The sequence below is a fragment of the Carassius carassius genome, chromosome 34 (assembly GCF_963082965.1).
Source record: "Carassius carassius chromosome 34, fCarCar2.1, whole genome shotgun sequence".
NCBI classification, from domain to species: Eukaryota; Metazoa; Chordata; class Actinopteri; order Cypriniformes; family Cyprinidae; genus Carassius; species Carassius carassius.
In genome coordinates, this window is record NC_081788.1 from 16,323,276 (window position 1) to 16,379,290 (window position 56,015).

General features: G+C 37.1%; 2 protein-coding genes across 2 annotated transcripts; one reads left to right on the forward strand and one right to left on the reverse strand.

Moving 5' to 3' along the window:
- Positions 1-27,479: 27,479 nt before the first annotated feature.
- LOC132114506 (CTTNBP2 N-terminal-like protein) lies at positions 27,480-47,987 on the forward strand. The gene is made up of 5 exons (XM_059522654.1): positions 27,480-27,617; positions 34,474-34,581; positions 42,076-42,306; positions 43,918-44,025; positions 44,666-47,987. Exons 1-5 carry the CDS (start codon positions 27,612-27,614, stop codon positions 45,989-45,991), a joined length of 1,779 nt encoding a protein of 592 aa, XP_059378637.1. The 5' UTR covers positions 27,480-27,611; the 3' UTR covers positions 45,992-47,987.
- Positions 47,988-48,153: 166 nt separating this feature from the next.
- LOC132114507 (F-actin-capping protein subunit alpha-1-like) lies at positions 48,154-55,252 on the reverse strand. Its single transcript, XM_059522655.1, has 10 exons — positions 55,093-55,252; positions 53,329-53,392; positions 52,196-52,247; positions 52,028-52,091; positions 51,516-51,722; positions 51,302-51,381; positions 50,776-50,854; positions 50,617-50,688; positions 50,439-50,501; positions 48,154-49,345 (listed from the first exon to the last, which is right to left on the reverse strand). Exons 1-10 carry the CDS (start codon positions 55,129-55,131, stop codon positions 49,205-49,207), a joined length of 861 nt encoding a protein of 286 aa, XP_059378638.1. The 5' UTR covers positions 55,132-55,252; the 3' UTR covers positions 48,154-49,204.
- Between the last annotated feature and the right edge of the window lie 763 nt (positions 55,253-56,015).

Genomic DNA, 56,015 nt, shown 5'->3' on the forward strand with positions numbered 1-56,015 from the left:
TTTTTTTTAAGGAACATATGGATAATGATTTACTGATGTCCGTGGTGATAGATGCATTACTCAGATTTGAATAGGTTTGAATAAATCATGCAAATTACTGTTTATTGTTGTACTGTTTGCATTTATTTATGCTATGATTGATGTATTTGCTGTCACTGTTATTTATCATGAGATTATTTAGAGCTTATTGTATACTTAAGATGTTTTCTTCAGGTTTAATTGTGGTTTGTGCATGTCAATGTGTTAAACAATGAGGGTGATGCATGTTTGCATGTCCATGTTTGATAGATTTGTTCTCCCACATTGAAAGCATTCATGTCTTTCTATAATGAATTGTTGTACTGCTTTTGGTGTTTTGTTTTACTTTATTTATTATTTTATTCCTGTAGCGCTTTGGGTTTAAGAAAAGCGCATTACAAATAAAATGTATTATTATTATTATTATGTGCTGAGATGAAATTAGATCCGACACATTTGTTGAATGAAGTAAGAATAATCTTATTTTTATGGCGCCACATCATGCTACTTGCTTCCAGTTTAGAGTGGATAAGAAGCATCCTCCCTTTTTAAGATATGGACCCATTTATTATGGGCCACCTCGTGGGGCCCCCCAGGATGTTAGGGCCCTAGGCCACTCTAGAGCTCTCTACCCTTTGCAATTCCTAACATCTAACCACAACCCTATTACTTAAATCTATCATGTTGACAATATATACATATAAACGTATGACTAATGTACCAAAATTGAATTGTGAAGCGAAATTTTTTAAGTAAATAATGACTTATTTTTAAGCTTTTTCCTCACACACAGCTGTCATATGACTTGACATGTAGTGCATGAGTCCTATCCACCACTTTTAGGATTTTTTTTTTTTGTGCTTTTGTAGTTCGACAGTTACAATAATCTTTTCTCTCATCCTTAATCCATTTCCCTTTGTGTTCCACAGTTAATAAATATATTATATTTTATGTGGCTTTGGGTTTTAAATTACCTGAGGCTGATCAAATAGTCATTTTCATTAAACTAATCTTTTAAAAATGCTCTCGCGAAACAGGATTGCTTTTTATTTATTCATTTATTTTGAAAGCTATTTCTTACGATTCTAAAATGTTTAGTAGGGCTTTTTCAACACTGAAAGTTTAAAGAAAGTAACTGTGAGGACTGAAAGAACATATGCAGCTTTCACTGTATTTTCTTCTTATTTTGTATTATTATTATTTAACAGGAAAAAACCTGAAAGAAAAGTTGCAGTGTGTGTGTTTCACAGCAATATTTCATAGAACTTCACTGTTATTCTTGGCTCCTTTATCTTAAACTGCTTGTTTATTTTTTCTAGTTTTTATGTAGCAAAAGTATCTGCTAAATGAAAAAAAATATTTTTCATTATTCTTCTTTATGCAACGTTTGGCAGATATTCTGATCATCAGATTATGGTGGTGGTGGTTGGAGGGGAAAGTGCAAAAGTTTGTCTAGGTTCAAAGAGGGCCATGACAATAAAAATTTGAGAACCACTGCACTACACGTCTTTGAACCTGTCACATTGTGAGTTCGGAGACATTTTGCAGATTCAGCTTTCCTGACATGGCTCTGAGCAGGGTTGGATGATCGAGCTGCTATTCTGCATGCAAATGTATAATAACTGACTATCATAAATTTTAGTTTGTGGCGGTGAATACACTATGCATCACTGGCTGCTGGTTGATGATAATTCACTATAAATTTATGGGCATTTATTTATTGTAAAGGAATGAATTTGGCACATACTTTTCTCTCCTCCTCATTTACACTCCTAAGACATCTGTGTCTTTTTACGACTGTATTTTACTCTGCCGCATTCTTCGTTTTTTCTTAGTGAGATGCGTGGAATTGCGAGTTACTGGTGTGAATATTTAATGCTGGCTTGAAGGGGAGAGAGGCCCATAAACAACCGAATGCTGGATCTGCTCGAGCTGTAACTCTTCTGGCCTGAGCTGTAACCTCCCTCTCTAAACACCTTCATTCATTTTAAATTACATCTCATTCACTTCTCCAACTGCCTGTGATGCTTGAATGCTGCTCTTTATGATCTTCAGTCCTGAAGTATCTGTGTATCACCATGATGACCCTTATGTGGCACATATTTCCTACCTATGAAAATGATGTTTTCAGTTTACAAGTATACACAGAGTGAATATGATCCATTACTTCATACATCACTTATTTCCGGTCTTTGAACACTCTGTCTTGGCTGACCAGAGTTCCTAGAGCACTGATACACAGTCCAACAGCACTGGGACTTTACACAATCTGTTTGTCTGTGTTTGCATATTTTATTCAAGTATTTATTTATTTATACACAGTTTCAAAAGTTTCTTGTTTACTGAGTTGTTGAAATTTAAATGTTACTTTTTAAACATGTTGGAACAAATATACCTGAAGAGTTTGAAAAGTGGAAGTTCAGCACAAAGGTTATAATTCAGTGGGTAAAACAAGTTTGCTAACATTAAAATGAATCTGTGTCTGGTATTAAAAACAGAAATCTTTGAGTTCAACGCCCTTCTTGTTTCATTTTTCTTGTGCTTTAAAAGATCTATGACGTGTATTTACAATTCTCGGCAAATGACCTCTATCATGCCGACCACTTTGGATGAATATTTCTCCTGGACATCGCTTCTCCTCTCATCATCAATAATAAATCAATATCAAATCATAATGTGCGTATCAGGTCTGAATAAAACATGAGTCTTAATCCTGAAAGGAAATGGAGCCAGTTTCCAAAGGTATATTGTGACATGAAAATGTATTAGTGAAATGAACTAGTAAATCAGGTTGGAGAAATCTGAGTAAAACATAAAATATGCAAACGCAGGAGTGTATTATTAGATCTACGCTAATACATTCATTTGGAGTGTTGCTTGGTGTGTGATGGAATATTGAGATCTGAATCACTCCAATGCTACAGAGATTTCTTCACACAAACTCTGCACTCTTGCTTCCATCCACAATCTCTTTACATTCTGTCACTCATGGATTGTGTGAATTGAGTCTTTCTCTTATAGACTGGAGGAAAGTGAGTTTAGTGAAACATAATGTAATAGGCTAGCTCAAGATTACATCTTTCAGTCCCTAGCTCTCCCTAAGTTATTTGTCTTCCACCTCTTTGTCTTTTTGTCTTTTTACATATTTTTAAATCATGACAGCCTGAAGCATACAGTTGTCACTGAAGCATGTCAATGAGTGAAAAAACCTTTTATCAGAGTCATTTATAGCAGGTTGACAGCTCAGTTTGATGATTTTACAGAGTGTGTTTGGTTTAGATATGTGTTTGTCTCAAGCGGTTTCTTCAACAGTGAGGTTGAATTGAATCAGGGCTGTTATAGTTCTCACAGCAGTACTGTTTATCTCTATTCTGGCAGTGAGGTGATCCATCTGGGAACATGTGAAAGAGTCCAGAGACTCAAAGTCCACAGCTCTCACTAAATTACTATGGTTAAGTTGTAGCTGCATACCAGGCCTTGCGATCTGACTTGTATAAAATAGATATAAACAGAGAGTTCTAAAGGTGCTGTTAAGGGCTGAGCAGATAAAAACATACTTTAACTGTTAACTATTTAACTAATTTATTGAATCGCTCCATACTAAAGCTTGACAGGAGGGAGTATCCCTCGGTGTTCACACTTATGCTATTTGGCCATCATATTTACATCCGAAAAAAAGAGTTAATATTCATGGCAATAGAACCCCAACCCCAAAAAATGCTTATAGCATGTGGATACAGTCAGACCTGTTGAATAGAAAGTAGTGATGCAGCAAAAAAAAAAAGTATATATACATATAGTTTGATGATTACATTTTTGTAATTGGGTAAAAAAACAGAAAACTCCATTCTTACTTTTTTCTTGTTCCGGCCAAATATGTTCAGTTTAATTTTGGTGCATCCCTAATAGAGAGTTTTGTGTGTCTGTGGTTGCTAAATAAGTTTATAGTGTAATTTAAACTGTTTTCTACTCAGTTTCATATAGACTGTACTTGCAGTAAACTGCAATGCAGTACTGTGCTGCAATATGAATGCGGTTACCTGTTAATAAGGGCATGGAAATAAATATGTGCATTTTATTCTCGCTGTAGAAAACAGGCCTTGGATTTTCCCATGACACCCAATTTATTGTAACATTTGTCTTTTGATACATTTCTCTGTCATATTTGGTCTCATTTTGGTGCTGTATATATTATATTTATGGTAATTGAATCAGCTCAGAGATATTAGAAGTGCTATTTTAACAAGAGCGAAAAAGTGACAAAGATGGAGCTAAATGAAGTTTCAAACTCTTATTAGCATCTGTGGAGAGTCAATAAATACATTTATTAAAGATTTTTCCCTCTCCCTCTCATTGTATCTCTCTCTTTCTCTCTTTTATATCAGGAGAAATGTCTCATTGGTGCTTTAAGGCTTTAAGGGGGATTATAGCAATCAACCAGAGCTTTTGAAAGCCCTTTAGAAATAATTACGTCTCTCACACGCTTGCTCTCTTTTTCTTTCCTATTTATTGATTGATTAGTGATGCTATAGAACAAGGGAACAAATATGAGTTCCGGAACACATTCAAAAAGCTACAACTTTCTTTTATAGTGCCTCTTTATGACCATTAAAATCCTCATACTCATTACAGAATGAAGCATGCAGGCAGACCAGCACGCTCTCATAAGAAAACATCACTCTATTTTCATCTGTCACTCTGGTACTGTTATTAACTAATTTAGAACATTTCACTCTGGTGCCATTATCATCTAATTTCTGTGGTTTTCCAAAGGGTTTGTTCATCCAAAAATTTTAATTCTGTCATAATTTAATCACCATCATAGTTTTTTTTTTTTTTTCAAAACCCATATGATTATTTATTTACATGGAACACGCAATGTTCATTAGGACTGAGCAGGGCCTTGATAATCTATTACTGAAGCATACAGGTATTTGTTTAAAGTTCCCTGAGCATTCATCTGTTAATTGATAAATAGCTCAGTAATGTAAACTTGGGCGTGATGTTGCAGTTACATTAATAGACATCTAATGACACCCCCTTAACACCACTGTACTTTGCCAAGATCCTCAGAATACACAAAGTACTGGTATTATTTCACTGAGAGAGTTCAGGTTTTCATTAGATATTTAGAGTATATTTTATATAAAACAGAGTACACTCCATATGAACACCTCACATATAAACTATATTAAATACAGCAGAGTACGGTTTGCAAACTCAGTGTCTATCCAATGCAATATTGTGATAAGAGACTGATAAATAACAATTTTAATTTTAGCTTTGACAGCGAAGTTACTGATTTTTGAATACAAATATTTGAACTGATTTAGTCTACTTTTTTACTAATAAATTCTGAGCAATAAAAAATATTCAGTAATTGCAGAACCAAAATAAGAAAGAAGTGCCAACTGAACATTTAAAAAGATGTCAGAGATTCTCACCGAACAGAGTTTACAGATCACACCATGCCCACAGCACAAACATAATCACATGCTGTTTTAGCAAGAATAGCAGCATATTTCTTTATTTGGGAGTTGCTCAAAGTGTTTATGAAGACACTGCTTTGAAAGAAGATGGATATAAAGTGGCTTTAAAGGCACAGTAAGTCCAAAAATATCAATTGTGTCATTTACTCATCATGTTGTTTCAGACTTGAACACAAAACAATAAATTTTAAAGGGGTCATATGATGCTATTAAAATTTTTCCTTTCTCATAGATAGTAAAGAATATCTGTAAAGTTGCAAAGACTAAAGTCTCAAATCCAAAGAGATATTTTTAATAAAAGTTACGAGTAAACCATGCCCTCCTAAAACGGCTCGTTCTAACACGCCCCCACATATCTACGTCGGGATGTGGGACAATTTGCATAACCCTGCCCAAATGTTCACACCAAGAAAGAAGGTGCTTTTATTCTTGCTGTAGTTTTGTGTTTATGCAGTGCTGTGAGGGACCGAGAAGTCAAGAACAAGGAACGCAAGCTTTCCACTGAAAGATGGGTCTATATTTGAACCCACCCAACAAAACCATCTTTACAAACTCATAAATCTTAGAACAAAATAAACCAACAAACAAAAAGAAAATGAAGTCAAACATTCAGACAGAAAACAAAACTAACCCCCCAAATGAACAAAGCAACAGTTTATAATGGAAAAAATTGGCCCATTACAAATTAAGAGTCACATTCAACATATAACATTAAATAAATCAAAATCAAATCAAATAGATTCACAAGTTCACGCTTACATATAGTAATTAGCTGAGGTATGGTATGCGTATTTGGCGTGCTGTCCGGGGAAGGGCTTTGAGCTTGGGAATGGCCCGAACCTAGAGTACCTCCCCTTCCCCGTCTAATTATAAAGTGAACTCAAAGTGAGGAGATGGGGTGGAGGAGGGATGCTGATTAACCGTCAATGAATTGTTTCCTAGATTGTGGTCCACCTGTGTTGATTAGGCTAATTATCTGATGCGCTCCCCCGAACCTTGTTAACAAGAACATCATAAAATATTAAATCAAGGTAAAGAAAATCAAAATGTAAATTAAATGCCAAAAATGTACAACCAACTAAATCAGTTAATCAAAGACATCAACTTTTCCTCCTCCCCCAGGCAACCTCAGCGAATGGTATATCCGGGCAGAACCATTAATGCTTAAATTGTCTGTTCATGCTCGGACTCTCATTTTATGTCAAGGTACCTCTGGGAAGAAATGAGATCAAATCAATAATTAATAGGGAAGTAATAAGAATATGGCAACAAAGATGGGAAAATAGCAGCACAGGTAGGTGGTATTATAATATTATAAAATCAGTAGGAAAAAAAGAGAAATTTTATGGAGGACACAAAAAGGAAGAAGTAATGATTTCTAGATTAAGGATGGCTCACACAGGACTAAATTCAACATTTGCATTAATAGGGAAGCATGGAAATGGTACAGTATGTGTGATGAATGTGATGTTTTTGAAACAGTAAAGCATGTGCTTTTTAAATGTAATATGAAGATCAGCGTAACAGTCTTTTTAGAAATATAACGAACAGGCCTGTGAGTGTCGTGGTCCTTCTGGGAAAGGGTTTGAGTCAGATGTTTAAGGTGGTTTTAACATTTTTATAGCTTACAGGACTAAACCACAGGATTTAGTGTATGAGGATGAGGATCATGATGCTTCTGTTCATCTCGGAGACTGAGGATCCCAGTGTGGAAGCTGGAGGAGCTGAAGCTTGGGCTCTGAACCTCTGGGGTGGGGCATTACAAATGGGCCTACACCTTTTTATTTTATTTTATTTTATTTTATTTTATTTTATTTTATTTTATTTTATTTTATTTTATTTTATTTTATTTTATTTTATTTTATTTTATTTTATTTTATTTTATTTTATTTTATTTTATTTTATTTTATTTTATTTTATGGCACTAATACTCCTAAGGAGTGAACAGCCATTGAACAGAAAGAAGGACTCTAATTTCGTCACACCCGGATGTGGCTGCAACGGACCATGTCTAAAGATCATTGCCACACTTCACCGATAAACTCAAACTCAAAATAGAGATAACTGTGAGTAACCAATACAAAGTAACTAATTTGTGTGCACTCCAAATCAGTAACAGTGTATATAAAGACGAGTTGTAGATGTAAACAAATGCAAACCTAACATTAAAGAATGAATGAATACTTTTTGTTTTGGGTGGTTATTATTAACTGAAACCAAATGAATACAACTGACAAAACAGGGAAAATTAAATAAAGATTAATCTTAAATAAACATGTCTTTCGTACAGATGTTTGTGAGCGCGTGCATGTGGATGTGTGTGGTGTATGAGTGAGAGATGATACATCCATATTATCACTCTTGTGCGGCCACCATTGATGATGCCATGCAACATGTAAAAAGACAGTATAATCCGTAATTATGTCCCTATTGGATACAACAAATTCCTCGCTTGTAATGGGTTTTATTTGTTTGTCTCATTGTGCCGGGAGATGGTATCACAGCATGGTGTGGGGCGTAACATTTCCGTCACGTGCTTGAGGTATTCGGCCAATCAGAAGGCACTGGATAGCTGGCCAATAACATATTATTGTAAATATTGGCCTTGCTTTTCAGGCGATGAGCATTGTAAAAATGTACGTGTTTCAGAAAAGCGGGGCATAGAGGAGAAACTGTCTCAGGTTACATCTGTAACCATAGTTCCCTGAGTAGGGAATGAGACACTGCGTCCTCTAGGGGGCGCTTTGGGGAACACCTTGTCTGAAGCATACATTGAAAAAACACCAACTTGTTGGCCGGCAACAGCCTCCAACGTCACTACCAGCGCGACTATAAATCAGCACCGGGAGAGCACGTCATTATCTTCTTCGTCTGCTTCCCTGTCAAACAAATATATTTATTGAAATATAGTATCTAAATATCAGGTCAGGAGTTCTGAAGCGCTCCCTCTCCCTCTCCCCCGATTGTTAAACCCGATTGCTTCCGCTAAAGAAAATAGTCCGCTCCGTCTCTACGGTTAGAATCCTGTGAGTCCATAGCAACGCTCTGTTTTTCATGGCAACGGTCTGTTATACTCCGCACAGCGGTCTGCTGGTTATAACAGACTGCATTCTACATTGGAATTCAACCAAGCCATGTAATAAAATAAGTTAATAAAATAAGCACATGTCACCACCAGGTGATATGCTTTAGTTATTTTGTTTATCCTATTTACGTGCATTTCCCTGTCAATTAGATGCAAATGTGCGCATTTTAACTAGTTGACGCCTAATTTGCATACAGAACGTCCCCAGTTATTGACTTACATCAAGAGTCTTTCCCCCTGAAATTTAGAAATCTAAATTGGTGAATTTAGAAGAAATCTACAGATGCAAACAGATGGAGGATACACTCTAAAAAATGTAGTAAATCTGAGTAACTGCATCTGGTACATTAATAAATAAAACTGAGTAGAAATAAGTTAACATTAAACTTTAAAAATAACAATATTTATAAATTAACTATTTAAGTAATTTAACTTTTTTTATTTCCTCGAAACCTTTATAAAATAGTATTCCATACCACCACAAATACATACATGACATTGGCTTTTATTGAATTTTTACTCAATTATTTTGGTAAGTTTAATTTTAAAGTGTTATGTATTCTGATAACACCAAAATAATTAAAACGATGTAGTGCCTTGTGCAAAAATAAACAAATTATTAGTAAAACACGCCCCTCTGTTTGATGCAGTTATTTAGGTCAGTGGTTCCCAAACTTTTCCATTCCACGACCCACCTAGACAAGTGTAATATATTTCACGACCCACCAAAATATTAAAAAAAAAAAAAAAACAACGAGTGAAATTACTTTAAACCTAATCTTACTTAAAATTTTTATGACAGAAATTAAGTATTTAAGAAAAATAACCATTTTATTTTAGAGTACAACTGAAAATTTCACTACAAATTTACAAGTTTTAATTTTTGTTTACTGGCGTTAAAATATGTAGTGTCCATAAAAACGTGAAGCAGGCTCACTCCAGTGAAGTGTGATCTGCGCTGCTGTGTTTTGTTGCATTCATGATCCTTCCGTGTGTGTCGGCGAGAACGGAGCACAATCCAACACTTTTTTAGAAAAGCATAAGAAGCAAAGCAGAACTATCTAAAACAGTTTGGAGATTAAAATAATTGTGAAATAGGTAAAAAAAGACCGATTGAACCTTTTAATGACATTGCTCTGAGACCTTCAAAACACGCAACGCACACGGACTTAATTGCAATTTGAAAATCACACTAAGGATATTGCAGTTCATTATTAATGTTGGTGGGCTATATCGTTGTGATGAGTGGGTTCCCAGTTCCCGCCTCCTTCTTCCTGTGATTGTGAAGATTTTAATGTTTTACACTGGTGCCGAAGCCAGGGAGGAAGGAGGGGCGCGCTGCCGAAGATCCTTCGCCGCTGGGGTGAATCCGCAGTGCCATCGAGCAGGGCGAAGGAGTCTGCCGCCGAGGGTGCTCGATGTGGTGGGCTGGAGTGAGTTGCCGGGGGGGGGGGGGGGCGAACTCACTCCAGCCCACCGCCTCGATGACTCCTTCGTGGAAAGAGGTGGGAACCGGCGGACAATCAAACAAAGTTTTAATAACCAAATAAACACAAAACAGCGCGACAGCCCCTCTCGGATGACTGCCGTGCACAAATAAAAAACAAACACAAAATAAAACCCAGGCCTGGTCCTCTCTCGTCCTTCACTGTCATCGCTCCTCTTTTGTATCTTTCCGATCTCCTCCGTGGTTCTTGAGACCGGTGAGTGTTGCTCATTTCCCAATCACTCCACCGGCCTAGCTCTGTTCCCATGGCACTAGGCCCCGCCCCACTCGTCACATTCGTGCAGCCCTAGACTGAACTGTGTTAGTGTCTGTGTGTCATTGAAACGCAAAATTAGCTGCAGCCAAGTGACTTTGTGCGACCCACCTTGTTCCATTCCGTGACCCACGAGTGGGTCGCGACCCACAGTTTGAAAACCCCTGATTTAGGTTATTCTAAATATGAAGAGTTCAGATGAAAAATCCTCTAAGTGCCATCTGAAATTTCCTTCAATAATGATCATTTTTATCAAGCTTGTATGTTTATGTTCACTTATTTCACATTACTGGCAATGAAAATTACCTATTAATTGTCATTTAAGTTAAATTACTGAACTTAAATACGAGCTTGAAAAAAAAAGCTCATAAGAAAATTTCAGATGGCACTTAGAGGCTTTTGCATCTGAACTCTTCATATATACTTGAAACTAGTAGCATAGAAAATGTTTTCAAAACATGCACATTGTGGAATGGTTTCCTTTGCTGCTCTATAAACCTAGTGAATACTAAGGAGACCATGGTTTCTGTGAACTGATTATTTTGTAGACATCTTTTGAAAATGAAACAATGCGTGAGTTTGAGGAAGATAAAATTAATTAACTTTTTAAATTATTTTTTTTTTAAAAGGAAGTCAGAGTTGCGTTAATATATATATATATACTTTTTTGTAAAAAAAAAAAAAAAAAAAACTAATTATGAGAAGTGCCCTTTATTTCACTTGAGCCCCTGCCCCTCAAAATGTCTGTGCACGTCCCTGGCGAGCACTAAGTACCAACTCTACCATTTCCATGGGAGTTGCCCCTGGGACGTTTAGACGGCTGTCTGTGACAGTACCCCTTACGGCCAAAAGGCCTAAGCTACATACCCAACTTAATTGTTAGGGCCTCGGCCCAGGGTAGAGCTGAAGGCTTGGAATCAGGAAAGATTCCTTTAAAGGGATACGGCTAAGAACCTAGCATTTGTACCAAGTCTTGCCTGTCACACAGGGGCTACCGCTAGCTTACGCATAAGCTTGCTGAAAGAGCTGTCTCAACAGTTCTCTAGTAGCAACACCCTGTTTAGATAGGTATCCGAGGATAAATAGGTGGAGTGGCGCCCAAGATGAACGGGGCTTTTACCAACTCAAGAAAGGGCATGAAGCAACTGCGCGAAGCCCTCACCATATAGGATTTTAGAAAGAACGCAGAATACTAGCGTGCGAACTTACCACAGTGTGGATTTCAGAAAGTGTGCAAAGACTTCACGTGCACACTTAACATAGCATGGATTTTCAAATACTGTTCTAAGGAGGGGCTCTCGTGGCACTCCGATAGAGCAGCTCATAGGTGGAATAGTGTATCTCAAAACAGTATGATTGAGAGTCATCAACTCGATCTATGGAGACAATACTGGAGCGCTCTGGGGAAAAAATAGAGAACTCCATCTCATATGAGAGGAGAACTCTGAGCTCAGAGTACTTGTGGATTTTTAGAAAGTGCGCAAAGTGTTCACGTGCACACTGACCACCATGTGGTTTTGAGAAAGTACACAAAGCTTAGCGTGTGTACTTAAAGGTTCCTAAGCATCGCAGAGGTGCTGAATCTCATGGGAAAGGCAAGCTCAATTTTACAAACCTCGGGCGAGGGGAGCATCACCTGAGGCAGCATACAAGAAGACTTCTGTAACTGCCACCTCCACTTCCCGGTAGATGTGACAGCACCCCTAAGCAGCCAGGAGACCCCTCGGGGTGACCTGGCCAGACATCCATGAAATTCCCTGCAGTGCTGTGCCAGAAACCTGTGATCTCAGCCGCCTAATACCGGAACATGAAGCCGGATGGCTGCTGCTGGCGAATGTTTAGTAAACACTGTAACTGAACACTGCAAAGGAAACTCACAGAGTTTATTAGTAGACACGTAACCACCAGCAATTAAATACACATAAGTATATACAGAGAGTGTTACATTTACTGACCCACCCTCCTGCGCCGGAGCCCCGCTTAAGGGGCGCCTCCTTTTAGTCTGGATCATCAGTCAGGTGGTTGCTATGAACATAGAACCATAAAAACATTATAGGTCCAGCATAGGAGACTGTTATGCGAGAGGTTTCCACCTAACCTCGATCAGGTGGAGAGCTGGTGGTTACAGGGGAATTAGGAAGGGGAGGATAAAAGCAGAAGTTAACCCTCTGAAGTCGATATATATATATATATATATCGAACATATATATACGCATTATGAGGCTATTTTCTCCTGATAACCTCTTAGACTCCAGAGGGTTAAAAATCCCCAAAGGGAACGAGTAGATACCTTGGTATCACTCCAATTCGGACGAGAACGCTGCCTCGTCTAGATCATACCCCTTAGGTTCTGCTTACCTCCTCGTGACCCACGATTCCTCTAACCCCTGCCCGCAGGTGGGGGAGGAGCGCGAGTTGCGACACTAGCCTTCTGTGCCCATCTTTGATCCTCAGATCGAGACAGGCCAGGACCCCTATGTTGTTTGGGCTCAGACCTGGACCTTCGTGGAACGAAGGATCTGAAAGCAGCAGAGCGCGCCTTCGTCTCCCTGAACTTCTCAAATCTGTACGTAAACTCCTGCTTAATAATAAAGAGTGACGATGGCGAAGAGATTTGCTTAATGTTATCGTGCACATTTTATCTCACCAAACATTTCTAATGTGCGATCATATTAAGACATACGTAAATTTTTGCTCACACAGTTAAGGCATAATTGGAGACAGTTTGAAAAATCAAGAACAATAGCAGTTAATAAGAATTATTGCTGTTAGTGCGGTCTTAATGCTGGACCGTTCTCATTTCGTTCCTCATATGGAACTTGAAGGATTTTATTTATTTATTTTTGCTAAGAGCAAACCAGAATGAAAATATATATTTTTTAATCCGTGTGTGTGTGTTCCTATATATATATATATATACCTAGTAATGACTGTTTAATGACAATAGCATGCAGTAAGACTTTGTTTAAAGGTCTTTCTTTTACATTTTTACTGTAGCCTAAGACTATCCCACGTTTTTAAATTAACTCTTACTTAAAATTTTATAATGGTTTTTAAGGATGTTAAAATGTTATAATATAATGCTATTGATGTTTCACTTGTCCTTTCATCTTAGTTTACAAACCGTCATTTTATTATTACAGTCAGTTCAAAATTCGTCCCTTTGCGTCACCTGGCGGTAGTTAAGTGAATTATTTTAACACGCAACTGAATTCAGTTAATGCCGCGGCACCGCCTCGGCGGTATGCGCGGCGGTAAAGCCCATTTAGCTTGTCCTACTACTGTAGATAGACAGACAGACAGACTGACTGAACTGGATAAAAGTGTCTGACAAATGCTGGAATGTAAATTAAAGACTTCTTTTGTAATAAAATGTAGAATTTTATAATGTCTTGGTATTTGGATTGCAACTTTGTGCAAAAACTGATATCCAGCAAGACACTTCATGCTTTCAAGATGAAGAAGAGTTAAAATTAGATTTTAAATTCCAGTTTTTTTCTATGTAGTCAACTTTATTGAAATAGATTGTACTACAGAAAAGAAGAATATCACACATTGTAATCAGACATAAAAACAAAACCTAGTTAGAAGGAAAGAGAGAGAGAAGCTGTTTAAAAATAGAACTCTGATAGGACCATGGGGACCAACACATGTTCATGAATATTAATGAATCTCACACGTTCAAACATTCAAAACAGACAAGAATATCACTCTATCTTCTTTTCCCTTTATCTTTTCCCTATTCCACACTGATGAATTAATTACAGATTTAATTATTGGGCAAGTATCTGTGCTTAATAGGTTATGTTTAATCTTCATAGTACCTAACGTGTCTTTCTTTTAACTCTTGTCATCTCACAGAGAAAAGAAAGAGAAAATAATTGTCACACTGTTTTCAAGGTTTCACGTGTTCTGAACTGAGGTAAATATACTCCACAAAGTAATCGCGCCCCTCCCGTTGCTTATTTAAGTTTTTCAGTTACACACGCTGAGGTGAGAATTAGAGGTTATGGAGTAAATGAATTAATAATGAGCGGCCCCTCCCCTTTCCCCTCCCCACTGCTTACATTCCTCTGGGATTCCTCCCTCATTAATAATTCATCCCCTGTCAACTCCAATATTCCTGCCTTCAACAATGCAACAGTTCACACTGGGATTACGCACGTGGGTCTGTGTGTGTGTCTAACATGGACTGTCCCATCACTGTCTACTTATATACACTCCTATACACTGATGTGTGCGCGCATGTAGATGTGCGTTTTACTTGCAGTCCACTCCATCTGAGATGGTGTCGTGAAGGTCATTATCTAGGTCATAATGACTATTTGGAAAGTTATGAATCTTTTTTTATTCTCTCTCTCTCTCTCTCTCTATCTATCTATCTATCTATCTATCTATCTATCTATCTATCTATCTATCTATCTATCTATCTATCTATCTATCTATCTCTCTCTCTCTCTCTCTCTCTCTTTTCTTTTCATTTTCTGTGTTGTAAACAAACACCTGCTATTGCACACTTGTTCAGTCTGAGATGAAGTGCTACGCCGGAGGATAAAAACTTAAAGAGTGGCACATCAGAGCCTGTTTTCTTCTGTGATTGAAATGGACACACACACACTTTAAGGTTGTGTCTGTTTTGGTGCACTGAAGCTACACAAAAATTACTAATTTAAATAAGCCAGAGCAAACTGTGTTAAAAGCTAAATGATGACCTGTCTCCTCTGGTTCCAGTGACACATAAACAATCTTGCAGTCAGTGTGCTTCTGCAGCTGCTGTGGTTGAATTTGGCATTTACAACATATTCCACTCATTCTGTTTATGTAAGCATTGAAGACAAATGCCATTAAACTCTCGTTCTCTCTGCATATGATTGACCCGTGTCTCCTCTATGAAAGGGCACCTGGTGTTTGAATGGCCGTGTTAATAGATGCAGTGGATCTGATTATCTCCTCTCCAGTTCTCAAAGGAAGAGCCTGAGAGTTCCATCTGTAGATAGCAGTACAGTTCCTCGTATAGAAACACAACATTGCATTAGGTGAAATTTGGTACCAAAACTGGTACCTTTAGAACTTACTTGCCTTGAGGCAATCTTTCTGGCTTTTAGTATTGTTCAGTTGAAGGTAGTCGTCATGCTTCCTCGCTACAAAAAGGGGGTGTTGAAACCATTTTCACTCAAAAATTACTTGTAAATTCCACATACAATTACAAAGAAAAAGCAACTAACACTTTGGATAAAATGTAACATTTTGAAGTAGTCTTATAAAATATACTGCAGAAATCTTTGTTTTATTTACAGCTCTAAAAAGACTGGAGCTATCAAACTGCTGAATGGCAATAAAATAAACACCATTAATTACGATTGCAAATACTGTATAATTATTACCACAAACACAACATATTATATATGCACTTTCTTATATCTCTTCTTCTTACAAGTGTCTGTGAATAACATGTAAATGTAAAAGTCATTAGTCTAAACAGTTGTTTTCTGACATGACAGACTATGGCAGATGCTGTTTTTGGCATGATGATTTACATGACAAAAGGTTTGAATCACATGGGTTTTTAATGTCATTTTTATCACTTACTGGGCTTACTGATTTCACGCTGATAATTTATGTCAGAGGTTTTATGAGTAATTATGTTTCCCTGAGGGTTTGCCTCTAATTTTCCACCCTCTGCTCTATTGATTCTCAATTTAAAAACAACTATAGCCTGAAAACAAGATCATGTCAGAACATTTAACCATTCTCATCAGTCTGATCATGAAGAGCAGTTATGAGATTCTCTTCAGTTTAAACTTTTTTTTCTTTATTGGAGCTGTTCATGTGGCAGAAAGCATGACATACTATTTCATCTAAAAATGAAAATTAGAATATTTCTCTCCTGATTCAGACAAGACAACTTTATTAATGGAGAAATAAATATTATTGATAGAGGACTCATGTTTAAACAATGAAGAAACGGTTGAAAACATCTTGATGATGAATTTGTTTATTACAAACGCAGCTTTTTACTTCATGAGTTGTGTGGATTACTCATAGTTTATAGTGATGATATTATCAGCTGTATGGCCTTTCATTCTGACGGCACCCATTCACTGCAGATGATCCATTGTTGAGCAAGTGATATAATGCTAAATGAGTGATCCAGATGTGTTCTGATGAAGAAACAACTAATCTACGTCTATGTCCTGAGTATGTTTTCAGTAAATTTCGGGAGAAATAAATTAACCTTTGATAGTTCTTTTTATTTGACGGAAATAACTTTCAAATATTTTCAAAATTGTAAAATATTTCAAGTATTAATTTATACATCCATCAACTTTGAACAAAAATATGTAACTTTAAGATTAAGTTTACTTGTATTTGCATCACTTTGTGCAAATGCAGTTTTAATATTAAGTGCTGCTAATATATCTAAACAATCTCATTTAAGATGTAGTTGGCTAGTTAATTAACCCACTAGCAAAGCATATATTCCTCTTACCTTCAATATCACTTATAAAATCAAAAACCCTTTAACCACCATTTTTGTCAGTAATTTCTCTGCACAATATTAACACTGAATGTCTTTCACTCGCGAGATCTGGCCTTGACCAATCAGATGCCAGCTCAATCCGTGAGATCCAGCATGCACCTCACATGGAGGTCTTCATTCTTTCTGACAGCACTGGAGCAGCTCAGGGCCTCAGCAGTCATTATGTCTTAAACTCACAGGGGTGTACACACACACCTCCTGACCCACAACTGGTTTATGAAGCTTTTTAGCAATCTAGCAAGCCTGATCCAGGACTAGCAGCGAAGATCTGCCCTTCATTCACACCTAACAGATTAGATTGTCACATTCTTCCTCTCACTACAGGATGAATGAATGGAATGGACATCCCTAATGGAGAATCCGTGTCCTCTCTCTCATGCAGGCTTTCATCGCCTCGGACCACTTTCCATAGAGGACACCCAGGACACCCACTGCCCCAGAGAGAGCACCAAAAAGTGAGAGAAAGGGTTACTCCCACCTCTCCTTTCTCTGTTTTTTTTCTACTTAAATGCTTTGAATATGGCACTTAACATATAGTGCTCTGTAATTGCTCGAAAATCTTATTGGTCTTTCTATCCCATATGAAATATGGTGGAGATGAGCACAATGGTTCTGGAAGTGCTTGGACTGATTAATATTTTATGATTTTTCTCCCTTGATTTGTGAATAAGTGAACAGAAGAGCTTCAGCAATGAGAGGGACCCAGTCTGCCATCTAACATATTCAAGGTCATTAGTTACACAGAGGCCTAAAGCCATTTAAATTGGTCAACATGTGTAGATCTGATTACTCTTATTAGATTGTACACTATCGATCAAAAGTTTTCTTTGTTTTTTAATTGTCTTATGTTTTTAAAAGAGGTGAGCTCACCGAGGTGCACTTACTTGATATAAACGCTGTAATAATGTGAAATGTTATTACAACCCGAATTCCGGAAAAGTTGGGATGTTTTTTAAATTTTAATAAAATGAAAACTAAAGGAATTTCAAATCACATGAGCCAATATTTTATTCACAATAGAACATAGATAACGTAGCAAATGTTTAAATTAAGTGGATAAATGTTTTATCCACTTAATTAGCTCATTTAAAATTTAATGCCTGCTACAGGTCTCAAAAAAGTTGGCACGGGGGTAACAAATGGCTAAAAAAGCAAGCAGTTTTGAAAAGATTCAGCTGGGAGAACATCTAGTGATTAATTAAGTTAATTGATATCAGGTCTGTAACATGATTAGCTATAAAAGCTTTGTCTTAGAGAAGCAGAGTCTCTCAGAAGTAAAGATGGGCAGAGGCTCTCCAATCTGTGAAAGACTGCGTAAAAAAATTGTGGAAAACTTTAAAAACAATGTTCCTCAACGTCAAATTGCAAAGGCTTTGCAAATCTCATCATCTACAGTGCATAACATCATCAAAAGATTCAGAGAAACTGGAGAAATCTCTGTGCGTAAGGGACAAGGCCGGAGACTTTTATTTGATGCCTGTGGTCTTCGGGCTCTCAGATGACACTGCATCACTCATCGGCATGATTGTGTCAATGACATTACTAAATGGGCCCAGGAATACTTTCAGAAACCACTGTCGGTAAACACAATCCGCCGTGCCATCAGCAGATGCCAACTAAAGCTCTATCATGCAAAAAGGAAGCCATATGTGAACATGGTCCAGAAGCGCCGACGTGTCCTGTGGACCAAGGCTCATTTAAAATGGACTATTTCAAAGTGGAATAGTGTTTTATTGTCAGACGAGTCCAAATTTGACATTCTTGTTGGAAATCACGGACGCCGTGTCCTCCGGGCTAAAGAGGAGGGAGACCTTCCAGCATGTTATCAGCGTTCAGTTCAAAAGCCAGCATCTCTGATGGTATGGGGGTGCATAAGTGCATACGGTATGGGCAGCTTGCATGTTTTGGAAGGCTCTGTGAATGCTGAAAGGTATATAAAGGTTTTAGAGCAACATATGCTTCCCTCCAAACAACGTCTATTTCAGGGAAGGCCTTGTTTATTTCAGCAGGACAATGCAAAACCACATACTGCAGCTATAACAACAGCATGGCTTCGTCGTAGAAGAGTCCGGGTGCTAACCTGGCCTGCCTGCAGTCCAGATCTTTCACCTATAGAGAACATTTGGCGCATCATTAAATGAAAAATACGTCAAAGACGACCACGAACTCTTCAGCAGCTGGAAATCTATATAAGGCAAGAATGGGACCAAATTCCAACAGCAAAACTCCAGTAACTCATAGCCTCAATGCCCAGACGTCTTCAAACTGTTTTGAAAAGAAAAGGAGATGCTACACCATGGTAAACATGCCCCGTCCCAACTATTTTGAGACCTGTAGCAGAAATCAAAATTGAAATGAGCTCATTTTGTGCATAAAATTGTAAACTTTCTCAGTTTAAACATTTGCTATGTTATCTATGTTCTATTGTGAATAAAATATTGGCTCATGTGATTTGAAAGTCTTTTAGTTTTCATTTTATTAAAATTTAAAAAACGTCCCAACTTTTCCGGAATTCGGGTTGTACTACTATATTTTTAGTTGTTTCATAGTCATGAAAATAAAGAAAACTCTTTGAATGAGAAGGTGTGTCCAAACTTTTGGTCTGTACTGTATATATATATATATATATATATATATAAATACATACACACACATATATATATATATATACACACACACACACACACACATACATATACATACATATAGTCATTTCAGAGTCAAAGGTATTTCATTTGAATTTTGACAGATTCAATTTGTTCTCATTTGGAGTAACATACACCGATTAATCATGCAAAATAAGATCTGGAACATACATTAAGAATATAAAGAGGGCCACTTCTGATTTGAGTTGACTTGAATGTTAATAATATCCTTGAATTCTTATGTTGTTGTAATTTATCTCCTTCATCCTGCAACATTATGGAACCATTTTTCAGGATGATAATCGCAGTGCCATGCACAGTTATAGAAAGCTTAAATTATTGTTGCGAAATAAAAGCTTTTTATAATGCCCTGCAGTCATTGTGAGACTGTGCACTTTGATGTAGTTTACTTTCAGAGAATTATTAATATTTCTGAGCTTTTAATTTCACAGGCACAGATGTTTATGTCAGTTCAAGATGTATACTTTATTTAGGATAAATCTCTCTGTTTTTGCATCAGTTAGTTTAGACTGTAGTTAATACATTGCAGCCTAACAAAAACCCCTCTGGTAATAATGATTGAATTTAAGATGTTGATTAATGCCAAGTTGAATGCACATCTTTTAGATTGTGTATCTGTCATTTTTAAAGCAGAGAAATGGAGTTTGTATTTATGCTGAGATTACTGCTTCATTCTTCTCAACAGAACTGACATCCAAGAGAAAAGTACCTGTGGCTATCCATAAATGTATAAAAGCAATACTATTCAAGAATTCAAGAGCACTAATTATGGAAATTAAATATGTTCCATAGTGTTGTTCTTTTTCACAGTGCAGAGTCATGCTCATAGTGTAGGAACTGAAGATAAATCTTTTTGCATTGTTACAGAAGCATTCAGTGCTGAAATGTGTCCTTAATGTATTTAAAATGAACAAACATGAGATGATTTTATTGATTTTTTTTAAAGATTGTTGTTGAGATGGTGTGACCATGCACAATCATTCTGTTGTAAACTTTATCACCAAAAGAGTTTTTGGTAGTTTAGCAGTCTCTCTCTCTCTCTCTCTCTCTCTCTCTCTCTCTCTCTCTGTGTGTGTGTGTGTGTGTGTTAGAAAGAAATTATGCTGATACTTGTCCCCATTCAAGAGTGGAATGGGTCTTCATGGGCCACTGTTCCAGTTTAGCCATGACATTATGATTGAAGGTGAGTTCTTTTGTGAATATATATAAAAATAATGTGCTGCATTTCAAACACTGTTACTTGGTCAGGAGAAACCCATTGCTTTTTCCATTTCACATTAGTCTCTCCCTCTCGTACATAACTAGTATTATATAACCAGAGATTTGACTGAACATTATAAAGTCTAGACTAATTCACATTCTGGCTTTCTCTGAGCCAAGAACCGCCCACTTAGAAAAAGTGTAAGGCTGTAAACGAACCATATGTTAACTGTTGTTTATTATAGTGGTTTTCAAATGTTGCTGTCTGGAATTTGTGTACCTTTTTAAACTCAGTTCTTTATTTATTTTCAATAATTATTTATTTAAAAACATGAAAATATACACTACAACTCAAAAGTCAGTGGTCAGTAAAAGTTTTTTGTTTTTTAAATAAATAAATCAGTGAATACTTTTATTCAAAGATGCGTTCAATTGATAAAAAGTAACAGTTAATACATTATATATATATATATGAAAGTGAAAGATATGGTAACCCATACTCTGCATTTAACCCATCCGAGTGCACACACACAGCAGTGAGTAGGAAACACACACACACACCGTGAACACACACCCAGAGCTGTGGGCAGCTACTTTTTCCAGTGCCCGGGGAGCAATGGGGTTCAGTGCCTTTCTCAAGGTCACTTCACCCATGGGTATCGAGGATGGAAGAGTGCTGTTCATTCACTACCCCATCTACAACTCCTGCTGGCACTGAAACTCAAACCTGTGACCTTCCAATTCTCTAACCAATAGGCCAAAGCTGCCCCTATATATACAATTCTTTGAGTCCTCGAAAAAAGCATGGTGTTTTAAAAAAATATTAAGCGGGACAACAGGATGAGGTCTTCAGGATTTCCTGAGCACTTTGTAATAATATAAACTGTAATAATATTTAACAGTATTACATTTATTTGTGATCAAATAACTGCAGCTTTGATGATTGTAAGAGACTACTTAAAAAAAAAACATCTTTCTATCTAGAACATAAGTGTATAGCTTTTACATTCTATGAAGGGTTCCCTCGTAAGGGGATCAAAGTATATTGGATTTTTTTTTTTCCGAAACTGACTGAAAGACTGACTGTGAAAGATGTGCTACTCAGACCATCTCTGACTCTGCATTGCTCAGTTCACCCAGAGACAGCTGAGCATCAGCAAAGCACTCTGGGGTGGAATGGTTTGCTCACTTTGCTGAGTTTTGCTGAACTCTCAGATCAGCAAGCTGGCAGAAACTCAGTCAAAGATTATTGGTAGACTCTCCTCTCTCCAGTAGGTTCTTCAGCTTGTATTTATTTTAGGGCTTCAGAGAAGGTTTAACTCTGACCCAAATTTCACCATTACCACACTGATCTCTACGCCAAGACACCAGGGATTAAATTAAATACGACCAAATTACTCACACAAGCACACACTGCCTGGGAACAGGGAATAGAGCCAGCACTGATCTGAAGATACTGCATGCGCTACTCGCTGCTGACTTGTGCCCAATACAAGACATTAAGTGCCTCAATGAACAAGTAGAGCACCTTGTCCAATTTAAAGGACATACAAATTAGATGTTATAGCACGCACACACACACAATTTCTTAGCTTTGCTCTTATGCCTTCACTGTGCACTTATGAATGTATGAGGCAGAAAACCAGGACAGAACTGTGAAAGAATGTGCTCCACTATATTGTTGTCATTAGATTTTGTTACTCACTGGCTGGAGATTTTTTGTATTGTAAAATTTCACTTGCTGAAGGTTTTTGTTTTGTGAAATGAGACTTAATGGCTCAAGGGTTTTGTTTTGTAAATTCTAGCTGGAGATCTTTCATACAAACACCACAGAAATACAGCTAATATTTTTTCAAAGAGAAAAGAGAATACATTTCCGGTTTATTCTAGTTCAGCTCTAGTTTAGGCCCTTCAATACTAAAATCCATGAAGTATTTTATAATTATTGCTAAATTGAATTGCCATAAATGGTCTGTTTATCCCTCAAACTGGTTCAGATTGTTATAACTGTCAGTTAAGTGCTGCTCTCTGCTGGTTATCATTGAATGTGACTTCGAGTAATGTCTGCCTGCTTATAGCCCATTCCTCAATCTCCATACTCATGCTACAAATTAGAAGTATATATTTGGTAACTAAAAATATAATACACTACCAGTCAAAAGTTTTTGAAAAGTAAGATTTTTAAGTTTTTTTTCTCTCTCTCTCTATTTTGCTCGCCAAGCCCGCGTTTTTCAATCAAAAATACTGCAAAATCGAATGTAATTTATTCCAGTCTTCAGTGTCACATGATCCCTTGATCCTTCAGAAATCATTTTAATATTCTGATTTGCTGCTCAAAAAACATTTATTAATAACAATAATAATAATAAGAAAAACATATAAATAGGCCTACTTTTTTAGGATTCTTTGTTTCAAGTTCCAAATATCAGCGTTTATCATATTATAATTATTATTATACGCTATACCATTTTGGGAGGGGAGTGGGGTGGGGTGGATACATTATAGAAAAGAATACTTTTATTTAGCAAGGATGCATTAAATAGATCAAAAGTGATGATGAAGACATTTATAATGTCACAAAGATTTATGTTTCAGATAAATGCTGTTCTTCTGAACTTTCTATCCATCTAAGAAACCGGGGAAAAAATCTACTCCGCTGTTTTCAAAATATTAATAACAATAAATGTTTTTTTTTTTTTTTTTTTTTGAGCAGCAAGTCAGCATATTAGAATGATTTCGGAAGGATCATGCGAAACTGAAGACTCGAGTAATGACGCTAAAATCAGCTTTGAAATCACAGGAATAAATTACATTTGAAAATATATCCAAATAGAAAGCAGTTATTTTAAATAGTGAAAATATTTCACAATATTACTGTGTTTTCTACGGAGCCCCTAAAGGGTCATTGTAGTGGGAAAAAAATCAGAGTGAGTGATTAAATAAATGCAATCAGGCTGGGTGAGCAGAAGAGAATTCTATAAAAAAACATTAAAAATCTTACTGTTCAGAAAGCTTTTGACTGGTAGTGTTTAGACTAAGTCTTTTTTGGAGTTCTTCATTCACTTTCTTTGCATGTTAGTGAACACCATCAGCTGCAAAAACATTCACAGATGCACATTTTAAAACACTATCATAGCTCATTGTCAATGTGTTATGATTTGTGATGCATGAATAAGGATGGACGTTATTTATATTCTGATTCAACAGTAGCAAGTACCTGTATGTGTAAAGTGTGAGTGTGTCTGTCTGGATACACGTGTATGAAATGCCAGTGAAATTCTATTTTCACTTCATGCTGCAAAGTGTGAATCAAAGGGAAAGGGAAATCACAGACATCTCTCACATCATATACATATACTTGCGCACTTTCTCTCTCACACACACATTGTGACTCACCTCCGCTGAAACAGAGACACTGTAGAAAGGTAACATTCATCATCAGTTTACCCAAAGGAGGTCAAGTGGCACTGATGAAGCTTTGAAGACACACACACTTACACAATGTATCTGCAACACTATATGACTGATTATAATGTTTACTTGTGTTTGTACGGATATGTACTTGTCTTTGCTTGGAAATGTATTATCCAAAGTCAACCCACAAAAAAAGAATCAGAGGAATAATATTCTGATATCTGATAACTCAGTTATATAAGGCTAATACAAATATTATAGATAGTTCAGCAGGATGTGAACATGTGTTTTTGCACGATGAGTCAGGGCTCACACATATGATACATCATATGTCATCACAACAGCCCCATAAGGATTCTGGATTCCCTGGACCTAAATTTAGAAGAATCAGTCAGTAATTTCAAGCATCATGTTCTTATGCTGAGGGTGTGTTTCAGATTGAGGTTTGGCTCTCTCAGTGCAGCACATGGGATGATGTATCACAGGACGTCTTTCTTGTTTGAGTGTCAAGAGTGTGTAACCAAGAATCCTTGTTGTATAGCTACTCTTGGACTCCGTAAAAAAAGGAATATGCTTCTGTTGTAATTCAATGAAATATTTCTAGACCTACAGAATCACGCTCTATGCTCAAGCTCAGGCACTAAACAAGTGGTTCTCAACTTTTTGCTCAAAATGATATTCAAAGGGCCCCCGTTGGCTGTGATATTATTGGTACTTCTGCTGCTGTTATTATATATGTATATATTTATAACAGAAACTAGCAGTTTCAATGTATTAAATAAAATTTAATCATATTAAATCTGATTAAATTCAGTATTACATTTTCCAGTTGTTCATGATTAAAATATAAGATTGTTTTAAATGATATTTATCTAACAATTAAACATTTCTCAGCTATTACATTATTTACTTAGAAGATTTCCATTCATTATAGACATTTCCATTCATTTGACCATTTTTTTTTTAAAATTTTCCACAGTCTAGAAATAACACTTTAAAAATGTCCATGCAAATCCTGTTTGTTAAAAATGCGGTTAAAAAATTTAAATAAGAAAATGTACTTATTTTATGTATAGTATGAATATAATTTGATACAGAAATATGAGGATGGCATGATACTGAAGACTCCAGAAATTTATTAAAACAATATTACCCATGAAAAAAAAAAAAGAGAGAGAAAGAACAGGTCATAGCAAATATGGAAAATCAGCTTTAAAAAAATAAAACTAAATTTGAATGAATATGAAATATTTTAATATAAAAAATTTGAAATCTGTAACACTGTGATAAAAGAAAACAATTTCCTTGTGTGTGTGTGTGTGTGTATATATATATATATATATATATATATATATATATATATATATATATATATATATATATATATATATATATATATATATATATAATTTATATATTAAGTTTTGATGAAAATGTAAATTATAGTATGAATGACTTATGTTGAGTCATCCAATGGCTGTGTTATTCATCATATCTGTGTAATTGTGTGTGTGGCTTCAGCTGGTGTGGAATAGTGATGTCATGAGAGCCAAGTAATATGGGAGAAAAAGATAGAGAGAGAAAAAAAAATACAGGCTTCACACACAGAGAGAAAGAGAGACAAATATGGTGACATGGTGGCATGGTGTGAGAGTGAAAACAAAGGGCTAAAGATCCTGAGTGGAATCTATTAGTGTAAAAGCTCTGAGGATGACAGACAAATGGCTTAGTTAGTCGATACTGGCAGCAGCAGTGTCTCCTGTCTGGTTTTATTTCTTTTCAAACTGAGATCACGACCAGAAGGGTGACTCATTTGTTTTATTGAATATCTCTCTGTCTTTCTCTCTCTCACCATATCTATCTCAGAGGGGAATGAAAAACAAACCAGACAATAGTAGCAGAGCACAGGGGGCTGTAAAGACAAACAAATGAAAGTAAAATGAGTGAAAAGACACATATATGAGCATAGAGCAAACACACACACATATAATTCTGTTATTGAGGAAAGTGGTTTGCAAATATTCTCATTACAGATGGACTAAAACCATTATGACATTCAACACATCCAGATAGTTTATGGAAAGCACTGAATGATGATTTAAAATCTCTTTTTCGTTACACACATACAGAGGCCACGGTGCAGTGGGGAATTATGCACATAAACACATCTCATTTGCATACATAAATGCAGCTTTTTATCCATTCACTGCGTCTCAATTGAACCGCAATTCAAAACAATTTCATGCATGAGAAGAATAGCACAGTGACCACACGAGCCAGACAAGCTTACACACAAACCTCAATCACTCATTCGGGCCAACTTAAATAACGTGAAAAACACTTTCCCAACCTTCCCACAGAAATGTGTCTAACCTGGGCCTAAACTGATTCTACACCCCTGTAACATTTTGTATTCTAGTTAATGTACAATTAATGTATGATTATGTATTGTAATACATACTATCCATATTTATCCAGATTATCTGTTGTTTTCTTTTTTTTTCTGTTTTTTTTTTTCTTCTGGCATGCAAGTCTGGTCATGCTTATTTGTTAGGCTGGTTTTAGAGGACTTTTGGACAGTTTTCAGATTGCATTTTTGCTTTTTCCCAGCATGTGTACTGTTATGTCTGACATTTCAGATGCGGTATATGAATCATCTTAAAATCGAATCTAATCCTGGGCTGAAATTAATATCCTGCCAGTCACACTTGTCCAAAAGGCAGCTTGACACCGCTTCTCATATCTGTCATTAGATGTGTTTTTCTCTTTGTGTCCATGAGGGGGCGCCATAGATGAGGTTAAGGGGAACTCAGTAACACTCAATGAAATTCAAATAAAGGCGCATTGATTTATCAGCTCACCTTTGCATTGACTCAGTACTAATAGCTAGACAGTATTTCACAGTATTAGAAATTCATCCAGTTACATTAGAGAGTTAAACGTATCGCGACTGAGAAATGTATATAGAAAATATATAGATACAACATTTAAGTGAGCATACTTTACTTTTTATACGTCTAAAATCCTGTCATTAATATTTTATTTCATGAATATCTGAAAAACATTTTCCTTCACAAAGAAAAAAAAATATTCATAGGTATCAATGCAAATTAATATCAAGTGTATCGTAAATAAAGAGACTCCGACATTTGAACTGTAATGTGCTCAAATCACTACAATAAACTGCATGTAAAACAAACAACTGCAGACAAAGACACAGAACCGACGCTTACTTAGCTCCTCCCCTTTCAGCACAACATCCAATCCGAAGGGATCATTTTGGCCAGTGTTCTCCGCCTATTGGCTGAACGATCTGTCAGTGGCAGCAGTCCATATTTTCGGCCGGGACAGTAGCACGGCCAGCAGTGAAAGTGAGAAATAACTCCGTAAACTTGGGATACTTTTGACCGCGAGGACTGATGAGCGAACAATACACATATGAAGGTAATAAAATGTATATTTCATGGAATTATGGCTTATTTTGGGAAAGTATATTAGGCGTGAATGTGATGTGGAGAGCGTGCTGGTGTGGAAGAGTGAATCTCAGGTCCCAGCATAGATTTCCAGTGCATCGCTATTATTATTATGTGTAATGATGAACATTAATTTCTTAGCCACACAGTATTCTTTCATACTCATTCACTTAATACAGTCTTAATAGACGTTTTTATTATTATTATTATTGTATTTAGATATAACTACGTAATTAGTTGTGTGATTTTTATAGTATCTCCATTAAATGCTATGTAGGATAACAATTTTACAAACAGCCTTTTGTCCCTGTTTCTATTTTTGCTCCGGTCTGATGTCAGACATCTATCTGATCGTTTGTTCGTCACACATTTGAGAAGTGCACTGATTTAGCAGCATGTGAAATGATCCATATGTTCAGGGTGGTTTTTAAGCACTGAAAGGGAAGCTTTGTGTTCAAAAGGAAATCTGATATCCACAGCAGTAGTTTTTGCTGAGCAATGTTTGAATTTATGGATCTAACGTTAGTTGCTCATCACGCAGCTTATAAAAGATTAACCAAGCACTTGATTCTTGAAACATGGGGCAAAACTTACACTGCTATTAGTTCCTAAAACGGCAACACTTTCACTTTGGAAGTGACTCAGATGGTATATTTGTGTTAAGAAAACTGCAGTGATCGTTTTATCGTTTTATTGGTTTTTCTCTTTATTTTATCACATTGATGACGTGAATCAAAATATGTAATCACTTGGAAAAGAGTTAGATCTGTATATTTTAAAGAACAGCTACTTTTATGAATGTATTAGAAAGAATGAATAGGTTAGTTGTTTTTATAAATACACTTCTAAGGCTTACATCTGTGTGTGTACTGGTTGGTAGTCAACACCACAGATAATTACATTTTTATAAACTTGTACATACAGTCCATCCATATAGTATCTGCACATCCATGTAGTATCAGTCCTCATCTTTTCATATTTCAACTGTTGTGAGTTCACTTAGCTCACATAATGACTTTCATATAGGTTTTCCTTATTTAATTTTTCAGAAGTTCAACTTTCATAAGTTGTTTTAACATTTCCCATGTCATGTTTATGATCTCATGGTTGTGAAGAATCACGTTGTGATTTTTAGAGAAATTCACTCATTTAAGTAAAACAAAATAGCTACAGCATAGATACAAAATGTGAAATATTTAAAACATGAATAGATTTGTTAATATGTATGATAAATATTTTGTATGTGATAGTGTTTATTCTTGATCCTTAACTTTATTCTTTCATTTTTTGTAGCATTTTCGTTAGGCCAGATCTTAAGAATCTGTGTACACTTTTTTTTAAAGAATGTGCGTAATGGATTCTTGCAGCTACCGAATACATTTGCCAGAGATTTGGACACATTTGTTAAAACGTCAATCTGAATGTAATTGCACAGCTTAAGTGTGTTTATTTGAATCAAACAAACAGTGATTTTTAAAGAGCAGACATGTGAGTGTTTGTCAGTGGGTGATGAGCAAAAATGTGGTCTAGTCTGTATGCAGTGAAATTCTCTGTTTTGACTGGCATGTCAGAATCAGTCACTCAAGAGCGGGGTTGAAGACATTCTTTCAGGCCAGGACGTAATTACACCAAAGAAGTGCTTCATTTAGCAGATTCTGTAGGTCTGATGTGTCCAGTTAATGGCCAGTTTTCCACTATACAAATTTAGCTCAGAACCACAGATCTGCAGCAATGAGGAAGCTACACAGTGAAAACCATGGTGCTTCAGTCCAGCTTACCGCTTTAGCCTGGGGAAAGGGTTGAGTTTAGGGTTTAGGATACAGCATATCGACCTCATTTGAGCCGGGTGAACGGGTTAGGTTTGTGCCACATCATTGCATTCTTTTTTTTAATGTAAGTATTATGCAATAGCCCCCAACGTGAAATCATTCGGCATTATGTTATTATTTTGTTGTCTATGATCAGAATACTGCTTCATCTTTAATTTGCAAGTCGTTAATAAGATGTATCAGTGACCGAGAAGCAGGTGCTCGGCTGTTAAAATAGTTGAAATGAATTAGAATTCATTACAGTCTCATCTGGAGTTTCTTTCCTTTAAAATTTGATTAATTTGTGCGTGGGGTGTGAATTCCTGTAATTCCTTTCTGTCTCTGTAATCCATATAATGTTTCTCTTTTTCCTGCTCTCACTTTCTCTGTGACTATGCAGAGATGGTGTTTGGTTGCCATGTTTTATTGGGCTTGTACAGATTTAATGTGGGGTTACAACATCAGAACAGTGCCGTGAACCACACACCCATCTGACACATGTCCCGCTCTCTCATTACGGCTAATGATTCACCAAGCAAGCTGACATTATACTGTGGCCTGATGTTTCTTTTAAGGATTGCCCTCAGCAGCTGTGGGTTAAGTCTGAGGTTAGGAAGTTTTCAGTGAGATGAGAGAAGAGAAAAGGTATGTTCTTACATAAGAAGATGCCTTAAAGGAAGTTCAAGAAAAAATAATAGTTGATCTAGTTACATAACCTGTCCAATGATTCATATCACTGGTCCAATGATTCATATAATTTGAGTGATCTTATTCTTGAGAATAAAGTATAAAATAATGGCTTACATTTCACTCTATATCTCACATATACACACTAAAAAATGCTGTGTTGCTTCAACCCAAGTTTGGGTCAAATATGGACTAATCCAATTGTTGGGTTAAAGAGTTAGTTTAATAAATGTATCCAAAATTTACCCCAACAGTTGGGGTAGTCCATATTTGACCCAAAATTGGCTTGAAACAAGTGTGTTTTAGAGTGTTGCTTTAACATGACGTATGAGTTGAAATGTATATATCACTTTTAGGATACTTTTGTGGTATACTATATTCTTTACTTAACTCATAAGGTGTTATTACATTAGCAAAAAGTCAATTGTCCATTGTCAGTAGTGTAGAAATGGATGAAGAACAGCTCACGCAGAAGTCACCCTCTAACAAATGCTCTGTTGGTCAGTGTGGTGAATTCACGCAACCAACTTTGAACCCATTCCGGAATCAACGCCTTTTCTCAAAATTCCTATTGATGTGAAAGGATTTCAAACACGAAATTTTGATGAGGAACGACAAATGTGACCACATTTATTGGAAAAGAACAACAGGAACGAAAATATGAAGAAATAATAATGGGATTTGAATTTTTGTGTTAAATGATCTCTTAACTGATACAAGATTCATATCAGTCGTCTGTTAGGAGACCATATTTGTCATGTCACAGTTTGTATCTGAATGTTTTAGTGAAACAAGATTTATTGGCTTCAAATATCTTTTTTTTTTTTTTTGGAGCAGCAAATCTTTCTGTGTGCCTGTTCTAAATCGCACCAAAAACCCTCACTGTCTTCCACACTTTCATGATATAATGCCGCTTTGACTGTCAGGTTGAAGTCTGATGATGTGGAGTACGCCTCAGTGCGCGCTCGGCAGAAGTGCGCATTGAGGGTGTTTAGAGGCTGTAAAGGGGGCACTCGGGAGCACCCTTCTGAAAGACGAATGGGACACCTTATGGTCTCATGGACTTAACGGACAAGCTGCAGCCATTATAAGTCCACAAGACCGCAAGTGCACATGAAGTGTGCCATTTGGGGCAGGACCTTTCTCTCCCACTGTCTTGCTAGCTCATATTTTTCTCTTTATTGTATGAAGTAATGAAACATTATACTGTAGTGTTAAATAGCCTTGTTTCTCACCACAGCTGTTACTGATTTCACATCATCAGGATCAGTGTACTTTATGAGTAACTGAATCAAGGTGAGTCTGTGGTTCATTGCTGTTTGTGTGCCAATTTTTTCAGATCTCGGTAACCCGACTGGTCTAAATGAATTGTTCACACATCAGACTGATCTGGTTCTCATAAAATAAAGTAATGGCTTAAATTTCAGTCTGTCAGGTCTTGGCTGCTGCAGCAAAGATTTGCTGAAATGAGTTCTCTCTCCCCGTTTTGATTGCTGTATGTAGTTTAAAGTTATGGTTCCTTTTTCTGGAATGCAGTTCTTGGTCGAATGTGGTATTTGTGTAGCTTTTATTTACACCCTGGTGTAGGAGGTTTCTTTAGACAGATTCTTTAGGCAGAAAACCAGGTTTTTTCCCTCTACACATAACAGCCACAGTCAGGGGCGTCATGCTTTTTTTACATTTTGAGTGGGCACCAGTGGGAGCCCTGGCTAGGTGAGATAAGACATAACCAATGAAAAAACAACACAGTTGTTCAAAATACATCCACAAAAAATATCTGGTGGTAAATGTTTCGTTTAGCATGCAAGAGGACTCTGGTTCCAGTCCTGACCTTTATATGTAATTGTTTTTAATAAACCAAGTAAAAGTCCAACTGACCGTGACAGCCAGTGGTCAGCAGATTTAGATCAGATCAGTGGATAGTGTTTTTACTGGATGCAGCAGGATGAAGATTCTTAAGGGAATAAAAATGCAGTCTGTTACACACACACACACACACACACACACACACACACACACACACATTCTGGCTCTACAAACAGCCCCCGTCCGCAGTGTGTTAGTAATGTCTGGATGACATCATTATATTAAGTCTGGTCAAGCTGTGTAACTTTCTATTCAATATAGAAGGAAAAAAATAACATACTTGTCATCCTACTAACACACTGACGTGCAACCAAACTGAATCATATCAGGAAGTGATCTCATTAGATTGTCTTAGGGAAAAACCACCTAAGAAAACCACCTTTGTTAAAAAAAAAAGATGCCTTTATCTAGGTTTTTATTTTTTAGGATTGATTGAGAAAGTTCTTGTGTTAGGTTTTAAAGCTGTGTGATAAAAATATACCCTCATAACATATCATATTCTACTTTATTTTATGAACTACAATTTAAAAGTTTGCAAGAATGTGTTAAATTGGTCAAATGTGACAATACAGATAATTATAATGTTATGTAAAACTTCTATTTCACATAAATGCTGTTCTTTAGGACTTTCTGTTCATCAACCTGAAAAAAACAAACAAAAAAAACAGCTGGCTTCCACAAAAATATTAAGCAGCACAACTGTTTTTAACATTGATAATACTAAGAATTTATTATATATATATATATATATATATATATATATATATATATGTATGTATGTATTTATTTATTTATTTTATTTTTTTTAAGAGCATCAAATCAGCATATTATAATGATTTCTTGAGAGTCATGTGACACTATGACTAGAAATGATGCTGAAAATTCTGCTTTACATTCACAGGAAAAAACATTCAAATAGAAAGCAGTTACATTCAGTTATATTAGTATTTCACAATATTGATATTTTTTCCATATTTTTGATCAAATAACTTCAGCCTTGGTGAGACTTTTAAAAAGCTTTTAAAAAATCATACAGACACCAATTTTTGACCGATAGGACAAATATGTAAAGAGTTCAATTCAATTAAATTCAAGTATATTTGTATAGCACTTTTTACGATACAAATCATTGCAATGAAACTTTACAGAAAATTACGTCTCTACAATATTTAGTAGTAGCTTATCAGTGGTGACTGTCAGTTTATGTACATGGCAGACATTTTCAGAAAAATTAATTAAAGACATAGTCAAACAGAAGATGAACACTATTAACAGCAATTATTATATAATGCAATCTTACTTGTAACAAAATTTGGTAGTTCTGTAAGTTGTTTCAGGGTTAGCGTCATCTGAGGTGGAATAGCTGGTGAACAACATGAAGTGTAGTGGATGTTACACATTCATTTTCTATTCGTCATCAATTTTACCACAGTTGCCAGTGCCACATTAACATATGTTTATCACAAGATTTATTTTTTGTCCCTAAAATGCTCTAGTGTGTAGTAGAACTACTTCCTTATGCAACCAATTAAGTATATTGACCGGAAACAATGTGGCAGCTGCAATGTAGCCATTAAATATGAAATTAACTGTGCAGTTATGAAAATTAAAAATGAATCTACACTCTTAGAATATGAGTCATCCAATCGGAAAATGCTGTGGAATGACTGTATGTTCATGATGATGACATTCAGAACAAATATGACAAATATGTTATAAATCAGTGGTCGCGCAGATTGTGTTCGGGTGTTTGGCAGGTTTCCCTCTGTCTTTCTGCTCCCACACACCCCAACATAAATGAAAATATGAACCCAGCCACAACAAGCCAAATCTCATGGTTAATGAAAAACCATCCATTACCCTGCAACTGAATCCAGATCTGTCTCTGTCACTTGCAGTAAACAGGGAAATGTGTGTGTGTGTGTGTGGGACTAGTCACTAGACTGAGGGAATCCGTTACAGTACAGCAGTTTAACTTGTTCACTGGAGAGACCTCTGTGCTGAAATGCTAATAGGTTCCTGGATGTGGTCAGACAGAGAGCCAGACCACAATGCAGAGAAGCTGAACACTGTGTGTGTGTGTGTGTGTGTGTGTGTGTGTGTGTGTGTGTGTGTGTGTGTGTGTGTGTGTGTGTGTGTGTGTGTGTGTGTGTGTGTTTATGTGTGTGTGTGTGTGTGTGTGTGTGTGTGTGTTTGTTTGTTTCAATGTTCATGAATGCCAGACTCAGACAAATGTCATTTCAGATCAAGAGTCATTCAATGATGAAATGTGTGAAACTTGATTTTGTTTCTGGGCCAGAGAAATTGATCTTTGCATGTGTATGTGGTATGATCCTGTTTCATTGGACATTGGTACAGTCATACAGTGCATGACCTGCTAAAAAATCCAGTTGTATTGCCAGACCTGTAAATCAGTGGTTTTGCTTCAGGGCCCAGATACTGAATCCAGCTATTTGTGTGTTACAGGGCAGCAGGATGAATGTGGAGACTCTCAGTAAAGCTGAACTTCTGATGCTGCTCAGCATTCTGGAAGGAGAACTGGAAGCACAAGATGTAGTCATACACACACTCAGGGTAAGAGCACACATAAACACACATGCGGTTAAAGCTGAACTGTGTCGTTGTTAGTAACCATAAGAACGTTAGTGGACCCTAAGTCTTAGCAGACCCTAAGAAACTACAACAGGCAATGTCAGACACTCATCAGATCATATGAAACCGCATTAGACCACATTAAAATCCCGATAGCTGTTTAAGAAACCACTTCTCGTTCTCTGCTGGTTGTCAGCCATTATTGGTTACATTATTAACATGTTGCTGAGTGATGCTAGCATAATGTTGTTGTGTTTTCTAGCCAATTGTCTAATAAACTTGGCATTGTATGTTACAATTATTGTTAGCTCTTTGACATTACTTTTGTTCCTCATTTGGATAAAAGTGTCTGTTAAATGGATCAATGTAAATTATTTTTGACATGCTGCTGAGTGTTGTTTTAACTAGTTTGCTGATAGCAAATTTTTGCATTTTGCTATGTATTCCTGTTGAAAAAAACAACAACAAAAAACAGCATATGCTGGTTAGGTATGCTTTGGAGCATTGTTGCTAGTTGGAGCTGGTTCGAGCTGGTCAGGAGCTGGTCCTAAACTGGTCTTGAGCAGGAGCTAGTTGCTTAGGACCAGCCTAGAACCAGCACATAATGCACATGCTGTTTTTTTTTTTTTTCGATAGGGATTGCTAACATGTTTTAGCATGTTGGCAAAGCTTGTGGTCAAACAAGTTTCCTTGGCACAAACCTTGCCTACAAACTGGAAGCTCTCCCCCAAACTCAAGTTAATGTTGCTGCATTGAAAGCGAGTTGTTATAGCCCCAAATTGTTGTTTTTGCATTTCAAGCTTTGAAAGGAGAAGGCATTGCATAGAGAGAGAGAGAAAAAAGAAGAAATACTTCAGCTTTAATAACTGTTAATTTCGAGCATTTGGGAGATTTCAAATGTTGTAATTTTACACATCCCTTACCAAAAAGTAGTATAATTCAAGTTTATGTTATTAAGTATACTTAAGTAAAGTTCAAGTAGTTAAAGTTAAGTATATGTGACGAGAGGGGCGGGATCAAGAGCTTTGTGAACAGAGCGAGGCCGGTGAAGTGAGAGGGATAACGAGCGACACTTTTGCCACTCACCGGTCTCGAGTCCCACGGAGGAGCTCCGGAAGGATAAAAGTGACGCCAGTCCAAGACGAGAGACGACCAGGCCTGGGTTTTATTTTGTGTTTTGGTTTTGTTTTGTGTCTATTTTATTATTAAAGTTTTATTTAAATGTTCGTCAGTTCACTTCTTCCTGACTTACGAACTGTCTTACAGTATACTTTAGGTAGCAAGTATACAAATATCAGTGTTCTAGTAGTATACTTGTAAGTGTACTGTTACAATACTCCTTGGGACTAAATTGGCCCACTTTCAAGTATATAAAAGTATACTTTTAAGTATACTTTAAGTATAACAGTAGCAAACTTTGAGTACACAACAATTTTACCTCTATGTTTGTAGTTTGTACTGCAATTATACTCAAAGTGTACAGATATACTGACAGTTTACTAATTAAATACTTTGTACATTTTGAAGTATAGTCTCAGTTAACTACTAGTTTATTAGATTTATACTGCAAGTATACTCATACATTTTCTTTACGTGAACTTTACATCATACTTTAAGTGTACTACTATGTCCCTATTTAGGTTTTAATTTGTATATATATTGTTATATGAATATCTTAACATACAAAACATCCAAAGAAAGAACAGGATATCTGCTTGTAAACAAAAACATTTTATTCTAGCTTCATGCATTCCTTTTTTTAAACACTTTAATGTTGGTAAGTATCATAAAAAAATAAAGAAATAACATTTTGAACAAAAAGCTGAAAAAAGACCATGAATTGGATTCAGAATGATAATCAAAAAGTAGATGCAGTCGATCAACACCCCAAAGCTTTACTGTAGTTATTACCTCTTCATTGGTCGACATCTTATTCCATATCTTATATTTTTTTTAGGCTGTTTCATGTCAGATGATCATGTTACATGTGTAAGTATCTGTTGTTTCTTTTACTTCTTCACTTGTGTTTTTTTGGTAATTCTTTACAGAAGATGTGTACTAGCGCCCTCTACCTTATAACAATGAACAGATTCTAGGAGCACAAGTATAGTTCAAATATATTTAAACTTTTCGTAAGTATAAGTCAAATACTTAAATGTTATTTTAAGTATATTTCTGAGAAGTACATAAAAAGTATACTAATAGCACACTTGAATAAACTTATTTTTCGTAGGGGATACTGTACATTCTCAGCTCTGCATGTGTATAGATTTGTGTTATGTAGGCTATATGATATTTGTGTTATGTAAATTTTCAGTGTTTGGTGTGGACTAGTGGTCACGACCCACAGGAAGTGTGTCGGGGAGTACTCAGGAAAGAGGCAGACAGGAGAACAATGGCAGGCAGTGCTATTCCTGTAAAACATAAACACACACACACACACACACACACACACACACACAAATACAAAGTAATGGACAGTGTAAACAAAAACAATTAAAAGGAACGTTCACCTTAAAATATTACATTAAAAGATGTACATATGAATATTAATTAGACCATGCAGAAGTTTATAAATAATATCCTAAATATTCATGAACTACGCCCCTCACAATAATTTGATTAATTTATTTGCCATCTGATCAATCTTCCTTTCAGCCATTAGTGTACCATGTAACATAATTAATATTCATGAGCACAGTCTTCATTCAATCAGGACTTATAAATCACAAAAAGACAGCATGTATATTCTACATACAAAATTTCCAGATAGTTATTCCATATGTTCATTACTGTTAAATGTTTTTAATGAATAATGAAATTCATTAAAAACTGAACTCCTTTACACTTAAACAAGTGTAAGCACAGAGCTTACAGCCTTCCAGCTTTCTTTATTATTACTCACTTAATTCTCCATCTTTTATTTCATTTTATGCTTTGATAAGCACACAAATTAAATCAGCTGTGCTCGATTGTGTCTTTAATCCTCAAAACTAGAACAAATGAAGTTCATTTTGGTTTGAACTCATACTGACACAACAGTAGCCCACAGTGTTCCCTCTGGATATATATAGAGAGTGTGTGTCTTTTATTAGGCCTGTAATTATTCTGTCTGATGCTGTAGTTAACAGCAGCTTCACATGAGCTCAGGGGTGTGTGGGAAAGATGGAAACATGAGACGAGGGGCTCAGTCACTAAAGCTGCTCCGGTGTCTCACTGTGACCAGACTGATCAGCTGATGACTCTTTGCACTGCACTATGAGATTAGTTTGTGAGACATTGAAAACAACACAGAGAAGCTAAGTTCATCTGAATGCGAACGGTAATATATTTGTGCATTCACATTACAGTACATCTAGACTTTGTACAGTGACTTGTTCAGTCGTCCCCACCACCATTAGAAATCATTCTAATATGCTTTATAATTCTAATATGATAGATAATTGTGCTGTATAATACTTTTGTTGAAACTGGTGCAGTGATTTTTTTTATATATATTTTTTTCTATTTTTTTGACAAATAGAAAGTAGAACAGCATTTTTTAAAACAGACACATTTTGTAACAACGTAAAAGGTTTTACTGCCACAAAGCATCCTTCCTGAATAACAGTATTTATTTCTCTCTTTCTCTCTCTTTTTAACAATAGTGTACTTTCACTACTTGGATGGAAACATAGACATTGTCTGCAGTGTCTGGTGCATCTGCTTTGGATACTGCAGTATTGATGTCCAAAACCACTTACTCGTTAAATCATTTACTATTCAATACATAATGAAAATATCCTGATTATTATCAGATTTCAAACAACACATGGATGTTTTTTGTTTTTTGCGGTCTACTGATTTGAGGTCCATTTTTGAAATCAAATTTTGCTTCCTTTTTGAACAAAGCCTTAGTGTGTAAGTGTGCCTAGTGTGCCTGTTTTACTGCTCAGCCCTTGGCAAGATGCTAAACTGTGTGTGTGTGTCAGCTTAATTTGACTTTCTTCCTGGGCAGTAAGGGCATTATTCACAGAGGGAACCTTGAGAGGTCCTTTCTACTTGAGGCTTTGATCATGAATGTTGTGTATGTATTTGTGCATGCCGGGAGAAAAGTGCCAATCACGTTAGATGTTTTGGAATCCTCCAGATCAACTGCAGCGTTTTTTGCTCCTCCTTTAGAGTTATTTTCCCATGGCTCATTCTGATGTAATTGAGGAGCCAATGTCCCAAGGGCTGGCGGTTAAAACGGGAAACCGGCCGTTATTATGACTCACTCGATGCTTCATCTAAGCCTTATAAAGGAACATCAGGTCTTTTCACAGGTCTCTGAAAGGGGACTTTCATGAATAGAGGATTGTGTGTTAAAACCACAGTTCAAACAGACTAAACAATCCAGTTTGTTTTGTCTTAATAGGGAGGATGTCTAGCCCATGTTTTACATAAAAAATGTGACACACTCAAAGAGAAAACCATTGGGGTTCCTTGCTCTTCTGAACCGCATGGAGCGTGTGTTTGTGTGTTGATTAGAGAGATGTAGGATTCCATCGGTGTGAACTTCCTTCCAGGAAGTCTCCTGATTCTTCTCTGTCTCTGATGGTAAGCGCCTCAGATCAGCAAGAGCTTGATTAAAAACAGCACCAGCACAAAGAGCATCCTGCTCTGTCCTGCATATGGATTACTAATGCCACAGCAACACACACAGAGTAAAATAATATATTTAGCCAATAAATTACCATAAAAATATCTAAAATAACTGAATCATTCTGTATTGAGATCCCACGGTGGGGGAATACTCATAAGCCCATGCTCATAAATAATCTAATTAATTATCCTTGGATGAGCATTGGGACTTATATATATATAGTTATTATTTAGAGCTAAAATAGTGAGTTAAATCATTAAAGCTGAACGTCTTATGTTTAGAGATCTCCTATTCTTATTTGCTTTTGAGGAAGTTCTGGCTACTGAGAGCTGTGATATACTGTTACAATTTATCTACAAATGTACAACAACAAAAAATTACTGTGCCAACTCAGATAATCATTCTGATTGTGCGGCATTCTGCTACATCACAGGAAGTCCTGAACTGTAATTAACTTCCGGTAATTTACGATAAATGCACAGTGACATCTTTTTATAGTGCGCCGAGAAAGCAGTCAAATGAGAAACTAATGTTCAAACTAAACATCTTGAGACTGAAGGGGCTAAATATAGTAGCTGGATTTCTGGTGGGAAAGGCAGTTGCTAGTGTATGTAGTGCAGTTATTGTGGGTGTGTGTCTGGTCTGTTGTGTTGGGTGCGGAGAGAGGCAAAAACAGAGCTTTGATTACAGCTGCAAAACATTATGATATTACTAAAGAATTTAAATATTTAAAGTAGGAGTGAGAAATAAAAAAGGAACATTATCATTCAAATGTTTGTGGTCGGTAAGAAGTCTCGTATGATTAAAATACAGTAAAAACTGAGCTATTATAAAATATTACAATTTAAAATAACTTTTTTTATTTGAATATGTTTTCAAATGCAGTTTATTCCTGTGATGCAAAACTGGATTTTCTGTCTCTTCAGTGTCAGATGACCCTTCAGAAATCATTCTAATATGCTGATTTGGTGCTCAATAAACATTTATTATTACCAATGGTGAAAGCAGTTTTATTTTTGTGAAAATTATAAAAAAAATTATTTAGGATTCTTTGATGAATATGAATTGAAAAACATTTATTTGAAATATATTTTGTAACATAAATTTTGTATTGTGACTTTTATTAAATTTAGTGTATCCTTGCTTAAAAAAATAAAGTTTTAATTTCTTAAAAAAAATCTTTCTGACCATGATCTTTTGGACTGTAGTATCAAAATACTGGTTGCCAGGACAGTGCTTTGCAGTTGCTAAGGTGTTCCAGGTGGTTCTTTACTCTTGCCAAAGTGAATCATCCTTCATCATAACTTTAACGTCTGTAGCACAAAGAGTGCAGGGTGAGTTACAGCCAAAAATATAATAATTAGTGTAGTAGATCAAATATAAACAGTAGTTTGAGCAATAGTAATAGTGATGTTTGTCTGCTTCCTTCAGTTCTCTCTCTCTCTGGATAAGGTCACCCGGAGGCCGGTAGGGCCACAGATTAAGGCCTCTAGGGCTGAAAATGGACTTTTATTTTCTATAATAATGTTGAGTAGTATGCAGCACTGCTTAATGCTGAAGTTAAACAAATAAACTATCCAGTCTGGTGGTGTGAGACGCACTTAACACACTCACACGGCTTCAGCATAGACATAAGTACAATATGAGTTTCTGCTTGATACTGAGAGATTGAGAGACAGAAAAAGTATGTTAAGAGTTGACAGCCAGCATTTTAATGTTTATTGTGGTTACAGATTACACATTGTGTTAATCAATATGCTGACATTCACACCCAGTACACACCACACCTCAGTCTTATTAAAAGACTGAATGATCACAGATAATAACCAGCAAACGGCGGAAGCTCAGGTCTCTTGAAGTCCGACTGGTTAAATATTACTTTCTCTCCCACATGCATTGTGATCAAGCAGATAAAGTCTACATTTTTGTTTGTATGGTGTATTTAAAGAGGACACAAAGGTGTGCTCATGAAAATTCCAAATGTGTTTGCTTCATGTACATGTTAGCCTGAAGAGGTCATGATTTTTTGCCCTTTAATTTACAGTATTATTTCATATATTACACACTTTTTATTAATCGGTCTTGACCAATATGGCATATTAGTTTGTAAATGTGCATTTAATTGTCATTCATTTTCCTTCATCATATGATCAAGTAAAGTAAAAGCAGGTATTGAATTAATATATACCCTATCTCTTTTTTTAAAAATTAATGCTATTATGAAGTTATTGTAAACAGGTCATATGTGCATGATTCTTTTTTTTTGTGACCTATGCAGTTTTTAATAAGAGTGTCAACCGGATCTAGTGATATGACATTTTTCTCTCTGATGTATGCCGGACTTCTCCAATCATTTAGTTAGATTGAACTTTCTTCTAATCGACTTGCGTCACCCAGAACATAAACCCCATGTCCATTCCTGTCCTTAATTGTGTGTGTGTGTGTGTATGTCTCCTGTCTGCTGATCTGTTTAGTAAGACCACCCAATCCCTCCTAAATTAGTCACACCGCCCCCTTTCCAGCTCAGAACAACACCCCCTACAGCTGGGCCTTTTGTGGTTTGAGCCCCACTCTCCATCCCTTCAGCCCAGGGGAGTTTTAACACCTGCCTGCAGATGGGGGGGTTGGGGTGGGGGTCAAGGCTGTGATTATGTTTTGTGAAAACAGATCTGATAGTGACCAGCTGTATCCTGCTCTTTCTTTCTGTCTCTCATAAAAACACATGGCCTATATGTAAACATAATGTAAGGTATTAATCAGTCATTCTATGAACTTGCTGTGTGTTCACGACATCTCAGTGGAAACCACTTACTTATTCCTATCTTTTCCTGTCTACCTTTGACATTTTTTAGGCACAACAGAGAGATGCATTTGTACAGGAGCGATATGGACATTACAACCTCCGTGACCCCTTCATAGCACTGCTGAGAGACAGCGAACTGTCCCAGGCTCAGGATGATGAACGGCAGAGTCCCGTGTGTCTGAACCCACTGGGCGTGTTGAAGCTAGTAATGGCCCACTGCACCAACATGAAGGAGAAATTGCTGAAACAGCTTGCTGCTGCAGAGAGGAGACACAGACGGGTGAGAAACAAAGACAGAGATCTGAGCTACCTACCTAGGCTGTATTTTAGGCTGCTATGTGAAAGCTGTACTTTTCAAAATAAAAGTTCTTCATTGGCACCTATGGTTTCATAAACAATCTTTAACATCCATGGAAACTTTCCATTCCAAAAAAGGATGTGTAGGTTTTTCAAATGTTTTAATCACTAAGAAAAATGGTTCTTTTAAGAAAAGTTCACTAAAATGGTTCTTTGGGGAACCAAAAAGGGTAATGCTAAAAAGCCGTAGGCATTTAATCTAGTGCGTTAATGTCACTTTAATCAGTCACTTTGGATGCTGGGTTTGAAGGTAGCTGCATAGACTGTATAAAAACAAGGACGTAGTGTCCATGATGTCACCCGTAGAATCCTGAAGAGTGTTTTTGAAGCTTAAAGTGTGCAGAGCGGGCCGTTGCCATTTTGGCAGCGTGTCACCGCGCGACTCTCCAGGACAATCAAAAATGGGCAAAAAGGCGGGAGCTGGTTGCTGAAGCCACGCTCACCTAGCGCGACGGCAGTGAAAGCAGCACCAATACACATGTCAGTGTTCCTGTAGCACAGTTGGTAGAGCATTGTGCTATCAAGTGCAAGGTTGGGGGTTCGATTTCCCCGGGAACAAATGAAAAGGTAAAAATTGATGCCTAAATGCACTGTAAGTCACTTTGGATAAAAGCGTCTGCTAAATGCATACATTTAATTTAATTCACTCAAGTGACCACGCCCTTAATTATGCAGAACTTTAAGGCTTAATATAATTTAAACGGATGAGTTATAAAAACATTCACCCCCCTCACAGTTGTCATGAAGGGCAAAATTGGCTATATAGATCAAAATCATTCTTTGCACAAGGCTGTAAATATGTTTTTTTTTTCTGCTATAAAGTTGGGCATTTTAACATGGGGAGTCTATGGGATTGAATCCCTTTTGCAGCCAGCCTCAAGTGGCCAGTCGATGAAATACAGTTTTAGTCACTTCCTTGTTGGCTTCACGAGAGAGAGCGGGAGGTTGCCGCTCGGGTAGCTGCCTATATAGACAGTAGACTAGCTCACAAGGTTTTGGACAAGAGCTTGAATGCATGTATTGAAAATGTATGCATGCTTATGGGACTGATTCATTCAGTTCTTTGAAAGAAAAAAAAAGGTTTTATTTATTTCATAAACATTGTTTGAAAGCTTAATACAAAATTAATCTGCTCTCCCTGCTCCTATCCATGCTAGGCTGTGTGAATGGGCAGGGAGTGTTTGCCCAGAATTTTGTATTTATGCTATTTTTAACCATATCATTCACTCGTTCTGAATCTGTATGACTTGCTGTCTTCTGTGGAACACAAAAGAAGATATTCTAAAGAATGTTAATAAAAACACAAAATGCCAATTACCAAAAAAAAAAAAAAAAAAACATTTCTCAAAATATCTTATTTTTATGTGTTCCACAGAAGAGAAGTCATACAGGTTTGGAACTAATGTGACTCAATAATGTGACTCAAACATTATTAACTGAAATGAAAACAATATATGCTTACTGTTTATTAGATGGTGCATTCATAATTATTAATCTTTCTTGACCTGATGATTGAATGTGTGTATGCCTGTAGGTAATAGCTGATTTAGAAGAAGAGAAACAACGGCGTGCTCAAGACAATGCTGCGGGTGATGACATCACTGCCATGTTGGAGAAGGAACGAGACAGACTACTGCAACAGGTAACCTGGCAACGCAGCCAAAACATATGTACACATGCACAAACTGCACTGTTATAAATACAACTGAAACTGCTAGATAAATGCAATCACAGCACCCTGTGCCAGCAGATTTTGTGTGGCTTTGTTGTGTAACAGTATTGGCGCAGATCACTTTTCTACAGAGGAAAGGCTCCATTGTGTTTATGGCCTGTGGTACAGGAGAGTCCATCCGCCTCTGTGTGTGTGTGTGTGTGTGTGTGTGTGTGTGTGTGTGAAGACATTCCATTGTGTGTTTGTGTTTTTATAGGATTAGGATAAGGTTATATTAAGGTCAAAGTACAGACTCCAGTATTATGTAAAAGGCCCTTCCTGTCCTGCCCTGGGTTTTCCTTGCACACACACTCATTTTTTTTCTTGGATGCCTGTCCATGACTCTCCCACATTCTGCAGCTCATAGGGTCTGCAGAGAGTCTTAAAACTATTCATAAGTTTTGTTTCTGGCAGGAAGAAGCAAGTAAAAAAAATATATTTTAAAGAATGTAGAATTCATCTTCGATGTTGTCTGAAGTCTTACATCTATATAATGCCTAGTGTTATTCCCTCTGACTTTATTAGTATTTTGACATTTTAAAGTGATGTCTCTTGCTTTTCTTCTTCACAGCTGGAGTTTGAGAGGGCTCAAGTTGAACGTTTAGAACGTGAGAGGTCAGTCCTGTCGAATCAAGCTGAGGATTTAGCGCAGCAGCAGCAGTTATCCTCGACCCTGGCGAAAGAATGTCAGAAGGCTACAGCACGGGCAGAGGAGGAGTGCCAGCGGGTTGCGGAGCTCACCCGCCAGCTGGAACAGGAGAGCAGTACTATCAAAACCCTAAAGGGGGAGCTGGAGAGCGAACGCACTCATGTTCAGCAGATAGAGGTGAGAGGTGAGAGAAAGCTGGCCGAATTGGATACAGAGTGCGAGCAGATGAGAGGGAAATTACAGAAGGAAGAAAAACAATATCAGGAGCTTTTGCATAAGTTCAATAGTCTAAAGAAAGAGTTGGATGAAATGAAAGAAAGAGAAAAGGCAGGGCTGGAAAAGGACAGTGAAGAAAAGGTAAAATCTCCAGCTTTCAAATCTGCCTCAAATTCAGCAGACAAGAAAGCTACCACAGGTATCACGCCTCCTCTTAGTCAAACCGAAGTCGATGGCAAAACCATTGCATCTAAATCATCTCCACCACCCAAGCTAAATGGTCACCACACTCCCAGAGAACCAGAGTCTCCAGCAGACGAGAGGTGCAAGGAAGAGGGATCGGTGGACTTTGGGGTAGTGCTCCCTGGAGAAAGTGGAGCCTTGCAGTGTCTCTCCCCCAGCAGTCCTGCCTCATCCTCCCTTAGCTCATCTCCTTGCTCTTCCCCAGGACTGACCAAACGTTTGGCCTCTCTAGGCTGCTCTAGTCCGACCTATCCATCCTCCTTCCAAGCCAGCATCAACCAGCGATTCCAAGCAGCACGCCACAAGTTTCAGCAACAAGCTGAGGCAGACCACAAACACGAAATATCCATTGTCCACTCGCCTCGAGACCTCTCTCCTACTGCGGCTGTTCCTACTACTCCAGACAATTCTGCGGCAAAGCAGATTGCCCGCAACACTGTCACTCAGGTGCTGTCACGGTTCACTAGCCAACAAGTGGCAAGTAAACACCCTCCGTCCAACAGCTCGCCCTTTGGCACTGATTACCGCAATCTGGCCTCAGCCTCCTCACCAACAGGGAAGAGCCCAGGGCTTCCTTCACCAGGGATCCGCTCACCAATAATCCCTAGGGTGGAGAAGATTCATCCATCCCCTGTTGATCCCAAAAAGCAGGGTGGCAACCAGTCTCCTGGCTCACCGGTTCTTTCAGGCAGAGCCAGCCACTTCCCTGAGCTCTCTGGGAGCTGTGGTCTCACCAGTGGTCAGGAAGATGCAAAAGAGTTTGACTTGGTCATGTCATCATCTACTTAACCAACCTAGGGTCCACAACCTGCCCTTAGCCTTCTCCACTCCATTCCCTCCAGTGGCATCTAAATCACTCTTCAGAGAACCTCAAGGTTTCCTTCTTTTGTTATTGTTCACCCTTGTCATGTCATAATTGTCTATTCTTGTCCGTAAGAGGGTAGTTCACCAATAAATGAAAAATCTTTAGTTATTTACTCACCCACATGCCTTTATGACCTTTTTGGATCCTGGACTTTCAGCATAGGGACAGAAACCAGCCATTTTGATGATTAATCAAAGTCGTACAGGTTGGAAACAACATGAGGGTGAGTAAATGCAGACAGAATTTTCATTTTAAGTACCTCATTTTGGATGACTCCTATCAGAAACTGAAACAACGGTCTTGGAACCTCTACAAATAAGTTAGTGTTAAAGAAAGACATCCAGAATGTGCAGTGATGTGATACTCCAGAACTGAAAACCATTGGTCTGAAACGGTAGCCACCCCTACTCCTGGAGTGCTACCTTTCTGCAAAATTTTGCTCAAACTTTAATCAAACACACCTGAACCAGCTAACGAAAGGTGTTTATTATTACTTGAAGATTAAAGGCAGGTTGTGTTTGAACTGAGCTCTGCATGAAGGTAATTCTCTAGGAGCACGGTTGGATACACCTGCTCTAGTGTACCTTGTGTTTTTTCAATCAATCAACCTCTCAAAAACTACTCCCATTCAAATACAACAACCTCCAAAATACTACTCCTACTGAGATTTAATCTATTTAAACACAATTGTAATCGTGTTATTCTGTTTTTATTTTTTACAAAAAAAAAAAATATATATATATATTTGTGTTATTCATTATTTGCCAATTCCTGATGACATGCACAGATAGAAATATAAGTATATAAAGTAAAAACTGTGCTAAGCAAATGGTGATTAGTCTTCAACCAATCGGTCAGTCTTACGCTACAAATGAGAGCTAAGATCTGGCTGGTGACTGACATTTATATTAAGTTTATGGTAAATATATAAACTATTGGTTTTCTGAAAAGCAGTAATATATGATGTGCAGTTGCTGTTCATTTCTTGAGTCTATGTCAAAATCAAGGAGATATGAACGGATATGAAATGGTCATGGAAAACCTCTGTCCTACTGTATTGCACCATGACTTCACCGTCCTCTAGTGTCAGTCTGAAGTGCTGCTCAGGAAGCTGCCACCTGGTGTTTGGGCAGCATTCAACATCAGCCAAGCTAGAATACCTTCTCTGTAAATGAAGATTCAAAATGCTTGTTTATATGCCACACAAAGTCTTGTCATGTGACATGATAGTCGACAATATTTACAATTAAGTTAAAATGTTATGTTCTGTGAATGTAATTCTGGGTCCAACAACTATGCCTGGATGTATATCTCCATCACTGATTTTTTGTGTTTATACTGGTCAGTCTTATATTTAAAATTCAATTTAATTAAACATTAGGTAGAACCTATAGCACCAGTTTACATGATTCACTACCATGGTAAAAGCACAAATGAGTAATGTCATCATTTAATGATTACTTTACCCTGGGACTTTATTTTCTTTCCTACCTGTATGTCCTTCTTTAAGTCTTTTGGCATTTAAACCTTTTAGTATGAAAATAGATATGATTTTATCTCTTGCTGGCATGAAGGTATTGCTCACATTAATACAGTATACAATCTTAACTTGCTTACAAGAGAACAGTATTTGGGGTTTTATGAGTAAATGGGGTGCATGTTTTGGTCCTGTCCTACTGTCATTCAATGTTTTTGTTTTTAAATACCTCACCATTTCACCTACTGTACTGAAAACTTTGTAAGTAGTAGTTTTTTTTTTTTTGCATCAATAAACCTGAACAGAAACTTGGAATTTTTATATTTCTACCTGAGACTTTCAAAGAACAGGTTCTAATCTTTTAGCAAGTTAGATGAAAATAGTTTCTTAAATTAATTGCATTTTTCCATGTTTTTTACAGCAAATTAGCAGTGTTGAATTTATGACCAACTATATTATTTCCCCCCAACTTTTTTTTTTATGCAATTGATGTAAATGTGTATAAAGTCCGCACCCTAAGAACATCATGAAAAATTTGAGTAAATCTGTATAGCCTTCAGGTACAAACACAAGAGTTCACACAATAAAGGCTCAGCAGTATCCATCGAGTAATTTTGGTGCCATTTACTGTGAGCAGACATTACGTTTGCATGAATTACAATCTGAAAAAATAAAGGTTATGAGAGACAGAGAATATGCCAGTCTTAAAGGATGGTTGTATTTTACAGAGGATCATTGATGGAACAGTCAAGACAAACAAGGTTAACGTGAAAGCAGTATGGCAGAGACATGCAGTTGCAACACTGATGGAGCCCTCAGTGCTCTGGACAGAGAGACAGATTTACTGTGTGGGTTGTGGATATGTTGCAGACTGTGGATACCTTAAATGCATCACAAGTACCTGTTACAGACAGTCTGAACCTCTATATTTGAAATCAATTCAGCTGGTGTATAAATATAAAAATCAATAATTAATCTGGGTGTCTTTGCCACCAAAGAGGATTATCCATGGATTTATTTATTATGTCTTTTGGTGTTATTAAATCATTTTAGTTTAGCAGACTGTGAGTCACTGTTAGACAAAGACACAGTGAGAGCAGTTAAGACAGATGGCCATTCCAAACCCAGACACAAAGCCCATTCCCCTCCTCTCCTCTCCTGACCTCATGCATTCCCTGTTAGAGCCTGGAGAGTTGAGGATGTCAGTAGGTGGAGGAGGTGGAAAAGGTGAGATTGTCGTCTGACTGGGGTTTGGAGATACAGTGAGTGAGACATTACTTATCCACCATTTTAAAACACAAAACCGTTTGCACAAGCATTGCAGCTGTCACAGTTCACAAAAAAAGACAAAAATCAAAACAATACGAACTCTTCCGAGTGACTTGCGAGCAGGTAAATGGGAGAAAACCATCAATTGCCGATAATTTAGATCCACGATTCTCTCCGAGTTCTCATTTGAACTTCATCCACGGCTGAGACCCATTCATTAATGACAAAGTCGAATGGAATCACATCCTGTGTTAAAACAGAAATAGTTTTTTTGACTTTTTTTATTTATTTTTTTTTTTTTGGGAGGCTTCTTCATTTTGAGCATACAGCATGTGGTGTTCTGAGCGCCGGCTCCACACTTGAACAGAAGGAAGAGTAACCGGGTCGATTTCTAAGCGTTTTGCATCTCTTTGCCGATCTTGTAGCTAAGGATCTTGTTCCAATCAATCTTGGTGCGAGTGACGGGCAGTTGTCTGCGGAGAGCTTTGAAGGTGGTGTCTGACATGGTCTGGTAGTTCTCACTGATGGCCGTCTGAAGGGAAACATTTAAGCAACGCAAATGTTAAACTGGATTCTGATAATTAAAATAAGTGATGCACCAATCATAGGCAATATAGGGCTGCCCCCTAATAGTCGACGAGAAGAGGCTTAGTCAATCAAAATTGTATTATTTGCAGAATAAAAAAACTTCCACAGGAGGTAGCAAAGTCAAGGAGTCCGTGAAGAACATACTATTAACAGCCCGTCTATGTGGTAATTACAGTATTGACCTCAAATGTGGCTTATCCTCCGAAACATGTTAGTAGCAGCAACATTACACAACTGCTCGCACTAAAGTTAACTTAGAAAAAGTGTGCTATTCAAGTGTTTGTGCGGAGTGTGGAAGCTGAATAGTAGCATGCTCACTCCATGACTAAAACTTGGATCATTTGAATTTATCTTAAAATACTATGTAATTTTTGCTCACAAAGAGTAATACATCTTTCGGATTTGTAAAAGGTTTACTTTTATTTGTGTGCACTCACAATAACAATTTTTGTTTTTGTATTTTGAAACATTGACAGAAAATGGGGTATGCTATCTGCTAGGTCTATGTGAACTTGAGCATGTCAAAAACAATTGACAGAAACTCCATGCTTGCTTTACCGAGATGAAACATTTCTATAGAAAGCGAAATGTCTACTTTAAAAATGAACCAATTCAAATGGAAAACAAATATGATCAGATTATGTAATCCGTATGAAACATGCACGTCCACTGTGGAGATGACGAATCGGTGTCATCAACTTCATCACTGCAGCCGAAAATACAGAAAACACTAGTTTATCAATGAATTATTATAATGCTAAGGCAGTCTTGCTGTTTTTTCCTTGAAGTATTAATAATCATTACTTCTGCGGTGCGCTGTGACAAGTTTCATGTGTGCACTTGAGCGCTGATAGTCTATGGGCAGTAATGGCTCATTATTATAATTATAGGGTTTATTAATATAAACGTGCGATTAGTCAACTAATTGCTAAAAGTTAATGACTACTACTTGACTAGAAAAAGTCGAGGGCAGCCCTAATAAAATAATTTTATCTTAATTGAAATGTAAATGTATGTTAACCAGATCAAATTCTTACCTGATAATCATTTTCAGCATTTTCAATGATTTTTACAAATTCCTTGGCAGTCAGGGTTTCATTCTAGAGAGAAAAGGGCAGGAATTTACTTTGCAAGAAGATCGCATCTTCTTTGCAATCTTAAACATTTGGTTGTTTGATTAATGCTTATGTAAATATCTCTCTTTTTTTTACTCACAGTCACTCCAATAGACTCCTCCACCTCTTTATGGCTCACCAGTTGTACATTACCATCCTCATAATAATGCACCTGTAGGAAACCAAATTATTTAACATAAACTCTTCACCATCACACTTTCTTTTCTTATCCCCACTATGTTAGTTTGTCAGGTCTCACCTGGATTTTCAATACACCCACAACCTGAGCTGATGACTTACTAATGGTGAACTTCCACTCTGACCGGCATCGGCCATTCCTGACAAGAGAGAATCATCAGAGAGTCAGAGTGCAATCAGATATGTGATCCTGGACCACAAAACCAGTCATAAGGGTCAATTTTTGAATTTCTGTTGATGTATAGGATGTTGGTTAGGATCTGACAATATATGGCCAAGATACAACTATTTGAATATCTAGAATCTGAGGGTTCAAAAAAAAATCTAAATATTGAGTAAATAGCCTTTAAATTTGTCCAAATGAAGTTCTTAGCAATGCATATTACTAAAGCCCAACTGATATGGTTTTTTGGGGCCGTTACTGATATTAGGGAATAAAAAAAGTCTGACTAGTCAAACTAATATAATAACTAAAGTTATGTAGACAACCAATTGTCTGGGACTAAAGTCAATTATATAGTTCAGCAACATTGTACAAGTGTTCCAGAGAGCGGGTATAAGGTCATAAAGCATTGAACATTACTCACCAAAAGTTTTTGGGCTGGAACTGATGGCCCTCAATACAAGCAATAATTGTTTGCTGTCCGTCAACAGTCTTCCCATACACCTGCAGCAAACATCAGTGCTTATTTCACAAACAATGGCTGCAAGCATAAATTTAAATGCAGCAAGTGCTAACAATAACAGAAATGTGTGAAAGTCTTATTATTCTGTTTAGATTCCCATAGGAAACATGTGTACCGTGCAGACTCCAGTGGGATAGTGCTCTTTCACGTAAGCACTGAGTGCTTCATCACAGGCATCCCTCCAGGATCGGAGCGCAGTCTCTCCCTCGTAAGGCTGAGGGTCGCTCGCTTCCTTTCGCAGGTGATCGAAACGAAATGACACCCGCTTCCGTGGGTCGAAGAACCGTCCCTGACCCAGATCTCCATGCTCAGTGATCAGAACCTGCAGGAACAGGATGTCACTTCCTCTTTAGACAAAATTAATCACACACAGATCAGCAGCTCTACTATCACAGCAGCAAACACTCACAGTACAATGCTCACACCTGCCCTAATCGCTCACAAAGTACACAAAGATCTACAGAGAGTAGAGTTTACACCCAGCTTAAATAAATAATGGCACAATAGCATGCTCTTGGTTTAAAACTAACACAGAGTATCATGGCAGCACAGGAATTAAATGTACAGGCACATTTCCAAAACCGACTGAAATTACTGCACCTGAGAGTCTTTAAATTGTGAACTTACCGACTCCTCACTACCATCCAGTTTGACAGGAGTGAACTGATCCATGTTATACTGAGCAAAGGCACTGTGAAAAAAAAAAGTGATAACGCAACATGAATATTTCTTATAAAAACATACATACAGATGCATCTGGACATAACGTGATGGACAGATCTGTAAATAACTTACTGTGCTGCCCCTTCCCGAAGGAGGTTGTCATTGTTAAGAAGAAGTCGCACATCTACAAAAAAAAACACAGTAATTAAAAATCTATCCCAATCCTAAGCACAGGTCTGGTCCAATATAAAACTGGTTTGAAATCAGGCGGTTTGTTTCAATGAGCAAGAGAGCAGTAATGAGGAACTGCCAATTAAACTGCAAGAGAGCAATGCACTGTGAAGCAGGAGCAAAAATAAAAAAAATAAACATCAAGCGACTTCATATGCCTCCCCAAGCACGTGTGAATTTTTTCTTTTTTTGCTTCTTGCACACAATCAGTAAAAATAAAATTCACAACCATTTCCTCCATGTTGTTTGATGCAAATCAAATCTCTTGTTGTTACTAGCACAAGTCTTTATGAGATATTCTGGGACTGCAGATTCAGTTGGGTAGGAGAATGTTGCAATCGACAGAAAACAAGAAACTGTATACTACCGCTCAAAAGATTGGGGCAAATACAATTTTCTAAAATCCATTAAATTAATTTATTTGATCAAAAATGCAGTTAAAACCGTAATATAGTGAAATATCACTACAGTTTAAAGTAGTTTTTTATATATTATAATACATTTTAAAATGTAATTTGTATCTGTGATGGCAAAGCTGAATTTTTAGCAGCCATTACTCAAGTCTTCAGTGTCACATGATCAGAGAGTGTCAAGAATCAATTGTTCTACTAAATATATCTATAGAAAATGTGATACATGTTTCAGATCAAAACAGTATTTATTTGAAATATAAATATTTTGTAATGTTAGAAATGTCTTTACTGTCACTATCACATTTGATCAATATAATGCATCCTTGATGAATACACATTACTTTCTTCAAATAAATAAAATAAATCTACCTGACCCCAGGCTTGGTAGTGTAGGCTAAGTCTTGGAATATGCACATGATGAGGATCTTCAGTCTTGTAGTGTGTACAGTACAGTATTTGGTTTTATTATAAATGTCTAAACATGCACCAGGACTCTTTAATTCCAATTAAAAAAGTTGTTAAAACATAATGAAAAACAAGAATATGTATTCATGTACAACCCTTATAGACCAAAACTTTAAAATTGAAAGAGGTCCCAGAATAGCTGAAAATGACACTCACCATTGAACACTTCATTAAATTCTCCAGGGGGAGCATGGGTCACAAAGTTAGCTGCGATGCGGACCTGCAGAAATATATACATAATAAATTATAAGTGGGCACATATTTGCCTCACTAAAACACTGTGGCTTCTGCACTACTGAATCACAGCCAGTTTCCAGCGGGTGACTCTAGAGCTCAAGTTACCCCATATACACACACTTCAAGAACACACACCGCTGAGTCCTTAACAATAAACATATCCCAAACACACACAACTGCTAAATGTCCAAACACATCCAACTCAAACTGAACAGCTTATTCCTGCCCTCAAATATCCTCTCAACCTTAACATCCTAATGTGTCAGACCAGGACAATTCCACATCAGACCTGTTGTGTGCTATTTAAGCATCATATTTAATATTTAACTTTCTTTTAACTATTTACCTTAACTTTGTAGGGCTGCACATCTTGGCAAACTATATTTGTGATTACACATCAAGATTACTGTATAACAGTATAAGGGATTATATCTCAGCTGGCCTGGGAACGGCTTCCAGGATGAGCTGGAGAAAGTATAAGTGGTGGAAAATAGACAGAATCTTAATATAATATTGTAATGTAATAATAATGTAATATTTCATTGTAAAATAAAAATAGAGTACATTTAACACATTGTATCCCATTCAATTTCATTGAGTTAATGTCTATTAAACCCAACAAAAGGAGCTGTTGAATACATATTTTGACCAACAAAACACTTTTAATTAAAAAAGGGGAAAGAGATTAACATAATGGGAAGCATGAGCAATAGGTCTAATTAGCATCTCATGTGGCCTAGATGAGGAAGTCTGCTGAGCCTGTTACTAAAAGCTCTGACAGCATAGAGTAAATGACAACATGTCATTAAAGCGGAAGACAATATGTGGCAGTTAAATGCAGCTTTTAGAGAAGGGACATATACCGACAGAGACTGAACTAAAGAGCACAAATAAACCCGAATCCACCCGTCTGCTCCATATAAAGTCAAAACTACTGTCAAAGTGACAGACCATATTAATGACAGTCTTGCCATTCAGTTTCAACATATGGAAAGATGCGATCAAAAGCCAACGGTAAAGGACACTGTGCATCACTAACATTCTTCCTAAGATCTCACTTGTGTTTCACTGCAGAAACAACACGGTGGTGTTTAAATAACTACAAAATGTCAATGTTGACTAAACGTTCTCTTTAAAACAGCGTAGACTGAGACTTCCACCTGAAAACACACCCGCTCCTGCGGTCGCAACTTCACCCGGCCGAGGTTTTCGGCTCAGATGGCTTGTCGTGCCAGGCAGATCTTACATCTGCTGTCCCACACACGTGTAACTCTACCGGAGCACGGCTCGTTAAAGCCCAGGGGCTCGGTTCGGAGTGGATGGATCTGCTGAGATCTATTTATGAACTCCCTCTGACAGCTAACTGCTAACAGCTGACGCTCTTAACACACCACTCAAAATAACACAGCCATTTCGGCTTTAACGGACAGCATATTACTTGTTAAAACACTGCTTGTTTTTGGGTGTATCGTTGTTGTTAAGCCAGGTCTCTGTGTTTTACGGGAGTGCAAAACTGCGATTTCACTTCCTCACAGATTAGCACACGGCTAAGCGGCTAGATAACCTCGCGCTCCTTCCGGAAAGCAGTTATTCATCCTTCTGCACAAGGAGAGTTTTAATATAAAGACGTACGAGCGTGTGTATTTGGGCGGTTTGGGAAAGTTAACAATGTTTTGTTTTTACCTTCTCCCCGTCTGAGAGCGGCTCCTCAAAGTCGGTCATCTTGGCTGTGGCGGAGCCTGACACCGCGGCGCATGCTGGGTAGCGCGCGCTGTCACGCTCGTGACCATAATAGGGCAAAACGGAGTGCGAGCCACCGCCTCGCGTAGCTCCTGCTTTCCTCTCCCGTCTAGCCTACTCCGGTCTGACAGTCAGCTCGCGGAGAGGATATACGGGGAGCACGACTACGAACTGCACTTTATAATGTGGATTTTGATTCACATCGGTGACTCGAATCTTTTGGATCGGTTGATAAAAAGGTTCGTGTAGTGGTCATTTCTGCAACTTACATTCTTCCGCCAGTAGGTGGCGACAGGTGAACGTGTTCTTTAAACAACACCAAGTTTATCGAAACACATCATCTTATCCTTTTTTCTTATGAAAATGTAATAATACCAATACAATTTGTACGTCATGCTACATAAATGGACTACATAAAGTCTAAAATATAAATTACTTGTGCTCTTTAACATCCCAGGTCCTTATTTCTATCCCAGGTTAATTTGAAATAAAGTTATTGATTTACATATAACTTAGCTTGGCCAAAGTGTCAATACCCCCCGCCCCACCCCACCCCATAGAATATAAGTATTTAGTACATAAATACTATAACCTAACTCTGATAACGCACACCATAAACCTTACAGAACGCTTTCTGCATTTGAAGATGAATTTTTGTTTGTTTGTTTATTATTATTTATTTATTTACTAAATGAGGATGTCCCCCAAATGAGGTTATGTCAGATTTAGTTAATTTCTGGGTACAAGTATAATTAAATAGGTACACATTAAAATAAGTCTCCTGTACTGTTAATAAAATAGTAATTACAAGATAATTGACAAATCACCTCTCTGTGATTCTTCTGCTGTCCTGCAGGGAGCAGCAT

Excerpts from the sequence above, each read along its gene's own strand:
- LOC132114506 (XM_059522654.1), top strand. Across the intron at positions 34,582-42,075 it reads TAGTCATACACACACTCAGG|GCACAACAGAGAGATGCATT; the intron begins GTAAGAGCACAC and ends GACATTTTTTAG. Across the intron at positions 42,307-43,917 it reads CAGAGAGGAGACACAGACGG|GTAATAGCTGATTTAGAAGA; the intron begins GTGAGAAACAAA and ends GTATGCCTGTAG.
- LOC132114507 (XM_059522655.1), bottom strand. The coding sequence starts at position 55,131 with ATGACCGACTTTGAGGAGCCGCTCTCAGACGGGGAGAAG. Across the intron at positions 52,092-52,195 it reads CTTCGGGAAGGGGCAGCACA|TGCCTTTGCTCAGTATAACA; the intron begins GTAAGTTATTTA and ends TTTTTTTCACAG. Across the intron at positions 50,689-50,775 it reads TGGGTGTATTGAAAATCCAG|GTGCATTATTATGAGGATGG; the intron begins GTGAGACCTGAC and ends GGTTTCCTACAG.